This window comes from Entelurus aequoreus, linkage group LG03, assembly GCF_033978785.1.
Source record: "Entelurus aequoreus isolate RoL-2023_Sb linkage group LG03, RoL_Eaeq_v1.1, whole genome shotgun sequence".
Lineage (NCBI taxonomy): Eukaryota > Metazoa > Chordata > Actinopteri > Syngnathiformes > Syngnathidae > Entelurus > Entelurus aequoreus.
In genome coordinates this window covers 48,751,304-48,823,392 of record NC_084733.1, presented here as the reverse complement: position 1 = coordinate 48,823,392, position 72,089 = coordinate 48,751,304, and the positions used below count along the sequence as shown (strand labels likewise).

Here is a 72,089-nt window from a genome sequence, read left to right as displayed (position 1 = left end):
GTGGTGATTGATTGCAGCTGTGCCGGTGCGCAGGAGTAACGCGCACTGGTGCGCGCTTGGAGGTGCGCTCAGTAGAGCACACAGATGAATGCGCATTGGAATGCGCCCGGCCCGTGACAGGAAACGACACAACAAAAAACAGAGACCAAGATCAAGAGTCAAGGGAGGGCAGAGGGGGGAACTGGTGGTGGGTCGCTGGCCCAAGTGCCCCCGGACGAGTCTGTTGGCGGCGGCGAGTAGAGCGCCGCTGCAGCAGGCGAGGCGGGCGACCATGGAACGGCCACCTCCTTGGCCGTTGGGAAGGCGGACGCGAGCGGCACCAGAACCACCGCAGCCTAATACTTCCACGCCTACGTCCTGGGCATCGCTGCTGTTGGCGCAAAAAGTGTCTATGCATTGGCCACAGGGGGCACCACGTGTGGGTGCCTCATGGCCGGCCAGGCAGAGGTTGTGGAGGCGACAATGCTGGAGACGAGGGCGGCGCCGTGGCACAGCCCGCCAGAGCTAGGTTCTGGCCCGGAATGCAGGTTTGCGCTGGCTTAAGAAGCGCAGGGAACTCATCAGCGTCAGGTGTGTTGAGTGCTGATTGATTGCAGCTGCGCCGATGCGCAGGAGTGGCGCGTGCAGGCGCGCTCGGAGGTGCGCTCAGCAGAGCGCACAGATATGCGCTTTGGAATGCGCCCGGGCCGTGACAATATTAAGGAAGTAGGGTTGTATGATATACTGGTACTAATAAAGAACCATGGTACTAATGAATAAAAAACAGTACTGTACTGCTTTTTAAAAATTCCGGTACTTCTTTGTTCATCGACATGATGTCCACCGTGGTGACAATGCTGGCATACAAGCCGCGCCGCATGTTAGTCAACACTCGCATGCGCACACATTCACACTGTCACACAGCACGTGAAAGCAGAAACAGTGTAAAGACAGAAGATGGAGAATGGACACATTTTGGCTTCAAACCTAACGATAAAGGTGGAGCTATAAACTCTGCAAGTGGTGCTATAAAACATAGCTCGCTAATAGCTAGCTAGTGGTTAACGTCTCTCCAAAGTGTTTTAGCTACTTTTAAATCAATAATCCTCGCCTCCATGGCGACAAATAAAGTAAGTTAAACATGCTTCACTACACACCATAGGAGGACACAATAGCTCATAGTCGGCGCTAACAACAAGCTAGCGCTCCTCAATGTAAACAAAAGGGTGGGTCTACACAGATATCGATTGTAACGATATCAAGTACAAGAGCCACATCTAGTTGATACTACAATGATTACACTGATATGTTCTGTTATGACAAAGTCGTTTTTCTTTTATTTAATTTTTGTTTATAAACTCAGGAAATACGTCCCTGGACCCATGAGGACTTTATACATGTCCAGTATATAACACTTGGTATCGAAACAATACCCAAATGTGTAGTATCATCCAAAACTAATGTAAAGCATCCAAACAACAGAAGAATAAGTGTTTATTACATTTTAACAGAAGTATAGATGAACATGTTATAAACCGAAAATAACTCGATATTGACAGTAAATTAATACATAGATTGATAATCCATCTTCTACCGCTTGTCCTTCATAATTTTGACAAAATAATACAGCGATAAATGACACAATATGTTACTACATATGTAAGCAGCCAAATTAGGAGCCTTTGTAACTTGTTTGCTTACTTACTACTACTAAAAGTGAAGTTTTCTCAAATATTCACTGTTAATTAAAGCCAAAATTGTTTTTTGATTGCATTAAGCAACATATGTTTAATGTATTATATGATTTTTGGGGGGGGGGGGGGGGGGGGGGCAAAATAAAGCCAATAATGACTTTTTTTGTAGTGCCCTTTTATTTTGAAAAGTATCCAAATACATTTTGGTAGCAAAATAGTGGTATCCGGACAACCCTTATGAATTAATGTGTTTGTTCTTCTACCAACAGCAGGTCATACAATATTACTATTGTAATACAGTTGAGCATTATTTTAAAAATGCAGATGCGCATTCTATTCAAAGTGGAATATATTTTACAATAAAATATTTCACCGATACTTGTAATAACTGCAAGGTTGTTATTTCATTAAGAGGAGAACATACGAGCGATATGCTGAAACATTTGAACACACAGCACGCAATAAAAATGTAATGTCGCACTTTTGAACCGTGCAGATCTCATCCCAGCAGCAGTAACACCAGTCATCTTTTCATATATACATCAGTTACTAACTCACAGCCTCTTATGTTTTTGTGCCATCTCCCTGAGCACCGGCTCCCCCCAGGGCTGCGTCCTGAGTCCGCTGCTGTTCACACTGATGACCCATGACTGCTGCGCCAGGTCCACTACTAACCACATTGTGAAGTATGCGGATGACAAAACAGTAGTGGGCCTCATCCGTGACAACAACCACATGGACTACAGGGAGGAGGTGAAACATCTGGTTGACTGGTGCAGAACCAACAACCTGGTCCTGAATGTCGACATGACCAAGGAGATCATCGTCGACTTCAGGAAGCACCAGTCCAGCCACACTCCACTCTTCGTCAACGGCACAGCAGTGGAGATCGTAAGCAGCACCAAGTTCCTGGGGGTGCAGATAACTGACAATATGACCTGGTCGCTACCCACCGGAGCTCTTGTAAAAAGAGCTCAGCAGCGCTTGCCTTTTTTGCGTTGGATGAAAAGAGCACAGTACATGATGGTTTCACCTAAACAACTATAAAAATAACTATAAAACTTTAAAACGTTTTTAATATTTTGAATTGTAACAGTATATTTTCTAGGGAAATGACAAAAGATCTTAAAAGTTTTTAAAATGTTACTAAATGTCACATTCTTGCATAATTTCCACATGTTTAAGTTTGTTGAATTCTACATAAAAATATTTATTTGTTATATTTATTTACAAAAGTTATTTTTTTTCTGTTATGTGCCTCTTAAAGGCCTACTGAAACCCACTACTACCGACCACGCAGTCTGATAGTTTATATATCAATGATGAAATCTTAACATTGCAACACATGCCAATACGGCCGGGTTAACTTATAAAGTGCAATTTTAAATTTCCCGCTAAAGTTCCGGTTGAAAATGTCTTTGGATGATGACGTATGCGCGTGACGTAACCAGTGAAACGCAAGTATCGGTACCCCATTGAATACAATACAAAATAGCTCTGTTTTCATCTCATAATTCCACAGTATTCTGGAAATCTGTGTTGGTGAATCTTTTGCAATTTGTTTAATGAACAATGAAGACTGCAAAGAAGAAAGTTGTAGGTGGGATCGGTGTATTAGCGGCGGACTACAGCAACACAACCAGGAAGACTTTGACTCGGATAGCAGACGCGCTAGCCGACGCTAGCCACCGACCGCACGGATGATCGTGGGGAAGTCCTTCGTCCTTCCGTCGATCGCTGGAACGCAGGTGAGCGCGGGTGTTGATGAGCAGATGAGAGCTGGCTGGCGTAGGTGGAGCGCTAATGTGTTTATCATAGCTCTGTGAGGTCCCGTTGCTAAGTTAGCTTCAATGGCGTCATTAGCAACAGCATTTTTAAGCTTCGCCAAGCTGAAAAGCATTAACCGTGTATTTACATGTTCATGGTTTAATAGTATTGTTGATTTCCTGTCTATCCTTCCAGTCAGGGGTTTATGTATTTTGTTTCTATCTGCATTTGAGCCCGATGCTATCACGTTAGCTCCGTAGCTAAGTTAGCTTCAATGGCATCGTTAGCAACAGCATTTTTAAGCTTCGCCAAGCTGGAAATTATTAACCGTGTATTTACATGTCCACGGTTTAATAGTCTTGTTGATCTTCTGTCTATCCTTCCAGTCAGTGGTTTATTTATTTTGTTTCTATCTGCATTTGAGCCCGATGCTATCACGTTAGCTCAGTAGCTAAAGAGCTTCGTCGATGTATTGTCGTGGAGATAAAAGTCACTGTGAATGTCCATTTCGTGTTCTCGACTCTCATTTTCAAGAGGATATAGTATCCGAGGTGGTTTAAAATACAAATCCGTGATCCACAATAGAAAAAGGAGAGATTGTGGAATCCAATGAGCCAGCTTTTACCTAAGTTACGGTCAGAGCGAAAAAAGATATGTCTTGCACTGCATTCTAGTCCTTCACTCTTACGTTCCTCATCCACAAATCTTTCAAATCATACAAACACTTGGACGCCGAGATGAGCGGTCGCACTCTCTTTCGCTCCCGATCAGGAATCCAAACAACTGCTCAGATTATCCCGCACTTCCTCCTTTTTCTACTGTGGATCACGGATTTATATTTTAAACCTCCTCGGATACTCTACCCTCTTGAAAATGAGAGTCAAGAACGCGAAATGGACATACACAGTGACTTTTATCTCCACGACAATACATCAGCGAAGCACCTTGGCTTTGGAGCTAATGTGTTAGCATCATGCTCGTCTGCACATCGAGGCAGAAGAAACATGCCCCTGACTGGAAGGATAGACAGAAAGTCAATAATACTACTATTACTTCTACTATCAGGAGACACTGAACTCAACCCTGGACCTGCAACAACACGGTTAATGTTGTCCCGACTGGCGAAGACTAGCAATGCTACTGCTAGCGTCGCCATCGAAGCTAACTCAGCTACCGGCTCATCTCAGCTCAAGCTCACCTGTGCTCCAGTGATCGGCGGCTCGGCGGAGGACTTCGCCCCGTTCATCGACACGGTCGGAGGCTCGGCGGCGGCGGTGGAGGACGACCCGGTCATCGGAGAAGGCAGCGACTCAGCGGCGGTGAACGACGCGGCGGCTGCGGTGAACGGCGACCCAGACATCGGTGATTGCGGGGAATTGCACGAGATGGCGGGGGTCCACGCGGCCTCTCCCCGGTCCCAGACGGTCGAGGACGCGGCATACACAGGATTTAGAGGCGCCTTTACACAAACATTTTCGTTATTCTCTTCCTCTTTGTCTTCAAAAAAGCCCGCAAAAAGGAAACCCAACCCCACCCCCAGCAACCCTACATGGCCTCCCCCTCTCCCACTCTCCAACTCCGCCCCTCCCCCTCCCCCTCCCTCTCCCTCCCCCTTCACCTGGAGGACGATCAATATGCCTCTCTCTCTCTCTCTCTCTCCTCTCTCTCCTTGCTCTTCAACTTCAACAGCAATAATAACCAACAATTTTTCTGGTCAGTACCACAACACAGCGGACTCTGATGCTCTTTTTGGTTCCAGTGGACTACACATCATCCACCTTAATGTGAACAGCCTCTCTGGAGCCAAACTTGACCAAATCAGAGAAATGTTCCTCAACACGAAGGTAAAAATCTTGTGTTTCTCTGAAACCAAATTTGATCAAAGTATTTCTGACTCAGAGATAGAAATACAAAACTTTTCGGTTATCAGAAAGGATAGGAATAAACACGGTGGGGGCGTTTGTATGTATATTCACCAGGATATTAAATACATAACTCGCACTGATCTTAACCACAATGACCTGGAATCTGTGTGGGCGGAAATCAAATTTAAAAATGCTAAGCCGGTACTAATAGGGACTGTTTATAGACCCCCTAATCAGAGTGATTTCTATGGGGCTTTGGAAGAATGCTTGGCAGGGACAGACAACATGGAGAAAATTATAACTGGGGATCTGAACACAGATATTCAACGCAAAGATGCGCCTGTCTTCAGATCCTTCAGCAAGTTTTGTAATCTGCACGGTCTTTCCCAGCTAAGAGCACTACCCACAAGGGTGTGTGATTCCACCCAATCAACCATAGATCTCATTCTCACTTCAGACCGGCCTAAAATAAAAAATAGTGGGGTCATGATCTGTGGTCTTAGCGACCACTATCTAACCTTCTGCACCCGTAAAATAGCTAAACCTAAAGCCAATGGCCACATAACAGCCCAATCCAGATCCCTCAAAAAATACTCCAATGACAATTTCAATTTAAAATTAGATGAGTGTGACTGTGGTCCCCTGTGCTCGCGAGCAACCTGGTCGATGTTGCTTGGGATCGCTTCAAAACGGCATTCCTAAAGATACTAAATGACATGGCTCCCGTGAAAACAGTCAGGATCAAAGCCCACTCGGAACCATGGATGAATCCGGACCTATTAGCTGCCATAAAAGACAGAGACAGGAAATACTCTGAATACCAAAAATGTAAAACAGAAGTAGATAAACAACCCAATAATATCAACCTCAAATTACTCCTTTCAACTCTCAAAAAGCAATGCAATAAATTAAGAAATAAGTCAACCAACCTGACTAAATCCTTAAAAAAAAATTACATTGATGACAAAATAGAGGAAAACACAAATAAGCCTCGTGAGCTGTGGAAAATTCTCAACAACCAGCTTCCTGGTTGCAGCCAGAAACTTAAAACAAGACTCACCAACATCAGCATCAAGGAGGGTGACTCCCTCATTACAGACAAAATGGAGGTAGCTAGCAGATTTAACATCTTTTTCACCAGCATAGTTGCAACTCTTGTCAACAAGCTGTCCCACCACTCTGGTCGCTTTGGTGTAGAACACATTAAAGCCTTCTACAGAAAGCTAGGAGTATCCAACGATGATTTCAAATTAGAAATGGTCACAGCTGATGAGGTGTTTAAAAAATTGAGCGCGCTCCACCCTAACTAGGCCACCAGCCTTGATAATATTCCCTCCAGATTCCTCAGGGACTCTGCCTCCATCATTGCCCCGATCATCACGCACATAATAAACCTATCAATTACACAAGGCCAAGTACCAAAATATTTTAAGATAGCAAGAGTAACTCCCCTCTTTAAAAAAGGAAGCAAATTGGAACCTGGCAACTACCGACCTTTTTCTATTCTCAGTTCCGTTTCGAAAGTAATGGAGAAAATAGTTTATGAACAGGTCGATATTTACCTTGCCACTAATAAACTCATGTACAAATTCCAATCCGGCTTCAGAACTAACCACTCCACTGATACATGCCTTCTCTATCTGACCGACCACATCAAACATGAGGTGGACGCGGGCAAATACTGTGGCATGGTCATGCTGGACCTTCAGAAGGCCTTTGACACCGTTAACCACGCTATACTGTTGGATAAGCTCAGAGCAATCGGATTTAACAAAACCTCATCGAGCTGGATGCAATCTTACTTGGAGGGGAGGGAGCAGGTGGTAGAGGTGAACGGCACCGTGTCCCCCCCCCCCTCTCGGTGAGCTGTGGAGTCCCCCAAGGCAGTATATTGGGACCTTTACTGTTCCTAATATACATAAACGACATGTCATCGGCATGCGACTGTGAATTGTTTTTGTTTGCGGATGACTCTGCCTTGCTGGTATCCGGCAAGGACAAGTCACAGGTGGAGAAAATCCTCAGTGCTGAACTCTGTAGAACTTGCACCTGGCTCGCTGACAACAAGCTATCCATACACTTGGGTAAAACAGAATCCATCCTGTTTGGGTCCCACATCAAACTTAAGAAAGTCAATGACTTCACCATAAAAGTAGGTGACATTGTTATCACCAGGAAAGATGAGGTCACCTACCTAGGTTCCATTCTAGAGGCTAACCTTTCCTGTGATAAAATGGCAACCAAGGTAATCAAAAAGGTTAACCAACGAACGAGATTTCTCTACAGAATTTCCTCTCTGGTCAACAAAAGCACCGTGAGGATTCTGGCGGGAACTCTCGTTCAACCCTTTTTCGATTACGCATGCACCTCCTGGTACCCTAGCACCTCCAAAACCCTCAAATCTAAACTCCAAACATCTCAGAACAAGCTAGTCAGGTTACTTCTAGACCTCCACCCCAGATCCCACCTCACTCCTACCCATTTCTCTAAAGTGGGCTGGCTCAAGGTGGAGGACAGAGTTAAACAACTTGCACTGAGCCTAGTCTATAAAATCCACTACACCTCCCTGATACCGAAGTACATGTCAAACTACTTCCTTAACGTAAATGACCGCCATAACCACAACACCAGGGGGTGCTCCACTAACCATGTTAAACCCAGATTCCGAACTAACAAAGGTCTTAACTCATTCTCTTTCTATGCCACATCAATGTGGAATGCGCTCCCAACAGGTATAAAAGAAAGGGCATCTCTATCCTCCTTCAAAACCGCAATAAAAGTTAACCTCCAGGCAGCTACAACCCTAAACTAATACCCTCCCCGGATTGCTAATAATCAAATGTAAACAATCAAATGCAGATACTTTTTCTTTTTCTTATGCCTTCTGATCTCTCTCTCTCTCTCTCTTTCTCTCTCTCTCTCTCTCTCTCTCTCTCTCTCTCTCTCTATGTCCACTACTTGATGTCCATATCCTCCCCCCCGCCCCCCTCCACACCCCTGATTGTAAATAATGTAAATAATTCAATGTGATTATCTTATTGACTGTATTATGATGATAGTATATATGATAGTATATATCTGTATCATGAATCAATTTAAGTGGACCCCGACTTAAACAAGTTGAAAAACTTATTCGGGTGTTACCATTTAGTGGTCAATTGTACGGAATATGTACTTCACTGTGCAACCTACTAATAAAAGTCTCAATCAATCAATCAATCAATTCATCCTCGCTCAAATTAATAGGGTAATCGTCGCTTTCTCGGTCCGAATCTCTCTCGCTGCTGGTGTTAACAATAGGAAAATATGAGCAGTCCTTCCTCCGGTGTCGTCACGCTCCGGTAGGGGCAAGGCTTTTTTTTATCAGAGACCAAAAGTTGCGAACTTTATCGTCGTTGTTCTATACTAAATCCTTTCAGCAAAAATAAATATGGCAATATCGCGAAATGATCAAGTATGACACATAGAATGGATCTGCTATCCCCGTTTAAATAAAAGAATGTCATTTCAGTAGGCCTTTAAGACCTCACTGTCAGTTGTGTTAGGTCATGTTCGCTCTAGTCTAAACTAATCACAATTGATGCTAATCCACCTGTTATGATCCGATCATAGTTTATTTAATTTTTATTCACTTGTTGTTTAAGTTCTGTTTCAGCACCCCTGTTTTTTCTCCTTGGTTGCTATGGTTATTCATTGTATTCACCTGCCTCTGATTAGTGTTCGGAACGTTCACCTGTTCCCGGCCACTAATTAGAGAGCTATTTAGTCCTGCTTGTCGCTTCACTCAGTCTGGTGCTTTTGTTTGCTCTCATGCAACAGTTACGTTTATTCCTTGTGTTTCTTGCGCTAAGTTCCGCCTTAGTTTTTCCTGTGTAGCTATCCCGTTAGCTTCCAGTGCTATATGCATGCTTGTTTTCTTTGTTTTCTTGTGTATGTTTGTTCCGGCCTGACATATGGGAATAAATCATACTCTTACCTGCACGCCATTTCCTGGAAGAACAATCCATGCGACCCACCCGTTACACCACCTTGTTGTGCACTTTTTTTCCAAAGAAGAATCGATAAGCGAACCTATAAGGAACCGAATCTTTTAGCAAAATCGGAAGTGGAATCGGAACTGGAAAAATGTGATCAATTCCCCTCCCTACTGATTAGTAATCAGGGACAGGTGAGTCTCCTGATCTGTAATCAGGAGCAGCTGGGGACCAAGCGCTCTGACCAGAACTCACACACTGTAACGGCAGGAAAATTCAAAACAGGAAGAGAAACTAACAAAATAAGACTGCTGGATTGGAAATAAAGGAAACAAATTTGATATGTGTCGCTTAATGGTTAATTTATCTCCAGTTTATTGAGAGTACAAACTGTTGATTTATGGTGGCTCGTAAATGAATATATATATATATGTATATACACACTATATTGCCAAACGTATCTGGCCACCCATCCAAATGATGAGAATCAGGTGTCCTTGAGCGGGCCCCTTCCTCTTCCAACATGACTGTGCACCAGTGCACAAAGCAAGGTCCATAAAGACATGGATGACAGAGTCTGTTGTGGATGAACTTGACTGGCCTGCACAGAGTCCTGACCTGAACCGGATAGAACACCTTTGGGATAAATTAGAACGGAGACTGAGAGCCAGGCCTTCTCCACCAACATCAGTGTGTGACCTCACCAATGCGCTTTTGGAAGAATGGTGGAAAATTCCTATAAACACACTCCACAACCTTGTGGACAGCCTTACCAGAAGAGTTGAAGCTGTAATAGCTGCAAAAGGTGGACCGACATCATATTGAACCCTATGGTTTAGGAATGGGATGGCACTTCAAGTTCATATGTGAGTCAAGGCAGGTGGCCAAATACTTTTGGCAATATATAGTGTGTATATATATATATATATATATATATATATATATATATATATATATATATATATATATATATATATATATATATATATATATATATATATAAATATATGTATGATATTTTGAGTAATTCCACTTCCTGCACATCCAAGTCATTGCCATCCGAGCCATTGTTAATCCATCCATCATGGCGTGCATGCATCATCCATCCATTCATCCATCAGTCTGTACTTGTGCATCCATCCGTCCATCATTCTGTCACTGCATTCACCCATCCATTGGTCCATCCAGCAACACATGTCTGACTTTTTGCTTTTGCCTTCAATGGTTTTGCCAATGCTGGCACACACTAGCTAATGACAGAGCATCAAAACCAGCTTGAATCATCGCTCTTCAGTGCGCAAATGTCTCTAACTGTAATTAAAAGTCATATAATACAACTTAGTTTGTTCATGTTTCCAAAGGAGTCGTATCATCTTCCATCGGCACCTCAAGTAGCCCAATTAGATGTGCGAGGGACCATTACGTGATTGTTTGTGTGCGGCGGCGCCGACGGGGTTGACGGGATGAATGGGGGCGGGGCCGATGCAAAGCAAGCGCTGAGGTGTACGTCAACACAACTTTGCCGTTATTCCCTCGTTGTCTCCGCCTCATTCGGTCTTACATCTCCTAAGTAAGTCGAAGCTGCGGTTGGATTTGTTGCTCTTTAGCCCGAGCAGAGTGGAGAGTCGGGCAAGTAGGAGTTAAGCTGCAGTGTTTTGATTGACTTTGCAGACGTAAACAAGAGCCGCACTTGTGCGTGACCCCTGAGCCTGACCCCAGAGATAGAGCTTCTCTAATGGGTGTCTCTTTCAGCAGGAGGCCCGGCCGTTGGAACAGAGGAGCTATTGTTGGGCGGGGGAAGCGACTTCTCTCCCTATTAAAGAGAGGACCACACCAAAAAACATCCTCAGCACTGACGTGATATCTTGATTCCGATAACCGAGCAGATATCAGACCAGTCCACGTTCCTTCGCTTAAAAAACCTAAGAAGGGATTATGAGGGGAACATTTGTGTACACTAAGCCAAGCATATTTTTTGTATTTTTTGTATTTAGTGTGTTAGATTCAGCAGCTAGTGTTTGGATCTCACTGTACGCAATATCTGAAGAGCATGGAAAAAAGCATTACACTCTGGTGTACTCTGCATGTGACGAATAAAACCTTGAACCTTGAACCTTGACTGGGGGGAAGGAGATGTTTTTTCTCTCCTCGCCACATCCTGCGTTTACGTTTGTGTCGAAGAGCTGCAGACAACAGTTTTTTTTCCTTCATGCAAGTGGCCAAACAGGTGAGTCAGGTGTCGGTGAAGCGTGAAAGGTGTACCTGGCACGTATGACAATACGAGCGCCACGTGTCTGCCCTTAGGGTAGAGGCTGCAAAACATCACAGCATGCTTCAAAACACAAAAAAACACAAATGCACCCACCCGCGTCACAACATTAGGTACTGACGCACAAGAGCAGTAAAAAAAGGGTAGGTATTAACAATATGCTTATTACTTTGCTAAGAGGAATGTTCCAAACAATTCAGGAACATTTTAGAACTGCTGAATTTGACTGTGTTGGGACACTTTAAACTGTACTGCTTGTTTTGTAAACATACAGTAGAACCTCAGTTTAAGAGCCCCCTTTTTTGCAAACTTTTCGATTTACAAACTTTTAAATCGAGCCAAATAGGCTTCCGTGTGTGAAGCATGTCTCTGTGTACGAACGCTTCATTCATTCGATCATTTGGTGTCCCGCCTGCAGGCAAAAAGCAGGCCGCAACACTTCACTTGCTGTGCACTACACCAGTGGTCCCCAACCACCGGGCCGCGGCCCGGTACCGCAAGAAATTTAATTTTAAAAAAAAATAGTGTTTTATTTATTTTAATTAAATCAACATAAACAACACAATATATACATTATATATCAATATAGATCAATACAGTCTGCAGGGATACAGTCCGTAAGCACACATGATTGAATTTCTTTATGAAAAAAAATATATATATACCCCCCCGGTCCGTGGGACAAATTTTCAAGCGTTGACCGGTCCCCAGCTACAAAAAGGTTGGGGACCACTGCACTACACTACTAGTCACGTCTCAGCGCTTCAGCCTGTGTGCCTTTTCTCTGTTTTTTCGCCTTTTGACAAGTTTTGTACATTTTGCTTACTAAATATGATTCCCAAAAGGACAAGAGACCAGTATTATTTACAATCGCAAACAAAAGTTTACATACCCATGTAAAGAACATAATGTCATAGCTGTCTTGAGTTTCCAATCATTTCTACAACTCTTATTTTTTTGTGATCGAGTGATTGGAGCACATACTTGTTGGTCACAAAAAACATTCATGAAGTTTGGTTCTTTTATGAATTTATTATGAGTCTACTGAAAATGTGACCAAATCTGCTGGGTCAAAAGTATACATACAGCAATGTTTGGTTATATTTGGTTGCATGTCCCTTGGCAAGTTTCACTGCAATAAGGCACTTTTGGTAGCCATCCACAAGCTTCTGGTTGAATTTTTGACCACTCCTCTTGACAAAATTGGTGCAGTTCAGCTAAATTTGTTGGTTTTCTGGCATTTTCCACACGTATAAGTCAGGACTTTGGGAAGGCCATTCTAAAACCTTAATTCTAGCCTGATTTAGCCATTATTTTACCACTTTTGAAGTGTGTTTGGGGTCATTGTCCTGTTGGAACACCCAACTACGCCCAAGACCCAACCTCCAGGCTGATGATTTTAGGTTGTCCTGAAGAATTTGGAGGTAATCCTCCTTTTTCATTGTCCCATTTACTCTCTGTAAAGCACCAGTTCCATTGGCAGCAAAACAGGCCCAGAGCTAATACTACCACCACCATGCTTGACGGTAGACATGGTGTTTCTGGGATTAAAGGCCTCACCTTTTCTCCTCAAAACATATTGCTGGGTATTGTGAAAAAAACATCTACAATTTTGTTTCATCTGACCACAGAACTTTCCTCCAGAAGGTCTTAACGTTGTCCATGTGATGTCAAGTGAAACAAAAAATGCTTCACACTCACTTTGTCCACAAAGTTATGGCGATCTCCAGCTATAACCTAATGCTAGCGAGTAAGACCAGATCTTATGCCAAATAATAGCGGGGATGACTGTGACGCAAATAACAACGCATAACAATTAGGCGACAGACTTCTCTTACTTATCTGAAAACACTCTTTGAGTTGGGGCACTCTTAAGTTGAGGTACCACTGTATGTAATAATTGCTATTTAAAACCCCTCTCAGAGTACTTTTTTAGGGCCACTTCTACCAGTGATAAGCTGTAAAGTTTCATGTTTATGTGTGTCAGGAGTAATCAATCACTCCCATAGCTGCAGGGCATCCATGCTGCAGTGTAACTAATCTGTATAAGCTCAGCAGCTTCTGCTCTAATGCAGTGTGAGGTAACTCTCATTGGCTCCATGCATGGGCTTATTCTGTTGTCATGCAACACTTCTTTGTGTGTGCATGTGCGTTTGTGTGTGCGTGACAGTGTGTGTGGAAGGCAGGCGGCAGAGAGGTTTGGAAGCCCCGCTGTGCTCACTAAATTAATGACCTAACAGCAGGAGGGCTGCGATGAGGAGCACCTCTGCAAAATGTCAGGCCAGCCTCTCAGGCCTTGTTACTTACAAATATTGAGTTCATCCATGTTTATGATACATGGGTCTCAACATTGCTGATCTACACCACCACAAACTCCAACCACTATGATCATGTTATCATATTTTATGTCTTTGGCATTAAATTGTATCTCCTTTATTAAAATGTAAACACGTTATATTTCCTGTATGACAGTATTCATTTCTGTCCAGCGCCCTTATTTTTTTTTCCACTTCTCTTGTTTGAATGCTGGCTCCTTCCCATGTCCCTGATTGGCAATCAGGATGATTTTTATGCCAGGATCATTTTAGCTTTGTTTGCTTCCATGCTGCATAGCCTTCCCTTAGCTTATTGCTTTGCTTTGTGCACTATTTTTTTCATTTTTTGTCAGTAAATACATTTTACCTGCACTTCGCCTGCCATCTCTGCATCCACCAAAAACGCCACACAACAGTGAAACCCATTTACACATTTCTGCTCATGTATATGTTTATGTGCATGTATACATGCGTATTTCCCTGGGCCAAAAAAATTGAAAAATAGATGGCAGTCCACCCAATATTGATCAAAAGCTCCTGTACTCCCGATGGCCAGTCCCCCTCTTCCTGCATTAAAGCAGTTTGTATTCCAAATAGGACAGAACATAGTTTAAAAAATGCTAAAATTGTTGTTGTTTATCTGGACCCCAGGATGCAGAAATAGCAGGCTACTGTATGTAAAATGTATTTATTACCAAAAAGTGCACTAGGGAAAGCTATGCACGTTTGGGTACAAGCAAAAAGCACTGGGAATGCTTTGCAGTGTGGAAGCAAACAAAGTAAAAGGACATTGACATAAAAAAAATCCTGATTCACACCTGTAAGACACGCTTAGGAACCAAAAATAGCTTGCATAAGATAAAATAATACATGACAGGGCGTTGTTTTTGAATTTTTACAGCAAACTTCTTGCTAGTTTTTTCTTAATCCTTCAGTTTACAGAATATAAAGGCACATTTTTGGCGGTGCAGTGGGGTGCGCTCCTGTTTTTTGAAGCACGGAGTATAGGATCCACCCCAGCCATGAGGACTGTGTTCAAAAGTATATCAGGGAAATAAAAACATGTCTAAATTGTAATTTGTAGTAACAGCTTACATTTTGGGGTTATTTTGTACTAAAAATACACGATGGAACAAATTGTTCTCCATGTATTTGTACAAAATCCAAAACCAGTGAAGTTGGCACATTGTGTAAATCGTAAATAAAAACAGAATACAACGATTTGCAAATCTTTTTCAACTTATATTCAATTGAATACACTGCAAAGACAAGATATTTAATGTTCGAACAGAGAAACTATTTTTTTTTTTTGCAAATAATCATTAACTTAGAATTTAATGGCAGCAACACATTGCAGAAAAGCATGTTCACCACTGTGTTACATGGCCTTTCCTTTTAACAACACTCAGTAAACGTTTGCGAACGGAGGAGACACATTTTTTAAGCTTCCCAGGTGGAATTCTTTCCCATTCTTGCTTGATGTACAGCTTAAGTTGTTCAACAGTCCGGGGGTCTCCGTTGTGGTATTTTAGGCTTCATAATGCGCCACACATTTTCAATGGGAGACAGGTCTGGACTATAGGCAGGCCAGTCTAGTACCCACACTCTTTTACTACAAAGCCACGCTCTTGCAATACGTGGCTTGGCATTGTCTTACTGAAATAAGCAGGGGCGTCCATGATAACGTTGCTTGGATGGCAAAATATGTTGCTCCAAAACCTGTATGTACCTTTCAGCATTAATGGCGCCTTCACAGATGTGTAAGTTACCCATGCCTTGGGCACTAATACACCCCCATACCATCACAGATGCTGGCTTTTCAACTTTGCACCTATAACAATCCGGATGGTTATTTTCCTCTTTGGTTCGGAGGACACGACGTCCACAGTTTCCAAAAACAATTTGAAATGTGGACTCGTCAGACCACAGAACACTTTTCCACTTTGTATCAGTCCATCTTAGATGAACTCGGGCCCAGCAAAGCCGGCAGCGTTTCTGGGTGTTGTTGATAAATGGCTTTTGCTTTGTATAGTAGAGTTTTAACTTGCACTTACAGATGTAGTGACAAACTGTGGTTTTTCTGAAGTGTTCCTGAGCCCATGTGGTGATATCCTTTACACACTGATGTCGCTTTTTGATGCAGTACCGCCTGAGGGATCGGAAGTCACGGGCATTGCCGCATACGTGCAGTGATTTCTCCAGATTCTCTGTACCTTTTGATGACATTATGTACAAACCCCGTTTCCATAACAGTTGGGAAATTGTGTTGGATGTAAATATAAACGGAATACAATGATTTGCAAATCCTTTTCAACCCATATTCAATTGAATGCACTACAAAGACAAGATATTTGATGTTCAAACTCATAAACTTTATTTTTTTTTTGCAAATAATAATTAACTTAGAATTTCATGGCTGCAACACGTGCCAAAGTAGTTGGGAAAAGGCATGTTCACCACTGTGTTACATGGCCTTTCCTTTTAACAACACTCAGTAAACGTTTGGGAACTGAGGAGACACATTTTTTAAGCTTCTCAGGTGGAATTCTTTCCCATTCTTGCTTGATGTACAGCTTAAGTTGTTCAACAGTCCGGGGGTCTCCGTTGGGGTATTTTAGGCTTCATAATGCGCCACACATTTTCAATGGGAGACAGGTCTGGACTACAGGCAGGCCAGTCTAGTACCCGCACTCTTTTACTATGAAGCCACGTTGATGTAACACGTGGCTTGGCATTGTCTTGCTGAAATAAGCAGGGGCGTCCATGGTAACGTTTTTTTTATGGCAACATATGTTGCTCCAAAACCTGTATGTACCTTTCAGCATTAATGGCGCCTTCACAGATGTGTAAGTTACCCATGTCTTGGGCACTAATACACCCCCATACCATCACGGATGCTGGCTTTTCAACTTTGCGCCTATAACAATCCGGATGGTTCTTTTCCTCTTTGGTCCGGAGGACACGACGTCCACAGTTTCCAAAAACAATTTGAAATGTGTACTCGTCAGACCACAGAACACTTTTCCACTTTGTATCAGTCCATCTTGGATGAGTTAAGGCCCAGCGAAGCCGATGGCGTTTCTGGGTGTTGTTGATAAACGGTTTTCATCTTGCATAGGAGAGTTTTAACTTGCACTTACAGATGTAGCGACCAACTGTAGTTACTGACAGTGGGTTTCTGAAGTGTTCCTGAGCCCATGTGGTGATATCCTTTACACACTGATGTCGCTTGTTGATGCAGTACAGCCTGAGGGATCGAAGGTCACGGGCTTAGCTGCTTACGTGCAGTGATTTCTCCAGATTCTCTGAACCCTTTGATGATATTACGGACCGTAGATGGTGAAATCCCTAAATTCCTTGCAATAGCTGGTTGAGAAAGGTTTGTCTCAAACTGTTCAACAATTTGCTCATGCATTTGTTGACAAAGTGGTGACCCTCACCCCATCCTTGTTTGTGAATGACTGAGCATTTCATGGAATCTACTTTTATACCCAATCATGGCACCCACCTGTTCCCAATTTGCCTGTTCACCTGTGGGATGTTCCAAATAAGTGTTTGATGAGCATTCCTCAACTTTATCAGTATTTACTGCCACCTTTCCCAACTTCTTTGTCACGTGTTGCTGGCATCAAATTCTAAAGTTACTGATTATTTGCAAAAAAAAAATGTTTATCAGTTTGAACATCAAATATGTTGTCTTTGTAGCATATTCAACTGAATATGGGTTGAAAATTATTTGCAAATCATTGTATTCCGTTTATATTTACATCTAACACAATTTCCCAACTCATATGGAAACGGGGTTTGTACCGTAGATGGTGAAATCCCTAAATTCCCTGAAATAGCTGGTGGTTGAGAAATGTTGTTCTTAAACTGTTCGACAATTTGCTCATGCATTTGTTCACAAAGTGGTGACCCTCACCCCATCCTTGTGTGTGAATGACTGAGCATTTCATGGAATTGCCACTTGTGCCAGCTTTTTTTTAAACATGTTGCAGGCATTAAATTCAAAATGAGCTAATATTTGCTAAAAATAAAGTATCTTGTCTTTGCAGTTTATTCACTTGAATATATGTTGAAAAGGATTTGCAAATCATTGTATTCTGTTTTTATGTACCATTTACACAGCGTGGCAACTTCACTGGTTTTGGGTTTTGTATTATTCCAAATAATGTGTTGAAATAAATTCAGGTTGGAGTTAAATTGTATAAAAAATGGGATTTTCTAGTGGGCCAGTGTGGACCAAATAGTCCAAAGCCAAATTGATGTCCTAGTTTTCCTCTGAATGCAGGTAGGGTTAATGTAGTATTTATTACACATTTGAGAAAAATACATGTTAAACCTTTTTTGTGGTATTTGAGCTCAAACAATAATAATTATCCGACCAAAGTCAGCACATTTATATTTTACCCTATCATCTTTAGTGGTAATACTATGACATGGAAATTTGATATAAGTTGGAGTAGTCAGTGTACAGCTTGTATAGCACGATTTACTCTCAGCTGAAAATAAGTCATTATTGTTGAAATACACAAGTGATACTGATAGATATCACAGTGAACATGTCCCAACTATGTGATATATGTGAATATTTAGTGTACCGTTGTAATTTAGCACTGCCTTAATGCTCTTGGGCATGGGGACTACACCTGAGCTGCACAGTAAGTTTCTGGAATCCTACTTGTGGGTGATGGACACCTTACGCTCCTCCACTTGAGGATCCCTACAGGTGCTCGATTGACTTCAGGTGTGGACACGCACTTGGCCACTCCCACCATCTTCGCTTCCTCAGCAAGGCTCCAGAATCATATTGGAGGTGTGTTTCGGCTAGGGTTGCGTAATATAGATGATATACAATAGACAAACATTTGGACCACGATATATTTTAATAGTATTGTTATATCGTGATATTGCATGTTGACACATTCTAGCTGCAAATAGTATACTAATAATGTTGAAGTATTGAGAAGTGTTAAACAAGTTTTTGTCATGATCTGGGTCATGTTTAGTTTAGTTTCAGCACACTTGTTTGTTTTCTTTGTTGCCATGGGTGCTGCTTTTTTGTCACCTGCCTCTGATTAGTGGTCAGGACATTCACCTGCTCTTCTGGCAGTTTTATTTGCAACACGCTACAGTTACTTTGGTTCTAACTTTCTTGCTCTTTTTTGGCTCCTTTGTTGTTTAGCCTTTGCCGTAGCTTCCTGTGTCATTGGCACCTTTTTGTATGTTCGTATTTTGGCTGATTATTACACGAATAAGCCTGTATGCTGGACATTAAAAATGGGGAGTGTTTTTTATTTATTTTATACAAGTTTTTTATTTATTTTATTTCTGCATGTATTTCTTTTATTTGGGTTTTATCGTTGTAGGTTTTCTTTTTCTGTGATGTGGATCCCCCTGGGTCTGAAAGAAAATGACTACTATTAAATCATTTTTCTTACCTGCACAGTGCTTCCTGACGTCCATCTGCATCTTGGGGAAACGACAAGCGCATAAACATGCGACCAAGATGTAACAGTTTTGAATGTGTGGTTGTATTGTATATTAAGTATGTGTACATGAAAGGGCATTTTATGACTTTTCTTAATTTAAAAACATGCTATAGTATGTTTTTATTGTCATAATTTTATTGCATTATTTTTGTAACACTTTAATTTAGGTACCCAGGGACTGCAGATGGAAATTAGCTATTTAGCTATAATCTGGTACAGAACATATCTGTCTTTGAGCTTAATGTTTCTGTGCATTGTCCCTTCAAATAAAGACTAAACTAAACTAAAAAAAATGCTCCAGCTATGAAAATATTGTATTTAAATGAAGGATTCCTACCTTGCGGAAATTCATTTATTGCGGTTATGTGAAGTAATAGCTCACAATAGGAACAACTGTACTGCAATAACAATGGTTAATGAAATGTGAGGGGTGTAGTCACTTTTTGGGGGTTATTGTTCATAAACAAGACATAAAAAGACATGTGGCCTCAACTAAGCATTTCTAGGCAAAAGCCATATGCCCAAAAGTCTAAAATATATCATTTTGGTCTAATGCTATTTGGGTTAGCTTTTTCCCCAAAGCCCAGAATTGGTGTTTGGCTGGATGAAGTGCAGTGAAATAGAAACAATATTTTTGTTTTTTAATGTGTAAAACTATAGAAAGACTCATTTTACCACGTTCAATAAAATTTTATTGAAAAAAGTACCAATAAACAACAGGAAATCCAGAAAAAAGATTCGTAGAGCAAAGCTCCATATGTACAGCATATTGCACTACATAACAAATTGTCTTTACTTCCATAATATATCAACAACCAAAAGTACACATATATAAACACAAAAAATGAGTGCACAGTAGAGTCTCGAAAACACACAGTCAATGTTTACAAAAATGCTACATTTTCGCTGGGTCTCCTTTCTTGGTATACAGAGAATGTGTGATAATCAAGACTTCATTTGCAACTGAGCAGTTCAAAGGCATATTCCAGGGTTGGACAAACACATGTACACACGTACGCTTGCTGTGGTCTGCAAAGAAGGGTGACGTAACAAATGAACAACAGTGAATTGTTTTGGTTTGCTTTACACGCCGCAAAGAGCTGTGCAAGGAATGTAGAAAAAAAAAATGCCCATGTTAACATAGGATTTGTTAAAAATCATCCTTTTATAAAAACAGATCCTTTTTGTTAGGAAAATACACTTTAAGAAAGAACATGGAGAATGTTATCATTTAAAAAAAAAAAACTTCCTCAACAACTTCAAATTGATATAAAGTGAACCTCAAAATTCAAAGACACTGACGGTTTCCATACAATAAAGTCCCACACAAGGGAAAGCTGCACAACAAGAGTGCAGCTTGGGAACGTCATTTTAACAAAAACACAGGGCACCGTGGCAGATTTGTTTCCCTTTCCAATACATCAAACTTGTGAGCCAACTTGGCCGATGTAGATTTACAGCTGATGTGAGGCAACATGACCGACCCATAAAGCAACACAATACACATAAAGGGACCCATCGGATCTACAGAAACAAAGTACTTTCCAGTGCATGTTGATTACAACACCAAGATCAAGGTTTAGGGAATCAAACACATAAACCAACACCCTGTGACTTTAAGGAACACCAATGCAGCTCTTTCTTTTTATGCTCTCTGATGTATCATTAGCGACGGTTGACTGTTCATTAATTATAGAGCCACGTCATGTCCCGTTATAATCATTATACAAATTAATAACTGCATTGAAGCTGCCGCTTTTCTAAACCACACATAGAGATTCTACTCAGGACTGAATTGAGCGGTAAAGAAAAATGTCTAAACTGGTTGGGCCCATCCCTGGAAAATCACAACCTTGAAGTAATACTCCACCCTAAATGTATTTTTCCAGAGTTGAACGGTCTCCCCTGGCTTGAGAGGTGATTGGGCGATATTGGGAGTTGTTGTCCTAATGAAGAGCAGCAGCCGCTGTCAGTATTAATCCGAATGATGAAGAGATATCGTAATTTACAGACTATAAAGACGCGCTTTATACAATGCTGCGGCTAATTCATGGATGTTTCTGCGTTCACAAGCTTCACATGCCACCAAAAGATGTAACCGTGTCACATCCGACCAATGAAATTACCGAACGGGTCATGGTGGACCAATGAAATTGTTCACTTTAAATCAAACGCACTCACACAATCATTCAGCCATTTCGGACCTGATGTACTAAAGGTTGTACTAAAACACGTGCAAACTTGATAGCACACACAAAGCTGAGCCACAAAACGTGTGCAAAGTGGATTGCGTCTGTTAATTGAGCAGAATAAGGCGTGCAATCCATGTTTTGTCTCCGTCGTTATTAATATGCAAAATATATGCTGATCATCGAAACGCCCACAATACTAGGAGAACATGTAAATATAATTATTTAGCACGCGCAATGTGATCCAACAACACTCATCACCATTTTGCGGGCAATATTATTTATCACGGGTCAGAAGGACGTGCAAACTGACAGCTCCACACACAACTGCGAGATCGGTGCTTGACTGATGAGAATCCTCCGTCCTAAGTGTGCGTTTCAACATTTTGAACAGAAATGAAAAATGTTTAGACATGTCCTCTATTCAGCAACATCATCTTATAATTGTATAGCTGCTAAAGGACTTAAAGGGCTGATTAAAACAAATTCAATTGATGTGTTTTGGTGTCCTTTAGTATTTATAATGGTGTTTGTTTTTTCACATAGAATATATATTATTAAAACATTTCTCAAGTGAAAATAACTTCTTCAAATATGCATTTTTTTTGCGTCTCTTAGCCTTTCAGTGGCCTAGTGGTTAGAGTGTCCGCCCTGATATCGGTAGGTTGTGAGTTCAAACCCTGGCCGAGTCATACCAAAGACTATAAAAACGGGACCCATTACCTCCCTGCTTGGCACTCAGCATCAAGGATTGGAATTGGGGGTTAAATCACCAAAAATGATTCCCGGGCGCGGCCACCGCTGCTGCACACTGCTCCCCTCACCTCCCAGGGGGTGATCAAGGGTGGTGGGTCAAATGCAGGGATTTATTTCGCCACACCTTGTGTGTGTGTGACAATCATTGGTACTTTAACTTAACTCTAATGAGTGAACCTTTAGCTGAAAAAAAAAAATGGTTTCATTGTAGATGCACTGCAGGATTGTTTCTAAATGCCCATAAAAAGTGGTAGATGTCTCCTGCATGTTTGAAAACATAGCAAAAGGCCACAGGTAGGATCATGATAACATGAATGTGCAGTAAATGATCAAGTGTCTCCGTGGTGATGCCCTGTATAGTACACGTAAAATTATCATTTAAATTAGGCTGTATGCACAGCTTTTCAATTGTACACGCAGTGTTAGTACATTGCACGCAACACGGCCAGTATTAGTACACACTATTTTATAGATTGCAAACACTGTTTAGCATGTGGTATTTGGATCTTAGTAAATCAGGCCCTTAGTGCATGGACTCAACTTAGTCATGGAGAAGACCCCACGAAATGCACACGACTCTGCCCTAAAACCAAAGGCGATCGACCCGGCCATGGAAAAGGTAAACAGCCACCGCACAGAACGTAAATCCTTCAACCGCAACGGGCGCCTGGAGACAAAAGTGAAAGCGAAAACACGGCAGACAAAACAGCACACAAAGCAACTTCCACACTGAAGAAGGCGACCGCAGCGCACACAGAAGGGTGACGAGAGCGCTCAATGACTTGCCCAGTAGGCTACTGTATGTTGTGTTAGACACTGTCTTTTGTGTCATGTGTGAATGAACACAAACGCCTGTGTAAATATTTCATGTTTCAATGTGTGTACCTGTTGTCTATTGACGTTTGTGGTCAATATATGCACGAAATAAAATGAGTCCAAATGGCTTATATTTAGGTGTGCTCTATAGTCCGGAAATTACTGTAGTGAATAACCAAATCCAATTTAGCCTGCAATGCAACATCCAATATGGCCGATGCAAACTTAGCCCATTAAAGTCAATTTGTATTTTTTTTTTACCAAACTGCTGCTCTTCATGTCAGACAACCTGGAATAAGTCAAAGGCTAGAACTTAAAATAACAAGAATCGATCACACACACACACACACGTGTCTACAGTAGAAAGAGGCAAATATTAAAAAAAATAAAAAATAAATATAAAGTCAAAGAAATAAATTACAAAGAAAGTGAACTAATGAACAAGAGGTGTATCTTAAAGGAGTGGTACGAAGAGGACTTCCAGTGATGGCACGGGGCACTACGATAACTGGCTCAGCGTTGAGGATCCGCAGGAAACTACAACAACATTCAGTGCACGTCGCACGCCTCCTAACTACACACTCCGTAGCCCCCGTCACCAACAGCACACGACAAGTACGCCTCTGGCTCCCTGCTTGAACTGTACCTTTGTTTGAAGTAATCGGGATTAAAAAAAACTAAGTAACCACCCCTGGAGACGAGGTTTCGTCATGGGGGCGGGGGCAACACTGTAACTGAATCTCAAGGTCCCCGGCGGCCCTCAAAACCTTGTCCCTGAGATATGCGGATAACAAAGGAAACCCCTAAAAATGATCAACTTGACACATTGTTAGGAGCAAGTCATTAATATATTGCTCCGTGGGTCCAAAAGTTGGCCTGTGTTCATCAGTGGAAAAATAAAATCTTCGACAGTGTATTTCAACAATAATAACAAGTCTTCAATTTGCACAGCCAGTGATGGTGTGAATACAACTGCCTCACATCTGCATCGGAGCACCAAAGACAATACAAGGGTCACCCTGTTGAGTTCAAAGCGGGCGGAAATCCCATTAAAGTTGCCTGAGAGGAGGAGATCTTGTTGCACAGATGGACTGAAAACAACACCGAAAACTGCAGATACGTGACACAGTCGCCACCGCTCTCTTTCCAGTCCTGACTGCGATTAGTCAACACTGATTGAAAAAAATGCGACATGAACGTCTTCATGTAAGACGGGGCTAGTCTAGTTAAGAAGCGGAACTCTTTAAAGGGCGTACTAGTGCAAAAACAGTGGATCCTCAGCTCCACTTCAAGGGCATGGAGGTCTGCAAATAACATGGATCAAAAACGCAACAAGATGGAACGTTCTTGCAACAAGATGGAAGCGCTGATCTCGCTGAGCACACAATTGGCTTGACTCATGTGGTCGTTTAGTGCACGAGCGTTACACCTTTCCAAAAAACAAACATTCTATACAACACATCAGAGCACTACCATCTTGTGTGTCTGGGATTTGAAAATATTACAGCAGATCGCTTGACACATTTTATGGGCAAAAATATCGGGACACATCGCCATTGTGGAACAAAGGAAGATAGGGTGGAGTTAGTCATCTCTTTGTGTCTATAACAGCTTCTGGGAAGACTTTCTGAGATGTTGGGGTAGGTGCCTTAAATGTTTTTAACTATCTGGGGACATTCCATTTTAATTATCTTTGAAGCCAAACTGGACATAAAAGCCTTTAGTTTTTGAAGGGCGTAAGTTTTTTTTATTTAATTTCCTCAATACAAATCAATCCTGAACAAAAATATCAAACATGCATTTTTTTCTTATTTTGACCGTTTTGAAGTCCTTTAGATCAGATAATATTACAGGTTTAAATTGGTTATGTGCAATTGATTTTTACATCAACTCATGATTCAATTCAGATTTGACCAGTGTTTGCAATATATCATTAGGGAGAAAACAATATGATAAAACAGGTCACATACCGACATATGACATACACACATCAAGTAAACACCGATATGGCATAAAAAACATATTTGAAAAAAAATTAGCCTTTAACCAAAAAATAAAACCTTTTTATACATTTTAGAAAATTCTGAATCGATTTAGAATCCGAATATATAAGAATTGCGATTCGGATGTGAATACATTTTTCAGCACCCTTACTAATTGTTTGATCATAAAGCTTTTTAGGGCTTACACCCCACCCCATGTTTGGTATTTTTGTTCATGGCTGACATTGATTGAGTTATGTGGGCAAAAAAGTAAAATAAAATAAAAATAATCCTAAATGTTTTATGCCCTTTGAAAAATAAAGGACTGTATATGTCCTGTTTTTTACTGTATATTTTGTTCTATTCGCCCCTGCTTTGGGTCATTGTGGAATATGTGGTGTATCGAACATCTATTTTACCTGTGAAAGAATTGGAAATTGAAATTTCAACTCTTAGGGTAAAAAACAAAAAGATGATGGTCAAAAATATATCACAAAAATGACTGAAAGAACAAAAAAGCCAGCTTTTGTCCCTTGAGAGTTAATGGTTATATGACCTCGAAAGGGACAAGCGGTAGAAAACGTATGGATGGATGGTATAATAGTAAACTCTTCAAAGCAGGACCTCGCTCTGTGCATGGGGACACATTAGAAGCATGGAATGATCCTTTACATCATAGCTGTGTCTCAATATTTTCATTTACATAGTGTATTCAAACCATAACAGGCTTTTTTTTATTAATAACCTTGCAGTCTGGACACTTCTTTACTCAGGTTTGTTTGAGTAGTGAGCATCGATCAGTTCCGCTAACTCCACCTCGTGATACTTCCTTGAATTTCGACATGTAATATGTAGTCTGACTAAATATTTGTCTTGGTGTGCACTGTGCAGGCATTTCATGTACAGAAACAGTTAATGCTGTTGCAAGATGATGCTCAAAGTGAATATGGTGTTACAGCAAATAGATGAGGGGACGAGGGGGAAAACTTATTAGGCTGAATGTAACATCAAGGTGAGGTGCAAAATGCTTTGTTCTGAGAAATTGCCTCTTTGGAGATGAGTAATTCAACTTGAGCGGTTAGCTGGAAATCTTCACAAAAGAAAAAAAATATCTCAATACTCTTTGCGGCAGGAAACATTAGAATAAGGCATTCCCAGGGTCTGTGGAGGTCATTAAAAAGAATACATTGTGAAGTGCAAAAAATTGAACAAGACCATTGTACTGTACAAAACTACTACACCACACTTATAGCAAAATATGAACATTGTCCTGTAGAAGAATCTCAGGGTATCATGGCATCTTCTTGAAAAGAAATAAACCTTGTATAAAAGTTGGTGGTCTCCGTCCCGCGGTGACCTTTCTCATCCCGACTCTTCCACTACTCCCCGCAAACAGACCCGTGTTAGATTTGACAGTGCCATCGGGAGTCCAGTTCCTCGTGGAGATGATTAAAACCGACACGAGGGGAAGACTGCCTCACCTCCGTCTCGCTTCTCCTCGTCCAGCAAAGAAGCCCCCGTCAAAGATCAGGCCCAGCAGAGCTGTGGCCAGGCGCCACCACAGCAGCCCCCTTTGGTTCCTTTGGTTTCGATGATACTGCAATGACAAACAGACCGACGTTGGCTCGGCACCAAGTGAAACACAATCAAAAAGCACTGGGTTATAAATAAACCCGGGCTGTAAACATACATTTGTGTTTGCTGAGCGTCCATGAGCACAGTGAAAAGGTTACTGAGACCAAACCACATGCTGATATTTCCACGGCCATCTTTTCTATCACCACGTCGAGAAAATTATTTCTTTGCGTGTGCTAATCCTACCATTTGGCAGTGGTGAATATGATGAGGCTTTTATAATGTTTCTGGTACAGGAGGAGACTCTCAGCCAATTGGACTGTGTGCGATCACAGGGATAATACTATCTCAGCCGTTGAGGAGCTTGGATAAGTTAATTGCATCGAATGGGATTAGGGAGTTCGTGATGAGAGGCAGGGAGCTTCTGGGATGGACGTGTTTGCACGAGAGACTTACAGTAGCAGAATGCCAGCTCGTCTTTGGATATAAGGCAGACTCCACCAATCCTGATAGTACCGCAGCTATTTCAGTCTATGAGCAATTGTAAACAAGATTGGATTTGCTCTACTTCTCTTTATTATTGCCTTCAAATAAAGCGTAACTTCAAACAACACTCATGAGGTTGGTTACACAATTTGAAAATTTAATTGAGAAATGTATGCCCGATGTAAAATAATGTAATGGAATACCCGATGCCCAAAAATGTAAACTCCAAACAGAAAGTAAACAGCTTTCCTTGAGGTTCTATTGTACAACTTTAGAAGGTTTACAAATGCAGTGTTTCCTATACATTCATTGATTTGCTGTGGCAGAGACAAGGCTTTTTCTGTCGTTTTTGTTTGTTAAATACAATCTTTTAATGTATTTGTTCACATTACAAAAAAAAGTGATTTCTTATTTGAACGGAATGGGTCCCTGAATATCATGACCTCTAACACGCATTAGTTTGTTTATGGAAGTAAAAATGGCTCCAATTCTTGTAGGGCTCACTCCTGCAGCAATTGTGGTAATTTCAACTATTTTGTGATGCCAGGATCAATATTTTCTTAACCAAACTATTTGGCACAGGAGCCTAAGAAGGAAGAGGAGTTTGGCTTTTGCAGTGTGTGGAGCATTGTCTTTCACATGTGTTCCGAGGAGCGTGTAGGTCAGGAGTGGTGGGACATTGACGTGATATTAAAAATGTATTATTTTTGTTTTCTGCTTATTTGTCCACAATTTCTTATCGTGATCATGTACTTTGGCGAATTTTTTTTACATTTGTCGCTTTTTAAAGACGTTTGGGTCGGGTTAGCGCGACCCAAATCGTTCAGACTGCAGTGGCATCGGATACATATCGGATTTATATCTACATACGAATGAGGCGTAGATCACATTGAAAAAATCTGAATTGTACTGTTCAAATTGATTATTAAAAAAAACAGACACAGGGCAAAAATATCGGAATTGACCTGCAGTGTGAACCTAGCTTTGATAACACTTTGCCCTCTCGGAGAAATCCGTAAACAGGGGGGTGCCCAAAGTGGTTGCCATTTTTCAAAAAGGGGAAAATACAGCAAAAAGGAATAATATAACATAAAAAAGCTCACATATTGATACTAATAACTATTAACAAAACAATTATTTGTCTTTAAATTAGCGTTGTCAAACGTTGACATTTTTTAATCAGATCAATCATCCTTTTGTATTTCAATTAATCACAGATAATTATTACTTGCTTGTATCATTTCAATTACAATAAAAAAAAGACCCCTATATTTTGTTTGTGCTAGTAATTTTCTTTGCCTGAAAAATGTGGTTTGCTCTTATATAGGTATTAGATTAGGTATTTAAAATAAAAGTCATTGCTGCAAAACTTGCAAATGACTTTGGTTTTATCTGAAGTCCTGTAGGTGTGTATTTTGTAGAAAAATATGTCACCGAGTACAACAGTCAATCTACTCACTCATCTTTGCACTGGCGTATGAATTGACCTGACCACTGACCATATAATCATTTTGGACTGCAGCCAAACTACAAGCACACCATACAACTCTGAAGAGCTCTTTTGCTAACACAACCTCGAAATAAGAGCTAGGACGCTTATTTTACAGGCTACTATGTTGGTGTTCTGCAGTTGCCATGGCAATGACAGTCAAGATTGTAGAATTTTCTTATTTAATCGATTATTCATAAGTAACTGATCTAATTGCTACGTAGAGTGACGACAAGAGTTTTCTACAAAAGTGTTATCCCTTGGCTACTGTTTATAACAGTAACATTATTGACGCATGTATTTTGGATGCAGTCCAAATGCTGTTAAGTGTTGTTGAGTTTAAACCAAAGAACGTCAATACTTACATAATTGTGTGGCGAAGTGTTGCGTAAGCTTGGCTAACTTCCAATCAGGCTCTTTATGTCTTTACTTCCAACTAAGTTATTTAGTGGTAAGAAAATAAAAGTCAGCGTTTGTTATGAGTTCTACATCGTGTGATCTGTTTACCTTAAATGGGGGTACTTTAGGGAATATTAGATAAGAGAAAGTCTGCTTCATGTAAACAACAGTCTTATGGATATGCAGAGAGGAGTGGAAGAGCTCCCCCCTGACACATCTGTGGGATTGTTTCAAGCGAACGTGTCTGTGCTTGGCAGACCTTTGCGACTGCGTAAAGCAAAGGTCTACAGTTACTCGGCTGAAGGAACAAGAAAAGGAAATAATTAGCAGTGACGCACAGAAACTAAAGAAATCAACGGAAACTGTAAGGACATTGGAGCTCAACAGAGAAGTTGCTTGTATCCCATTCAAAACATATTGTGTATGACTCAGCATAAATAAGCTTGTTAACTATTAATCACTTAGTGTGTCAAACAGCGCCTAAAGTCCAAAAGAGGCTACAACGTGAAAGCACTTTCCGCAGAACAACAGAATGCGTACCGTTGGAATGTCAGACCAGAGTGTTTACTACAAGACAAATTCATCTTTAGAAAGATAAACATAACATTGCCTTGACAGTGACCTTTTGCACTTTACTCCATCGAGCAGAGAGAGTGACACTGAGACAGAGCGAAGCGAGGCTTGTCACAACTTAGAAATAACTCATGCCACCAACTGTCAAAATGAGGCTCTATATTTAGCAGGCGACAGCTCGGTAGAGTCTAGCCAGATGCTCTGTGTCGTCACTCCAACGCCCCGCTGATGCGCTTTATCAGTGTCCCGTGTGGGCTGTCGCTCAAGCCAGCTGCTGTTCGCAAACTTACCCTTATCTCTGCTGCAAAGCAGGTCCGTCTCTGAGGAGGGGGGAAAAAATTCAGCAGGGAGGCAGAAAGGAGTCAAAGAAAAACAACCATAATGACGTTGGCTGTGGCAACAAAAAAGTTAATATCCAACTCATTGTATTTATTTATTTCCTACTGCAAAGTGCTATAAGAGGAATAAAGGGATAAACTTAAGTGCGTTGCTGGTGAACACGCATGCACACAATATTAAAACCAGCTTTCAACACCTCCTATCGAAAGGACTAGGAGTCATATCTGAAAAAAAACAACCACGGATGAAACCTAACTCCGCTCCTTGCCCCGTGCAGGCTGGAGCCGTCTTCCTGCCATTGTGACTGTCATTATCGCCACGTCTCAAATGGCGGGTCAGCTAATGTTGGCAATCCTCTGGGGACTGGAGTGTCCCCTCTAGCCCTCTCTGACAGAAGAGCAATTTATCTGTCAGCATCCTCCGGCGCTCCTTCGCTACCTAATCCCTACTTTTGCCAAGGGGGCCGCAGGCTCCCACGGAAGACCCTCACAGCCGCGGCGCTCCCAGATCCATCAAACAGATGGCAGTCCAAGCACTTGGAAGGCTCAGGGACAAGTGTCTGCACTGAATAACTGCAATCACCCACTGACAGCAGCAGACAAGAATGAAAACGGATGAACACTAACACTATTATTGAGCAACAGCGGGTTTTTTTCCTTTGTGATCGTGAGCAGTAATGGCAAAGAGTAAAAAAAAACTTATCGTGGTCATGTGTGAGCACGCTGATGCCCAACTGTACGACACAGTTAGGATACCATAGGCTGCACACGTCCAAAACCACACACTCGCACACAGAAAAACTGTACTTCTGCAGTACTCTGCTTCAATTAATCCTCATTCTCCTCAACATGAGGCACCCGTCCTATTCACCACTGCACAGCCTTGTCATTCCCCTTGTCAAGATGTGACCTCACCTGGGCTCCAGCCCCACTGCTGCTCACCCAAACTGAGAGGGAAGCACAAGCCACATCCTCTGCTTTGGCTGTAGTCGTGTGCCAGCGGGCCCATGCAGCCACACTGTACTGCAACACTCCTGACAAAATGTTTTGTTGAGTGTATGTTGCCAGAGTCAAGATGCATGAGTCACTTCTGAACTGCGGTATAATCAACTGCAGCTTGATAAGTGCATTTGAAAATCATTGTTTTTTACCTCTGTAGAAGAATTGCATGCGGAAGAGGAAGAGGCTTTAATGGGGGCCTGTGATGAATTTGATCTTTTTGTGACTAATAAATATTGCTACAATGTTGGATAATTGTCTTAAATGATGCCAACGTGTCAAGTCATAAGGCCCATGCATTTTGGCGTGAGCTTGCACGCCGTTTTAGATGCCTCTGTTGGTCTTCTCCCTATACTTCAGGCTATGAGAAAACACAAAAGAAGGTAGGATATGGTATCAATTTCATCTAATCTTGGCATGCGCATAATAACACCTACGTGCGACATGCAGTGAAATAAGTGCTGCTAAATGCAGCTGTTTTTATGCACTCCCTCAATCGATTTGAGAGTGTGCAGGTGTACCGAATGTTATGAAAATGTTTTTCGACAATGTCTGGAAAAAAAACAGCGGTGACAACTTCAAGACCTATATCTAAATAGTGTAAATTTTCAAATAATAAATTATGATACTTTTGGAGAGGGTGGGGCGTGGTTCCATTTGCAATCTGGGAACGCCTTCAGAAACTAACATCTTGCAGAGAGCCTCAAAAACAGGTTATAAATAAGACTGCAAATTGTACGCAGAATTTACACCAAAGCATATCCAATACATATTATCTAGACCACAAGGAAGTGTTTTGAATGTAGACTAAATTTATCATAGGTCCCCTTTAAGACAACAATGGAACCTGCACGTTCCAAGCCAATCCTATCTGGGGTGCTGGTCGACCTGTGTTGAATTCATATTGTTTTAAGTACCGTTTAAACATTAACGTTTCCACAAAACTGGAAAAAGAAAGAGTCAGCGATGCACCGCACACATCTTATTTTTAATGATGCCTAACCATTAAAATGTTGATTATACGCCACTTTAACACCATGTTCATTTCAACTAAAAACTATTTTTGAAAACAAACATTATCTATGTTATTTTGGACCGTTTACTATTTTTGGGCTATTATAGGCTGGAAGTGCTCCTGTGAAGAGTGTGCATAATAGTCAGGACAGTCGGTCGACTGTCAGTCATATTTTTTGTATGCTGTTAGCATCTTTTATACTTGTTTGGTTGAGCAGCCTGTCACTACCAGATCAACTGCGTTGCCAGAGACGTTTTCGGGAATTTTGACTCATTCTGCGCTACCTTTAGGGTTAATTGAGAGACATTTTTCATCAAATAAATAATAATGATCGATTAATCTGCATTAACCCGTTAAGTTTGACAACCTTAATTATTTTTTTAACCTTCTCAACTGTCAAACAAAAGAGAAGTATTGTAAAATAAAACAAAACCCTGTCTTTGCTACCAATAGATGTAAAAAACAGTTAGTGGTTTCACAACACCACTAACTACCCTTCACCTTCTTCAGCTTAAAAAGAGGTCAACTCCAAGATGTAGCATTTCACTAATATTTGGTCATACTGGACACTATGAAACGCAGGGTTTAGAATGCGAGTCTGCATACTTCACGTAACTCGCAGTGAACGCAAGATGACAGTTCATAGTGACAATTTCGCCCACATTTTGGGTAAAATTATGAATTGTATATAACCTTTGGCCCAAAGCACCACTGTACTTGTTAATTTGAGGTTGATTTCTCATGCTCATGACCTCATTGACTGTTGTACATCGCCCCTCCTTCTCGCCCCACATATGTGTGTGTAAACGTCTTATTATGGTTTCTTGGCTGACCACTCCTCGCCCAGTAAAAGGGGCTGACTGGAGACTCCCTGGAACCACAGCTGTTCCCCTCGGGCTCACGCGTTCAGCTTCAGGTTTCATGTTTACACACTCCCGCCACTTCTGCTTTTGTGTGTGTGCGTGTGTGTATGTGTGCGTGTGTGTGTGAATACTATTAACCTCTTGAGCAACAGGAGAATTGAATTAAGCAAAGAAGGAGGCACGTGGAATACGGTATTACAAGCCGCACATAAAAAACATGAAAGTGATGTTGGGCAGCACAGTGACTTAGCAGACAGTGTCACCCTGACCACGGCATGGTGTGCTGAGGCCAAGCATCCTCCATGCCACATGCCTACATCACTGTCCACACAGAGAAAACAGGACAGGGGGTGAGAGAGAAGTAAACAGGAAGAGGAGGCCAGAGGAGGCCAGAGGAGGGCTTGGTGAGGTGGGGGAAGGGCTGTCCTGGTCTTTGGCTTGAGGGGACGGGAAGGGGGGGCCCATACACAAAAACACACGCACACACTGCCTCTCCAAAGCAAATACAGAGCAAACACAATAAAGAAGAACAAACTTCTGACTCAACATAACTCTTTGCTGGACTTAAAGAGATGGCCTACCTTTCTTAAACAAACGTAGCTCCTAATGTGGCACACTTAACATCGTTCAGTTTATAGAATCACACTATGAGCTAATCAATCAGATGGTATTTAATTTTTGTGTGGATAAGAATATGTGTCAATAATAATCACAGAGATAGAGTTAGTCTCAATTACCAATATTGTATCTTTTATATTACCAATTGCCTGTTGCTGAATAAGCAAAATAGTAAAAACATCCCCTTTATGATACAGAACAATTATATTCAACACACAATAATAACCAATGGACAGTGTAATTTAAGATGAAATATGTCTATCTCCATTACGGCCAACTTTAATGAGTCTGCTGAGGCTCCAAGGTATTCCCAGTGTTCTGCCAACCCAGATGTTATTTACAACCCTAAGTATACCTATAAGAGATATAGCAAGAGTTATATGTACAGTATGTGTGTTTACTTACCAGTTGCAACTGTTCCCGATGGAACTGGTCTCCGATCAGTTGGAGTTTCTGACCGATGCAGACCTCCACGCTGCGTGGCACAGGCTGTCGCTGACGTAGCTGCTCCATCCTGTCTTCACTCTCTAGTAGCGGTACCACCTGATCCCTAACAAGCTCAAAGTTTGCCGGGAAGTGCAATCGAAATCCTGCGTTGCCTGTTGAGAGCAAAGGCTTGAATTTAGTATTGACATGCAATAAATATTAGCAACCGCAGTGATACCTGATGTTTTTTTAAGTGTGTCTATTATGATGATGATCATGACTTGCCAATAATTAAAGCAGGAGTCAATCTGCTTGGCTTCAAACTTAACTTTCACAGTTGCTGTGATTTCATTTGAGCCAACCACGATGAGTCATTTTACAGTGTTAAAAGTCGCAGTCACCTAGAGAGACTTAAGGTCAGTTTCTATTGTCGCTATGGAGCAACCCTGCAATGATTGCTTGTACAGCATATGGTGCCATTGAAACTTTGCTGTCACTGATAATCAGTTACAGGTAGTCACCCCTGTCATGTCCGCTCAGTCACAATGGCAGCCTGGCGCCTTTTGAATAGCAAAGCAGCTGGGTACACTCCACGCACGCCATAAAAACTTGCCGTGATCACGACTATCAGGCGCCACGGGTCTCATCAGTGCACCGCGCTTACCCATTTCTCACAGCCCCGTCTCACATTAAAGCTTCGTGTTTGGGTTTTATAACACTGCCTCGCACGCACAAGGCAATGTTCTTCTTTACCCTTGCAGTTCCTCATCTGCGATGTGCGCAGACTCACCGTAGAAGAGTGGTCTTGGCTCCTCTGCGACTCCACAGGGCAGCATGCCGTAGTTTGATGCCAGGACGGGGCCAGGTGTTTGTGTAGCCCGCTCTTCACACTTTATCTCCTTGAATGTGGTATGCCAGCAGTGGGGGTCTGGCTCAAACACATCATCCTCCTCATCCTCCATGCGGGGACTCTACAGGGTGAGCAGGTTAAATAAGTGAAAGGTGAAATGTGAGCAATGACAACATACAGGTACAGTTGTAGACTTTTCATCTTTGTAATATGTAACCTACATGTTTTAACATAGTACACAATCTAGTTTCTGTTAGTTTTTAATGTCCATACTTCAGTCAATAAAAAACACAGTGGACAAGCTGCGTAAACGAAAGAGCCTCCATTTGTGGACAGATAATAGCTTTACTAATTTCAGTGATGAAACCACATAGTGCCCTGCGGTTAGGGAGGTTGCTTAAGTTACATTAAACAGCCAAAACAATTATTTTGTCAGTGCTGACCCTCAAACAAAAACATTGCACAATTTATAAGACACGCACACTTTGAAGAAAATAAATAATCTTACATCCGTGCTGCCAAATGGCAAGAAGCGTACTTCTCCAGTGACAAATGATGAACTGCGCTTATCCCTGAGTCACAGAGGAGTCAAAGAGTTATCAAAATATGGGTGAAATACAAGTTCCTTCACCAGCTAATCCCCGAGTCAACAAAGAGTTGTAATACAGGGTTAGGCTACTACCACACAACCAAATTAGGGCTCTCAGAAAAAGAGTAATAACAGTCTTGGTGGAAAATGTTCAATCTCTGCTTGCCAACTCCCTGACATGAAGTTTTCATTTTTCTTCACCCCACACAAGCAGATTGGTGTGCCCTGAAAATGGCCTATATATATATATATATATATATATATATATATATATATATATATATATATATATATATATATATAAATACATGCACATACATACATACATGTATACGGTCTGCTTTCACAATCAACACTGTGTGTAAAACCACGCCATCCTTTGTTTAGACAAACATGTATCAGACTCAGATGAGCCACACAAAACATTTGCAGATAACCTGAATTGCTCTTTGCACAGCAGTGAGCACTGCAGTGTTTGTGTCATGGCTCCCCCTGCTGTAACACACAATACAGCCAATGGAAGGAGTGGGGGTTGTGCACTTTGTTTATATTCTCATCACTCCCAACATCTTTATGATCACCTAGCAAATGAACAACAATCCACAGAATAGTTTAAAATATATATTTAGAAAATAAGCACAAAAAAAACTGTGACACAATTTTTGAAATAAGTTCCTGTTGTTGCAAATATACAGACAATACAGTTTGCAATACCTTTCTTTCTATAGCATATTAAACATTGTTGCTGTTTATACATTCGTGTTGTTTAAAAAAGCCGGTAAAATATGTGAACGCCGTCTTAGTTTCGGTTTCTTCGCGTCACGAACAGTAGATAAAATAGATGACAAATGTAAGTGTTTTACTGTTATTTGGCTAAAAGCCGACTCGCCGGTATGCACACAACAGCGCTAAAACGGTGTAAAAGGAACTTACCCGACACACAGGCTTCGTTGTTAACGCGGACTTAGACTGGGAGAAAAAAAAGGAGAAGACCGACGTTAATATCCTGCCAGGTCAGCCAAGTTTAGCCAGTATCTCCGTCAAGACAACTTCCATTCTGGGGGGAAAACTGCAACAAGCCGATTTCATTTCGCCGACGTCAGCTGCAAAACTAAACTCCACCAGCAGGGCGTGGCTTCACCAGCTGTTAAACACGCCTCTTTAAAGACGCTATTATTTGTCCGACTTTAAAGCCGTGCTCTTCAATGGGGAAGGTGTACTCCCCTTTAAGAGTCCCTCTCTGCAACCAATCGTCGTATTTGTTGTTGTCCCGCCCCCTCCAGCGCGTATTCAGACACGTGGACGGGAAATTCCCACTCTCACGCGATCTCGGTAGCTACTACTATCCTCATGTGGTTCCAAACACACACACACACTGCTACTACACAACTCCTGCACAACACACACACACACACACACACACACAGCCAGCAGGCACAGTGGTGATTAAGTCGTGCCATGTAACAACATACACCTGCCATAGCAGCATTAGTAAACACAAACATGTGTGACACAATGGGACGTTTGTGTGAGGTTAATATCATTTTATCAGTGGTATTCATATGTTAATCCTAACATTCGACTACGTATTTATGTAGGACAGGGATGTCCAAAGTGCGGCCCGGGGGCCATTTGCTGCCCGCAACTAATTGTTTACCGGCCCGCCACACATTCTGGAAATACTATTGTAAAAATAAAAAAGAACATTAAAAAAAGTGGAATGAGGTGAAATCTAACGAGAAAAAGTTGCAATGTTGACACAAAAGCTGCCATGCAGGCTGTTTTCTTTTCTTTTGTCTTTCTTCATTTTTCTTTTTTTGCCATTGCTCAAAAAATAATAATAATGAAAACAAATCCATGTTATAATGAATAATTTTCAGGGCTCCAATTACTCAAATATTTCACTTTAAAATGTTTTATGTGGTAAATATTGCATATATTGTGTAGTTGCCATATAAAAACATCAAAGTTTTCTTTGACAAAAGCGCATGAAACAAACAAAATAATAGTTCCAGCATAAAATCGACAGATATATCTGAAGTTGATCTCGTAACTTAAGTGTTGAAAGTAAAAGAAAAACCTAATAAAAATGTATCACTTTATGAGTGGGGCACCTTTTGGATCCCAAATATATTTAGTGATTTTTTATTTATCTTTTCACTGTGATTACTCAAAAATATGAAAGAATTAAAATCAATGGTGTCCTGCATTATTGATCTTTTAGGGCTCTAATTACTAAAAACTGCATATTTCAGTTTTACTATAAAAAAAACTAAGTTGTTTTTGACAGAAAAGCCATAAAACATTTTTTTTATATCAACTTGAAGTTGATATAGAGATTTACTGTAAGCGTTAAATAATTTAAAAAATATAATATTCTGACTTATTTGTAACATTTTAATGACTGAGACCCTTTATGGTCCCCGGGATCCCTACAGGTAAAATAAATAAAAAATGCATATATTTTGTTATGGTTTGAAAATGAAAAATATCAAAATGGCCCCCACATGCTTTAATTTTTCCATGTGCGGCCCTCAGTGGAAAAACTTTGGACACCCCTGATGTAAGATAAGTGTTGCTTTATGAATAGGCCTTGCATTTAATGTGAAATTCATTTGTGAAGATTATTATTTATAGCCTAATAACAATCATCAATTGAACATTTCAACTCTGCACAATTAGGTGCATGATCTTAATACACAAGAATTGATTATGCACAAAGAAGGCTGTAGTATTTTCTATTTTATTGTATTCTGTTTGAATTTTCTTTTCTTTTTTTAGTTTAATTTGTTTATTGTGGTTTATATTACACTGCCTGTAAATGTCGCTGCGTAAGTGACTTCCTGCAAAGGATCAGTAAAGTATCAAACACTGTATCTCTCTATCTATCTATGTGTCTATGTGTCTAACTCTCTATCTGAAATAGTGTTGTAACGATACCAATATTTTGGTACCGGTAGTAAAATTATTTTGATACTTTTCGCAACTTTTCTAAGGATTCTTAATAGGACTAGTTGTTAAAGATCCCTAAATATTCAGCACAACAATTAAATGGGGTTGGAGATGTCCTCTTGGGTGGGGTGGAGTTTGGCACTAATCACGTGGTGCCACCAGTACAACACATCTTCAAAGGGGAGCACAAAAAAATTGCATTGTTGGCTTTATTTTAACAAAAAATCTTAGGGTACTCATCCATCCATCCATTTTCTACCTCTTGTCCCGTTCGGGGTCACGGGGGGTGCTGGAGCCTATCTCAGCTGCATTCGGGCGGAAGGCGGTGTACACCCTGGACAAGTTGCCACCTCATCGCAGAGCTTAGGGTACATTAAACATATGTTTGCAGTTAAGTCCTTAAATAAAATAGTGAACATACTAGACAACTTGTCTTTTAGTAGTAAGTTAACAAAAAAAGGCTCCTAATTAGTCTGCTGACATATGCAGTAACATATTGTATCATTTATCATTTTATTATTTTGTCAACATTATTAAGGTCAAGTGGTAGAAAATTAATTATTATTCTACTTGTTCATTTACTATTAATATCTGCTTACTTTCTCTTTTAACATGTTCTGTCTACACTTCTGTTAAAATGTAATAATCACTTATTCTTCTGTTGTTTGATACTTTACATTAGATACCAAGTCAATCTGATACCAAGTACTTACAGGATCATGCAATGGTCATATTCAAAGTCCTCATGTGTCCAGGGACATATTTCCTGAGTTTATAAACATAATATACATTAAAAAAAACGAAATAAGATGTTGTGATACCAAAAAATATCGACGTAATCGCAGAAGTATCGACTAGATACGTGCCTGTACTTGATATCATTACAGTGGATGTTAGGTGTAGATCCACCAATGGCGTTTGTTTACATTTTGACGCTGGTGAGCTACGTGTGTAGTGAAGCATGTTTAGCTATTCCTCGTCCTGCAGGGATGATACTTGTAAGAAACTTACTTTATTTGTCGCCATGGAGACCAGGATTAGTGATTTAGAAGTGGCTAAAACGCTGCAGACGGTGGATGGACGTTAGCAGCTAGCTAGCTAGTCATGTCTTAAAGCACCTCTTCCTGAGGGCGTTTCAGTGTTATAACTTCACCTTTATCGTCAGTTTTTAAGCCAAAATGCGTCGGAGCGTTCTCCCTTTTCTGTCTACACACTGTGTCTGCTTGTAAGTACTCCGTGATTGTGTGCCGCCGAACATGCTCGTCGGCTCGTAAACCAGCAATGACACAACGTGACGACGACGCGGGCGTGGGGGGACTGTGGGACCGATACGTTTCAGAGGCGGTATCGTACCAAAAATGATTCATTAGAATCACAGTACTATACCGTACAACCCTAATCTGAAATGACAAGTAAAAAACATGCTCCGGTTTGATAGGTATAGTAATGGAGCAAAATATGGATTGTACAGTCATGTGCAGTATTTAGACCTGCAACCCGATCATATTATTTGGACCATTTTGACCTCTCTTACAGCATCATCCACTTCTGTACCACTTGTCCTCATGAGGGGCACGAGTAAGTTGGAGTTTGTAGACCTTTGAGTCGTTTGTGATTAAGGGCTATATAAATAAACTTTGATTAATTAATTAATTGATGGAGTTTATCGCAGCTGATTTGGGGCGAGAGGCGGGGTACACTCTGAGGCTTTGTCTACACGAAGCCGGATAACCCCTTAAACGAATAATTATTTAGCCTAAGCCCCGTTTCAGCCACACTAAACCAGCGTTTAAGATCTCCCTCCTCGGACCATTTTTTACACGGTAAGTGCACCGTGTATTTTTTGAATCTCCGGCTCTTAGCTTTGTATGGACTCATTGATCGTTTACAAACTGAGTTCGGAGAGGAAGTGACGCCAGAAAGACCGCAAACCCACACAGGAAGTGATGTCAGAAAGAACGTACCACAGCCAGCTTCATAATAAAGCGGTTTCGTAACTCGTAGCTAACCACTGGGAATATGAAGACGAGTCATCCAGACATGCCCGTGTCTCTCCTTCCGTCAGTACAGACGCTTTTGCAAATCACACATGAATACCTTAAGAGAAAGCGATTGCAGCTATTTGGGATACAACACTTCTCAGACGGCAAGAGAACTTTCCAATGTCCAGGTCAGCTGTGATTCTACTTACCGAAAAAACTTTGTCCATTTGTCGAAGGAGAGTCAACGAGAATGCGAGCTCCCATGGATGTGATAAAAAAAGGTAGCGTGTGCTTTGTATTACCTGGCCATCGAGGGAAGACTACGGAAAACAGTGAATGCTTTTGGACTGGCAAAGCAGACTGTATCAGTTATTGTCCGCCATGTATGTCGTGGACTCAACGTCTAGGTCCAGAGTATATAAAGTCACCAAAAAGGAATGGACAATGAAGGTGAAGGCAAAAGAGTGAGGAGTGTCCTGACCAGATATCTAGATCCATGTTTTGATTGAAGTAAAATGTTCTTTATCACATTGTTTACATGTCTAATAAAGATTGTATTACTTTATGATGGCTCAGGTGTGATTCACTACAATAGGGCCCCACAGCACACTGGATTGCAGTTAATTGAAATACCACAACACTGGATATTATACACGGATAAGGTTAGGTGGGATTTACCCTGGATAACCTTATCCGGCTTAGTGTAAACCAGGCCTGAACTAGTCACCCTCACATTCACATTTACGGACAACTTAGTCTCCAATTAACCAAGCATGCATGTTTTTGGACTGAGGCAACAACATTTTCAGACTGAGATGTTTCAAACACTCAGTTCCCTCTCTGTGAGGCTGACAAGCTAACCCCAAATCCACCGTGCGAAGGAGGATGTTTCACATTGCACTGGATCCTGTGGTAATGTGTACCTAATGTTGTGTCCAGTTAGTTGGACAGCTACACAGCCACTTTTGTAGGTTGCTTAAAGTATTGTTGTGAGCTAGAAGGTGTTGATCACCATCCCTGCCTACAGGGCAATCCCCGATCAATAAATCCAACACCAGCTGGTCCTCTTACCCTCCAAATTCTCCCACAGCCCCTTCTCCCTTACTCCATGCCCATCCATCCATAAGAGCTGCATGAGAACTCATGGATCCCTGCTTTCTCTACGTTGCTAGTGTTAGGACATACCCTGAGATTTTGTACTTTGATCCACCCGTTGTCCATTCAGAGAGGAATGGATGCGAGTTGGAAAAGAGGATTGGATTCCTCATTCACAGAGATATTGGAAATCCGATCACTTCTTGCATGAGTGCCCACTGTAAACAAGAAAAGATGTGCAAGCGTTAGTTGCAGCTTTCCTTTGTGCTGGAGCAAAACAAATGAGATGCAGCTGACGGGCAAGAAAGCACATGTTTAATTATTGGAAAAAATTAGTCTTTGGAATATATCACTGTAATACAGTGCAGACATAAAAAAAATCTGAAATTAAATACAGTTGGACCTTAAAAATTAAAAAGCTCCTACAATTTTAAAACTGGGTGATAATTTACAAGAAAAATGTGCCTCGAAAGTCATCACTAACTAGTATCTTATTTGCATCGACAGTTAAGAATTGGGCTGTCCCGATCCAAAAAACCAAAGCATTGAAGTATATCGACTAGCCTCTAAAACCTCGGATATAAGCTCTCCGATACAAGCTAGACATACATAACAAGTGCCCTTAATTAAAAAATACTGCAGTTTAAAACCCAACATTTGTCGATATAAACAAGTATCACATAATTATAGTTGCACACTACTTACAGACACGAAGTATTGTTCTGAGTAATCAAACCTCTTTTAACACTCCAAACTACAAAATCATTTAAAAAATGTGCAGTAGTATGGTTTGTGCTGATACTCTTCTGCCAAGCTGGACAGCCAGTTAACAGCTAAATGTCCTCCAGTAAGTACACAATGGTTTCTTGTATTTTAGTGAAGTATTTTACAAAAGGTAAACATTGGTAGTCTATAGGCAACTAGGAGCAGGCAGCTACACAACAGCTAAGCACACAATAGCAAACAAGCTAGACCTAATTAAGTGTCCTTAAAACGCCACATTTGTCAGTATAAACAAGTATGAAAAAAATCCTAGTCACATTATACTTACAGATACAAAGTCTCCGAAGCAGAAAGTATTAGAAAGTACCAAGTAACAAACGTGTCCACATCATTTAACTTACTGCAACCTAATGAATTTTGCTTTCCTCTTTGTTGTTGCCAAAAAATTATTACTACTCCCCTTCAACTTAAAGACAGAGTACTATAAGTCAGTTCCAGACAGTTAATAATAAGTAAGTTAGTGTTTTTCATACCTACTGTTGTTCTCTAAATAATTTTACTTCATGAAACAGCTCAGTTACGGCTCATTTTATTACCTATTCTGTGTTATATGTGTTTTATGTTGCACGATTGCACCAAGAAAAATTCCTAGTTTGTGATCCCGTTCTCAAACAATGGCAATAAAAACTATTCTGATTCTGATTCTGATTTTGTTACATTCCATGCTACAAAATAATAAAAGTACGGATGATTCCTGTTGATATTGTCTCGGATTAACATCGGTATCAGTCACTACTGTGAAGGCTATCGGAAGTGAAAAAAGGTGTATTGAGACATAGCCTAGTTAAGAACGATAGCATTTTATGTAAAAATTGGTCAGTAAAATCAATAAATGGTAACAGTTTGGCCTTAGATTGTGTTCACCTTTTAGAACCTTTATTTAACCAGATAAGAAAACCCATTGAGATCAAGATCTCTTTCACAAGGGTGACCTGGCCAAGAGGTCAACAGCACATGTCACAGAGCAGTTTCAAAATAAATACATTAAGACATACATTTTAAAATACATAAGAGAAGTGTAAAACAACAGAGATTTACATCTTTTAAGAGGTCACGCATTGCTAAAAAGCATGTATGATAAAAGCATAATATTTATCCACGTTAGTGCACAAATCTTAAGAAAACAAAGCTGATTTATTTATCACATGTTTGATATGTATTTTCTCATTTGGCAGGAGCTGCAGAAATCATTGGGCCATAAAAAAAAACTCTCAGTGCAACTCAAGCAGGCATCCAATAGAGCATCCATTAAAAATGAATATACATGAAGTCTTGGCGCCGCTCAACATGATATAAATAGACTTACTTGAGGAGTTTCTGACAGCGGGCACAGAGAAAACACTAAAATCCACTATCACAAATGACTTTAATACACTTTTAAGCTTGACTGAGATGACATTGTTAAACCGTTTTGACAATGCCAACACACTTTTGGACATGTGTTTTTTATCACTGAGATCGGCAGCTCATAAACATGTTTCATATAAGGCGTCCAAGATCCTCGGGAGAGCCCAGGCAGGCATCAGTTTATGTTACATCAGAGAGCTGTTTCCCAACAGCTATGCTTGCAGATGGTAGTGCCTGCACACACACACACACACACATGCATACACACATACATATGCACAGATACACATGGCTGCACAATCACACGCCCTACTTCCTCTGTTAACCTCTGAAGCTCGCTCTCCCCCCACGTTATCTCGTTTTCTATATGGGCACGTGCTTCCTACACGTGTAAAGTTTCCCATCAAAACAAAGCGAGAATTCTGCCTGGAAACCGTAAAGGAGGGAACATCATTTGCTCATACTGGACAAGCTCCATGGCAACCATGGCAACCGCATCCTGGCCGTTTACAGTAGATGAGGCGTGTGTGGCACACTGACCTAATGGCAGAGATCGTGCTGGAGCGGTGACCCGATAAAAACAAGGAGCATTGCTCTTCTGACATTCCTCCTGATATTATTATTTTTCTTCCAGTCATATTCACACATATTATCATCAGGATCGGCATAGCAACAAAGGAGACGACAACATCTTAATCTTTGTTTCGATGTTTGCACACACTGACACAAAGTTCCATATACAGTAAGCATAAATGCTAAACCTCTTACGGGATTAGGTTTGTTATTGTGTCATCAAAGCGATCGGTGGTTTTAAGCCTATTAACTGCTGCAATTTTAAGACTTTGACATGCAAGGCGTGTGTGTAACATACTGTGTGTGTTAGCTACACGAGTCTGGAGTGGCTGCTAGTCAATTCGGCGCACCCCCACACCAGTCACAGGTCTTCTCAGGTGAAGACTGCGTAAATAATAGAACAGATGGGGAGTACAGGGGTCAAGTAATTTTGCCTCTTTTAGAAACTGTGAAGTTGAGGAGCATGGCCTAATTATGAAGCAATGCCACCTGATCCTAGTCTTGTAACTTGACACTGAAAAACTGAAAGCAGTCGCTTTGGTACGTACTAGCTGGTCCTTCTCATATATGCCTATTTTGCTAAATGTCAGCCTTTTTGTTTGTTTTAAGGAACAAACAAGCAACAATCTGAGGCTGAAATCCTCTTCTGCAGTAAATTATTATTCCATTTAGTTGAGTTGAGTTGATTTTGAGTTTATTTGGAACATGCATGCAAACAACATGATACATCACAATTTCCAGTTCCTCTATTCAACATGTTCGAAAAGGAGTAGGAAGAAGCAGAGTTTATTTAATCCTACCCCTTTTCCTTTACATAGCAGTTGCTAAAATGTTTGGTCACTTCCTGTTCTCAATTTATTCCCAATACACTCCATAAGTAAAAACAATAAAAAATAAATAAATAAATAATAATTGGTGAAGTAAATTATATTTCATATGGTGAGATGAGTAAGATTATCTTGAAAATGAATGGATGGATGAGATATATTCAGAATGTTTATCATGGTTCTTCTTCTTTGTACTTTGTAAACGGTTTAAGTTTGAAGAGTTTCTTGAAGTGGATCATATTAGTACATTATTTGATGTATTTGCTTAATCCATTCCATAATTTAATTCCACATACTGATATATTAAAGGTCTTAAGTGTTGTACGTGTACACAAATGTTTCAAATACAATGTTTTTCTTAGATTATATTTCTCCTCTTTTGTTGAGAATAATTGTTGTATATTCTTGGGTAGCAGATTATAGTTTGCTTTGTGTATCATTTTAGCTGTTTTCAAATTCACTATGTCGTGGAATTTCAGTATATTTGATTCCATAAATATATATCTAACATTATGTATTATTCTAACTGATCTTTTTTGTAACACTGTTACCCATATTTCTGCACAATAACTCTGATATGGTAACACTTGCGAGCAGTAGAGAATGTTGGTCTAGAACATGTTTTGCTTAATTCATTAAAGTGACAAGCAGTAGACAATGGATGGATGAATTATTGACGTGTTTCTTGCTACTTTATGTTGTATATTTTTTACATGAGATTTCCAGTTCAATTTATCATCATACCTAGAAATTTGGTTTCAATTACTCTTTCAATTTCTATTCCGTCTATTTGTATTTCTGTTAGACCTTTATATTTTAATTATTTTATATTATCTTTGTATTTTTAGCTATGGCTCTGCGATTGTAGCTGAGATAGGCTCCAACGCCTCCCGCGACCCCGAAGGGAATAAGCGGTAGAAAATGGATGGATGGATGGATGGATAACTATTTCTATTTATTGTTTGACTTAGATGATGTCAGTTCTAATAAACACCAGTCTTCCCAAATGACCACATCCTTCATTATCAAGTGTCATCCATACTGGAGGGCGAGGCTAACGCCAAGAGCAAGCCTGGAGCAGGCATAGCTACCTAGGCAAGCCACTAAGATAGCTTTAAACAACCCCAAATTATAAGTGTTCAGTAAAGTTTAAAGAAGTGTAGATGGAACTGTGTTGCATCAGAAAGTAATCAGCAATTAGCAGGCAATTAACAAGTAGATTATTAAGAGTCTATATAACAACAACTGTTAGTGTGTCAGAATTGTCACAGTCAGTACACAATACGTAAGACGAGGGCGGATCCATCCATTAATTTGTGGTGTCCGTACCAAGGGTAGTATCAATATATTATCGATATTGGGTCTTTAGATACATTTTGTTATCTTCTCAAAATCATTTTTTTGTTGTTTTGGGCAATGTTTACAAACTCACGGCAGTAATTCCCTGGACACAAGAGGACTTTGAGGGTAAAATTAAAGGAATTAAATAATTAGTAGAAAGTCGTTTTTGTCGTTCATCCATGAGAAAAATTAATTGTGATTTATTGTTGCAAAAAACATTTAGTATGATCTATTCTAGATACAAGCAACTGAAAATGCCAATAAAAAAAGGAAGAGAAAAAAAGCAATGTACCGTAGTTTCTGGGCTATAACGTGCACCTAATTATAAGCCGCACCCACTTCATTTTAGGACGCATTTTCTTTTGTACATATACTGGCCACACAAATCTATAAGCAGCAGATGTACACATTGAAGCATGAAATATTTACACATTCAAAAATTTTACAAAAGAGTGCCTGTACGTATAAGTAGCCTACCGGAAAAGTAGTTGAGTGCGGTCTTCGTCCTTCTTCTCCTGTTCTTTCTCAAGCACAATTCAGCTATTCCTCCAGCCATAAAACATCAGTAGAATAGAACACAAAATAGAATATTAGCGGCTTAACTTATTTTTAGATGGGTTTTTTTGCCTTCTTTTTTTCTACACTGCGGCAGAGAAAATTACGTTTGCGGGACCTTTATAGGAATTAATACATTTTTGGGGGGATTCTGGGAGTTTTTTGGGATCACCCTGTAGCTAATGGAAGTCCTCTCTGTTGAAGAAGGAAAAAAAAACCTTACTTATTGCTGTTGCACTTTTATCTGCTCTACATACACTAACCCCGTCTTAAGGGTCAAGTGTTTGATCTTCTCTGCAGGCTGCCATCACATTGCACAGCCCTGCATGACCCAGTGTGTTACATGGGACACATTCAAGCTCAGCAGTTACCAGACTGCAGGTAATGCTTTCATGTTAAGTGAGGAGAATCGATTAAAAACACAAACTCCTTTCGTCGAGATTCCCACCGCAGTTTGCCCGTCGCCTACTCGTTGGCGGGAGTAGTCTGGAAAAGCGTATTGAGCTTATTTGACTAGGCTGGTGCTACGAGGGTGTTCAACAACATAAACGATCATGCAGCAACATGCAGGGACTGGCGTTCAGAGCCAATGTGATTGAATAACTGCACGGGCACTGAGCATTTAATAAATCCGGCCTGTTTAATCTGCTCGGCACATTAAAGCTCCAAAGCCTCAAAGCGGGCATGTCCTCACAGCTGTGGACATGACTCTGCCTCTCCCTCTGATGTGTGGAAGCACAGCGGTGTCCAAAGCCGTGCAGAGGATGAAGACTTGGAAACCCCTCTTCATGAATGCGTCAATCTCACACCAGGGTTATGACAATCCAAAGGGTTCGAGTGCAAACAAAGGGCTTCTCTCTGCCAGTGAAGGCGTCACACTGGCCCTTCAAGGCTTTGAAATGCTGATAGGGTTTTCCTGTAGGATTTTTATCAAGCTTTCAATATGAGGTTAAACCACAGATGAGATCAAAAAAACATACAAATGGCTTAATATTTAATCACTTAAACAATTCCCACAAAGCTGATTACAATCAGAACCACCACAGCTACACCATGCGGCTTCATTAAGTGTGGATGGCTCAAAGGCTGCTGCAGTATTGGAGGTCCAACTTCAAAGCTTGCGAGCACCATTAACGGCATCTATCATCAGCTGCCAATTATGCTGCCTGTGGCCCACAATGGGTGCAGTCTCAGCATTGGGCTGCAGCCGACATACACTTAGCATTCATATTTAATCACACTTCACCGAGACAAGAGAGGAAAAAATGAGGAGATAAGCGACGCTATCATTGAGTGTTTGAAAAGCGTCTCAAGCACCCAGTGCCTAAACCCTTTTTCAAGATAGGTAGCGCCCCAATCCGCGAGATCAGCAAGATGAGCCTTTCATGCGTCTTTTTTTTTTTTTGGCTGTTTCAGGTTCAAAGAGCTACAAAAGCAAACAGACGATAATCCTTTATCCTCACAAAAACCTTTGGGTTGTTGCTGGGTCATCAGCTTGGGGTCATCACGACGTCACCAGCCTTGGGTGTAACTGATGTTGGACGTCAAATATGACTCAGGCCGCATGCCCTTGTTGTTGTCGTGCGGGTGAAACTGAATATTGTGACTCATGCTCTTCAAGTGTCCTGCAGCTGAGGCACTTTGACAGAGAGTAAACAGTGTCAGGTTGTCATCTCTGCATGAGTGTCCATTACGACTTGCGTGAACGCTGAGAGACAAGCATTAACACTATTAACTTATGCGGCACAGCTAAATATAGTGTTGATAAGTATGTTAATTTACCTAAAAATTGTAAATGCTTGATGATTAAAACCTGTACTCAGATCATAAACAGCTCAACGGGCTTTAAAAGAAATGTGTTTACATTGCAAGCAATCCACTATGCCGGTTAACCTCACATTTGTTTACATTCTGGAAATAATAGCTTAACTGTTGCCATCATAGATAGATATAGTGGACAGACAGACAAATGGACGGTCTGTTGGTTGATCTAGATCAGAGGTGTCCACACTTCTTCAGCAGGCGAGCTACTTTTCAAAATAACCAGGTCGAGGTGATCTACCTCATCTTCATCTTTATATTCATATATATATATATATATATATATATACACTACCGTTCAAAAGTTTGGGGTCACATTGAAATGTCCTTATTTTTTAAGGAAAAGCACTGTACTTTTCAATGAAGATAACTTTAAACTAGTCTTAACTTTAAAGACATACACTCTATACATTGCTAATGTGGTAAATGACTATTCTAGCTGCAAATGTCTGGTTTTTGGTGCAATATTAACATAGGTGTATAGAGGCCCATTTCCAGCAACTATCACTCCAGTGTTCTAATGGTACAGTGTGTTTGCTCATTGGCTCAGAAGGCTAATTGATGATTAGAAAACCCTTGTGCAATCATGTTCACACATCTAAAAACAGTTTAGCTCTTTACAGAAGCTATAAAACTGACATTCCTTTGAGCAGATTGAGTTTCTGGAGCATCACATTTGTGGGGTCAATTAAACTCTCAAAATGGCCAGAAAAAGAGAACTTTCATCTGAAACTCAACAGTCTATTCTTGTTCTTAGAAATGAAGGCTATTCAACAAAATTGTTTGGGTGACCCCAAACTTTTGAACGGTAGTGTATCTACATAAATATATACATATAAATATTTAATATTTACATATAAAAAATGTCTATTTATATATCCATCCATCCATCCTTCTTCTACCGCTTGTCCCTATATAATCATAATTTATACTTATTTTATATATAAATTGTAGCTATTGACAAGACAACAATGGTCTTTGGTTGAAAATAACAAGAAAAGCTGTCACACGGAACAACCTTACCCTTGTACATGTCAGTTTAATTTTGAACTCTTAATACAAGCGAATGAAGGCATACTTACTCAACAGGCATATATGTCACACTAAGGGTGGGAGTATAAACAACGCCAACACTGTCATAAACATGTGCCATATAGTGAAACCACACTGAACAACTATGACAAACACATTTCGGGAGAATATTTGCACCGCAACACAACATAAACACAACAGAACGACTCAGTAAAGAATCGACCCAACTCTCTCATTTGAGTCACACATTAAGAGTGTTACTAAAACAGCCTTCTTTCATCTCTGTAATATCCCTAGAATTAGTCCCATTTTGTCCATCACCGACGCTGAGATCATTATTTATGCATTCGTTACGTCTCGTCTCGATTACTGTAACTTATTATTTTCGGGTCTCCCTATGTTTAGCATTAAATATTACAGTTGGTACAAAATGCGGCTGCTAGACTTTTGACAAGAACAAGAAAGTTTGATCATATTACGCCTATACTGGCTCACCTGCACTGGCTTCTTGTGCACTTAAGATGCGACTTTAATGTTTTATTATTCCGTATAAAATACGCAAACGGTCTGGCTCCATCCTATCTTGCTGATTATATTGTACCATATGTCCCAGCCAGAAATCAGCGTTCAAAGAACTCCGGCTTATTCGTGAGTCCCAGAGTCCAAAAAAAGTCTGCAGGCTTAAAGGCCTACTGAAACCCACTACTACCGACCACGCAGTCTGATAGTTTATATATCAATGATGAAATCTTAACATTGCAACACATGCCAATACGGCCGGGTTAACTTATAAAGTGCAATTTTAAATTTCCCGGGAAACTTCCGGCTGAAAACGTCTAGGTATGATGACGTTTGCGCGTGATGTCAATGGTTGAAGCGGAAGTATTGGTACACCATTTTATCCCAATACAAACAGGTCTGTTTTCATCGCAAAATTCCACAGTATTCTGCACATCTGTGTTGGTGAATCTTTTGCAATTTGTTTAATGAACAATGGAGACTGCAAAGAAGAAAGCTGTAGGTGGGATCGGTGTATTAGCGGCTGGCTGCAGCAACACAACCAGGAGGACTTTAAGTTGGATAGTAGACGCGCTATCCGACGCTAGCCGCCGACCGCATCGATGATCGGGTGAAGTCCTTTGTCGCGCCGTCGATCGCTGGAACGCAGGTGAGCACGGGTGTTGATGAGCAGATGAGGGCTGGCGTAAGTGGAGAGCTAATGTTTTTAGCATAGCTCTGTCGAGGTCCCGTAGCTAAGTTAGCTTCAATGGCGTCGTTAGCAACAGCATTGCTTGGCTTCGCCAGGCGGTACAGCATTAACCGTGTGGTTACAGGTCCAGAGTTTGGTAGTATTGTTGATCTTCTGTCTATCCTTCCAGTCGGGGGCTTATTTCGTCTGTTTATATATGCAGTTAAGCACAATACTATCACGTTAGCTCCGTAGCTAAAGTGTTTCGCCGATGTATTGTCGTGGAGATAAAAGTCACTGTGAATGTCCATTTCGCGTTCTCGACTCTCATTTTCAAGAGGATATAGTATCCGAGGTGGTTTAAAATACAAATCCGTGATCCACAATAGAAAAAGGAGAGAGTGTGGAATCCAATGAGCCCTTGTACCTAAGTTACGGTCGGAGCGAAAAAAGATACGTCCTGCACTGCACTTTAATCCTTCACTCTCACGTACCTCATCCACAAATCTTTCATCCTCGCTCAAATTTCTCGGTCCGAATCGCTCTCGCTGCTGGTGTAAACAATGGGGAAATGTGAGGAGCCCTTCAACCTGCGACGTCACGCTATTTCCGGTACAGGCAAGGCTTTTTTTATCAGCGACCAAAAGTTGCGAACTTTATCGTCGATGTTCTCTACTAAATCCTTTCAGCAAAAATATGGCAATATCGCGAAATGATCAAGTATGACACATAGAATGGATCTGCTATCCCCGTTTAAATAAGAAAAATTAATTTCAGTAGGCCTTTAAGAGCATTTTCTATTCGGGCTCCTGTACTCTGGGACGCCATACCGGTAACAGTTAGAGATGCTACCTCAGTAGAAGCATTTAAGTCCAATCTTAAAACTAATTGGTGTACTCTAGCCTTTAAATCAGGGATGCCTTTTATGTCTGTCGCGAGCTACCGGTCAATCGCGAAGGGTGTATCAGTCAATTGCCTGCCAGGCAATAAAAAAATAGTTTTAAAAGTTAGCGATCATCAATCGTCACTACGATGTCACTTTTGTCACTTGATTGACATCTGCGGCACCCAAGGAGTTTGTGAGATGAAGCTGGCTGCTATGAACTCAATGTTAATTAAAAAAAACAACCGTCCCCACATCTGCGATCCCTTCCAAGGTTTTTCGTTGTTCCCATTGGGTTGAGATTTTTTAGGCCCTGATGTGGGGTCTGAGCCGAAAATGTCATTGTGGCTTGTGCAGCGCTGTGAGACATTTGTGATTAAGGGCTATATAAGTAAACTTTGATTGATTGATATTACCTGTTACTGATGACTTGCATTGATTGGAATCAGACAGAATTCACTATAGTGCTGATAACTTCCTAATTTACATTGTGGAGGAGAAAAAAAGTACTCTTTTCTGTCCAATACCACATACCATTATTTATTATTTATTTTTTCGGACTATAATGCGCAATAATGTTATATGCGTATATGTATATATATGCATATGTATGGATATGTGCATGTGTGTGGATATATACATATATATATAGATACATATCTTCTTTTTTATCTTTTTGTACTATTTATATTATTAAATTACTGTGTATGCACCTCAGGGGATCTGCTCCAATTTTGTTGTTCTTTGAACCTGTTCACTGTAATAATGACAATAAAACTCTATTCTATTCTATTCTATTCTATTCTAAAAGATGTTGGTTTTCGGCATCTTATTTGTCCAGCTTACATACTCGTTTTTATACACTTTACAAGAAATACATTGATTGATTGATTGATTGATTGATTGAGACTTTTATTAGTAGATTGCACAGTACAGTACATATTACGTACAATTGACCACTAATGGTAACACCCAAATAAGTTTTTCAACTTGTTTAAGTCAGGGTCCAAGTTAATCAATTCAAACAGACATGACGTCATGACTTCACACACGCTTCAGTGTTTACGGAAGTAATCATGGCTTTAAATCTTGCACAGTTGTGGCAATTTCAGGGATTTTTTGCAATCAAAGTGAACATTTTCTGAACCAAAATTTTGCGTCTAAAAGATTAAGAAGGTAGAGGGCAAGTGATTTGGCTATCGCGGTTTGTGGGACATTGCTGCAATCTCTGCTCTGCAGAGCATGTGTTAGCGAGCAGTCAGAAACAGGAGTGGTGGAACATTAAAGTGAGTTATATGAATTGTTGCCTGTTTCCTGATCCTTTGTCAACTATTTATTTTTGCAACTGTCTATTTTGGCGAAGAATTATAATGCTTATCAGTTTTTGATGACTAACGGGTGGGAGGGTGATCGGAGCGTTCGGACTGCAGTCGCATCGGATACATACTTTATTTATATCCTCATACGACAGAGGCCTGGTTCAGATATGAAAAAAATCTAAATTGTACTGTTCACATTGACATTAACAAATCAGACAGAGGTCACATTTGGTCAAACAAATTGGAATTGACCTGAAGTGTGAACTGGGCCTTACTCTTAACAGCGGTGACACATTACACCTACAACTCAAATCCTTAACCCAATAAAAATATGCTTTTGGGTAAGACATTGACAGCAAGCAGTTAAGTTAAAGTTAAAGTACCAATGATTGTCACACACACACTAGGTGTGGCGAATTTATTCTCTGCATTTTACCCATCACCCTTGATCATTTGGTGCGTGCGCAAGTGGGACGGGCATGGTATGCAAATAAAAATGTTGTATTTTGCAATTGTATTTTCATGAAAATGTTGGTAGGTTTCCAAACTTTGGTGGTGTTTCAATTTCGGGGTACTGTTGTATTTGCATGGTATCAGGGGACAATCACTAAGTATATTACAGTAGCTTGGCGCAATGCAATTTATAAGGGATTTGCAAGCTGTATTACCTCAATGAGACACGGTATTGTGAAAACAAAGCTAGGCAATGACGTTTAGATGAATGTTTAGTTCAAATTATCTAAATGAGATGGTAATTTTGGGCATCTTTTGGATTGCTCTAAATACTTAAGGACTTTTATTAGCATAATAGGATGAGCACTTCCCAGTAATTAGTTAAAATGGAGCACAAAATAAGCCCCTCAAAATATGTATTAATAAAACACAGCTCATAGAAGAAACAAAACCCTTTGGTTTTCCTCTGAAATTGTGATTTAGTTTTATCTAAATGGTAGGATAGTGTTTACATGATTTGGAAGCTCTTTCAAGAGCCATTTGGTGCAATTTGTTCTGAACACAGGTATGGATAATTATCTAGCAATTGTTTGTCCACTTCTAGGACTGCAGCCAGCTGAAAGGTGAGATGCTCCTAAAAGATGTAAAAGCTATAAAAAAAAAAATTCAAAACCAAAACCAAAACAAACACTGCTTTAGTTCACTTCTTAAAACCAGGAATAACAATGTAAATGTGATTCTTTTTTATTTTTTTCTATTTCCGTCTGTTTACAAAAGGCCCTATATTATAAAAACAAATGCTAGGTAATGACTGAAGATGACTCGTCAGTTTGTATTTTCAATTTGACACGATCATTTTAGGCAATCTATGTGGGTTCTGTACCGAGGATGTCGTTGTGGCTTGTGCAGCCCTTTGAGACACTTGTGATTTAGGGCTATATAAATAAACATTGATTGATTGATTGATTGATTCTGATTTGGACTGTTCTTAATATTTCAGGGATATTAAATCAGATTTGAAGTGGTGGTTTTTGATGCGGTACAAATGGGGCCAGAAGGATGGGGGGTGGGGGTATTCATATCAGGTCAGGATAGGCTGAGCAATATGGCTGAAAACTGTATCACGATTTAAGAGTTGTTTATATCGATCGATATCGATAATTATTTATATCTATTATGACCTATCGAAAAGGGATCAAGAGAAAAATGTAATAAATTTAAACATTTTTATTTCAAATGTAATCTTCCTGTGATTATAATCCCCCGAGATATCAAGCCAGACAGGAAAGGAAATGTCAACACAACCATGGACAACGCTCAAACAATCACTGTGGACTAATTCTAAAACCACATTGAACATCTAACCTCTTAAAATTAAAATACCAGTAGGGTGGAAAAATAAGTTGACTTCATATGCTTAATTGTGTTTCATTAAATCCATTAAACTATATCCAATTGCATTTACAATCTGCAAAGTACTGTATTTTGCGGACCATAGGGCGCACCGGGCTAAAAGGCACACTGCCGATGAGCGGATCTATTCAGGTCTATTTTCATACAAAAGGCGCACCGGATTATGATTAAAGGGGTCTTATTAGGATTTTTTCCATCGATTTAAAACACTATCTTGTGGTCTACATAACATAAAAAGTGATTGTGGTTATTTGGTGAAAGTGTTGCATAGATTATGTTTTACAGACCATTTTCAAGTAGCTTTTTGAGCATCTTTTCAGCATGCGCCGTTTTGTGGGCGGTCTTACCTATGTGGCTCACATTCAACAGCTTCCTCTCCCCGTCATCTGTGTTGTAGCCGTTAATCGTGCAAGGACAGGAGTCAAATAAGTGTTAAAAGATGGAGCTAACCGTTTAAATGACATTCAGATTTTACTTAAATCAATAACGGAGCAGCGTCTTCTCATTCTTCGCTCAATAATGCAACATCAACGCCGGAAATGTGTCCCGTGAAATACCGTTTGACCGGAACTCTCTAATAACTAAAGTTCCGTGGGTGAATTATGTGATAGCTAGTCTATTGCCAGATATAAGTAAGAACTTTACGCTACTTTCTATTAGAAATGGCAACAGCGGAAGATGAATGCCATATAAGAAGGTATAAAGAAGAAGCTTATGACTACAATGGCGGATGCGCGCACATTTTCAGGACTTCTGCAGATCCTAAATACACATCTGCAGGTACCAGAATGTAAGAAAAGTTGGTTTTGCATAATATTGTGAAACAAAACGCCAGGTAATATGTCTGCTAAAAGGTGCCATTTTGCTGTCCTTATACACGCACCATATTAATACTGGTATGTTTAATGCGCCGACAATCCATCAAGCGGTGTGGCTTCATAGATTACCGAAGTCGTACTAAAACATTTTGACAGATTTTTGAGCGCCGTGTGTAATGTTCCATATTCTCAATGAGACATTTTAAAGTTTATGTGTTGTTTACTGTGTTATGTTGTGTTATGTATGACTACCATCTACTGGTCACACTTATCATTACACAATGTACCAAATAAAATTGCTTCGAGGTCGGTAAGCACAACCAGAATTATGCCGTACATTAGGCGCACCGGGCTATAAGGCGCACTGTCGATTATTGAGAAAGTGAAAGGATTTTAAGAGCGCCTTATAGTCCGAAAAATATGGTATGTGAAAATTTCGTCTAAACATCATAAAATACCACAAATTCAGTCAGCCATTTTGAATATTCCGCCCCGAACATCTCCAATAATTTCCGTAGATTGACGTCACTGGAGTAACACTTCTGCACTCTGACCATAGTATCAGATCAGTCATACCGGAAATACGCACCGCTAACATTGTAGTCAATGGGGGAAGACGATTTCGCCCACAGAACTCTCTAAATAACCATCCAAAACCCGCCAACAATACTCTTCACGCATATCGTGACCTGAATATTAACCAAATATTAGCTATGTTGTTATTATAAGCGTTAAGGCAGACTAACTATTTTTAGCGATGGATTGATAGCAGTGTTAATTTTGTTAACTAAAATTTTTGTCTTCTTTATCGTCAACAACCTATTTTCCCTTGACAAGATTAGGGCTATAACGAATGAAAACAAACGCACTTTGACTGAAACAATGAGGCACTCGCCGTGGAGTTTACAGTTACGGTAGCACAATTAGCCCCGAACGGGCTAACATCACCACTAACGTGTTACACGTCTGATTCGCCCAGCGACTCTCTGTCGGAGTATCAGCGCAGGGGTCCAGTGCACCACACTTTTGTATTGTTGCTCGGTCCTTCGGCGGAGTGCTTCGGAAGCCCGGACTGTTTACAGGGGGGGCGGGAGCGAGCAGGCGGGCGAGCGAGGGAGGCAGGGAGGGAGGGAAGAAGAGCGTGTAGGGTGTCGTGGAAAAGCGGCAAAATGTTTCTCTGCTTGCATCACGCAAGTGACGTCAATGCATACTTGCCAACCTTGAGACCTCCAAATTCGGGAGATGGGGGGGGGGGGGGTGGGGGGGGGGTTGAGGTGTGTGTGGGGGGGTTGAGGTGGGCGGGGTTGGGAGGAGGGGGGGGTGTTTTCGTAGCCCGGAAGAGTTAGGGCTGCAAAGGATTCTGGGTATTTGTTCTGTTGTGTTTAGGTGCGGATGTTCTCCCGAAATGTGTTTGTCATTCTTGTTTGGTGTGGGTTCACAGTGTGGCGCATATTTCTAACAGTGTTAAAAAATAAATAAAATAAAATATGACCACCCTCAGTGTGACATGTATGGCTGTTCCTCAAGTATGTCTTGCAATAACTTGCGTGTGTCTGCAGAAGCCTCCTAGACATGTCTGGGCTGGGACGCTGGAGAAAAAGATGATGCGGTGACAGTTTCTAGAGGACACTAAGGCAGTGCCATCACGATATTGTCGAGCCTTATACCACACCTTGATTGGAAGATTCCTTCAGCTCCGCACACAACGCTGTTAAGCTGCATTCATTTAAAACTTGCGGGCTGCACAAACATTAAACTGTCATATTAAGGTGGGGGCCGCAAAATAACATCTCACGGGCCACGTGTTTGAGACCCCTGGTCTACACAGATATCAATAGTAACTATACAAAGTATAAGAGCTGGATCGAGTCGATACCACACTGATTACATTAAGATTTTTTATCGTCACAAAATTTTTTTTTTTCCTTTTTTTATTTTTATTTTGTTTACTAACTCAGGAAATACGTCCCTGGACACACAAGAACATTAAAATATGACCTATATATGAACCTGCAACTACTTGGTATTGGATCTTTACCTAAATTTGTAGTATCGTCCCAAAATAATGTAAAGCATCCAAACAGAATAAGTGCTTATTCAATTTTAAAAATATTTTATATTTAAACATGTCAACATATCACAAATGTTACGAAAGACTTTGACTCTTGTTTGATGACTGAATTTATTAATACAACACAGGAGAGCTACTTGGCGAAAAAGGGAATGTTGTGTTCTTGCCTTAATCCTTTTACATTGTTGAAATCAAATGTTAGCAAAGTATCCACAGCATGTAGAAATGTGCGTATATAAAGCATGAAGGTCGTGAGGCATCGCCAATTTCCACACTCATTTCACTCTTGACACATCTCACAGCTGGTTTTTGTGGGTACCCTGTTAAGAACTGGTCAAGGGGGTGACCACGGGATGCAGAGACGGGAGGCAAGTTTGTAAAACAAAAGGGAATCAATTTAATGAGTCCTACAAGTGTAACAGAAGGCGATGGGGCAGAAGTGCACACCATAAATACTTAAATGAAACAGGTTCCTTAGTGGTCGTCAGGGGGAGAAGCCAGTGCACACTAAACACAGGGAAAAGTCATTGTTGCCTCAAGGAGGCTAGAAAACAAACACAACAACGTTAGGAATTACAGGACTAAGGAAAAACAACGAACCAGAACTGACGAGGCGCAGCAGGCGTGTGCACGTGGAAGGTGCAGGATAAAAATTAACCGAAAAGAGCCAGCTGTGGGAGGCGAGCTTAAATAGTCCTCGGTAGAAATAGGTTGCAGGTGTGCCTTCGTGTCCGCCCCTCGCTGGAGACTAACGAGCTGAGGAAACAAATCACAACAAAAGAGAAGGCAGGGAATAAAAACACAACATACCCAAGCTTAATACCTGAAGCCACTGGTATTTAGCTTTCTTGAAATGTGGCCTCTAAAACTATTTAATTAAATAGCCCTGGTCTATACTAAGAGGGGTTGCAGGATTCGCACCAAAGTTGGGTCCCGCAGGGTACAACATTCAATCTTACAAAAACTGCCACTGCATATTAGCATAATAGGAAGAGCAGCTCTAAGTAATTGAAATGCAACATAAAATAAGCCCCACTAAATATGAATTCATAAAACATAGCTGCCAGGAAAAAACCTTAGGTTTTTATCCCAAGTTGTGATACCAAATGGCCAGATAGTGTTAACATGATTTTCAAATTATTTCAAGAGCCATTTGATGCAATTTGTACTTCACACTGGTACAGATAATTATCCAGCACTTGTTTGTCCACTTCTAGAACTCTAGCCACCTGAAAAGGGAGATACTCCTGAAAGATGCACGAGCTATTAAAAAAAACTAATCAAACACTGTTTTATTTATTTTCCTGAAGCCATGATTAAACATTGACATGTGATTCTTTACAGTGAGCTTAGTATTTACACCAGTAAAGCTCACTACTGATCTTGTTTTGTTAAATAATTATCAATCATGTAATATACAGTCACTGACATTTTCCATTATCTTCAACCCCTCACTTAATAGGATAACGAAAATATTAGACAGATGAAAGAGATGATGCAGAGGAGTTCCACACTACTGCACATAACTTAATATTTCAAAAGTGTAATTTTCGATTTGATTGTCCAAATGTACCTAATGAAGTACTTTATAGGTATAATAATGATTTGCATACCCAAATAAAAATAACCGTTATGTAACATGTTCGCAGCAAACACATGGGGTCTAATGAGCTTTACGCAACCCTAATGGTTCACTTGATTTAGATCAGAGAAGAAGAAGTGTAAACAAAGCATTTAAGAGTCATCTGATCCCATGTGGGGACAAGTAATCAGTGTGTGACCTCAGACGCTGTCGTCTCTCATTTCTCTGCGCAGACAGAGGCCAGGAGAGAAAGTCGACCTGCATGCTCTTCGAGAGCATGCTCAAACATGACGTTCAGCATTGTAGCATTGTCTCTATGCAACCCCGCAGGATTGTAATCCAATTTTTTTTAGCATCAATTGTTATGAATGGAGTGTAATGGAATATTCTGAAGGTGTCACAAGCATACTTTGGACTCAAACCTGAATTATTCATTTGAGAAAAGCAGCTTGATAGAAAATCAATCATTCAGTCTTGATGTGATATGCAGGCTCTTGAAATATTAGCTGCAGGGAAAACATCACATATCAGCCTGTGAACGCTCCTTAATGTATATTTCATTAAAAATTTACACTCTGGCAATGAGGACCTGAGAGTGTGTCAAGTATATGTCATGAGTATATGTGCAGCGAGTGGGACTACTATGTCCAATGCCTGGGCTTGGTTTGGAGGAGGTCATGTGTGCATAGTGACCTCCAGCCGGCGTTACGTAAACCCTCCTTACGGACTGAGATGAAGTCAGATTACCTAATCTATGGAAAACAGAAGTGCTGCCAGTCAGACTGGACAGGTCAACAACAACGGCGGCCGTAGCGGCGTCAACCAGGTGGGGCCTTCACCACACACTACTTTGTCCACTTAAATGATATTGATGATGGAAAGACAGCTTTTACATTACTACTAATGGTCTCTAAGTGTCGACCAGTGAAAATGGAGCGTGTGTCTTCAAACATGGCCATTACATGTTCATTTATTAGGAGAGGCTCATTACCACTTTTATTGTAAGTGCTATGGACGATTGATCTCAGCGTGTTGAATAGCAATCGATGCTTGGCCTTCAAATCTGCATGAGGTGTAAATGCATGAAATGCATTTATGTGGGAGAGTGCCAAAAGCATAAATAATGTTATACGTATATTTACATGGATTGTGATTGATTATGTAAATCTGTTGGATTTATCATCATCATCAGCCGTTGTCAGTCCACTGCTGGACGAAAGCCTCAGCATGTTTCTGCCATAGTGAACGATCTCTAGCTGCTCCCTGCCACTGCACTGTTCCCCAATATTTGTCTATCTCATCTCGCCATCTCACTCTTTGTCTTCCTCTATTTCTGCTCCCATCCATGGGTCTCCATGATGTCATTAGGGAAGTCCATCTATTATCTGTTCTACTGATATGTCCAGCCCACTTCCACTTACTGAATTTGATAGTTCTCATAATGTCTTGGACTTGCGTTTGTTTTCTCACCCATTCATTTGTTTTTCTGTCTTTATATGTGATTCCGAGCATATTTCTTTCCATGTTGTGTTGTGCCAGAGGTGGGACCAAGTCATTGCTTTGCAAGTCACAAGTAAGTCTCAAGTCTTTGCCCTCAAGTCTCGAGTCAAGTCCCGAGTCAAGACAGGCAAGTCCCGAGTCAAGTCCAAAGTCAAGACTGGAAAGTCTCAAGTCAAGTCACAAGTCCTGCATTTTGAGTTTCGAGTCCTTTCAAGTCCTTTTAACCACAGACTAATATTTTTACACAGATTGTGTATGCTTTTAAACCGCTGTATTTATTTATTAAAACAAGTGCATTTGAAATAGCAGGAAAAAAAATAGTACTGACATTGCAATTCATAATAGCACTATTAACCAGTCATTTTAATAGTTTAAACAATTTTAAACATTTAACTCATTCCTTTACAGAATAAACACATTTGCAAAAACAAGTGCAACTGTACTTATTTTTACAAAAGTGTTAACATTGTATTTCCATGGCATATTGCATTGTAACTAGTTCCACAGCAGTTTCTATTCTGTTCTTACCTTATCTCATTGATCTCATCTCATACTGTATGTGTGTTTATGTGTGCGTACACATGAAAAACATAACAAATACATGAACATAACAATGAACAGAGTTGTACTTTTTAGATGTCAGGGCCCTATGCAATATGTACACACATTCTTAATATAGTATACATTTCAACTGACCTTTATTTGACTATGTTTGTCTTTTTGTAGGTGGCTAAAATACGCGGTGCTGCTGACCGCCGTCTAACGTTATGTTACTGTGTGTGATACATTGACTAACGTGACGTTATTTGTAGGGACCTCATGCAACCCTGCTTAAAAAAATCACTTGACAAAAAGTATGAATAAGGTAGCAAACTGCAGTGGACGCAACATATAGCTGTGTTTGAAATGATGTTATAACCATAGACATCTTTTAAGTAGACGCAGTATTGGTTGCTGTGACGCGAGCAAATTGCATCTTGAAGTGGTGATGAGGAGCCGGCGAGCAGCCTAAACTGACAGTTGACAGGTAAAAAACAAAGATGCCGGGCTGATGTTCAGCGTTTTCCTGCTCAAATGAGCGGACTGTTGAAAATAGGAATCGGGGGATTACTTTTCACAAGTAAGATTTAACATTAATGTACTATTGGTTGTATTTTATGAAAATAACATTACCACAGAGTTCAGAAGGAGCAAAGATCTTCAATATTTGTATGTGAAAATCACAAATAAATCTTCTGGGGGAGGATGACGCCCCTACAGGGGTTTGGTTTACAAACTTTCAGCCCCACCTAAAACAAAATTCACCAGCCACCACTGATTATGATGCATTCTCATTTTAGGCAAAATATAAGACAATACTTTCTTAACAGTATAATTGTAACCAGGAATAAGTCTTCAAGTAACAATATTCAAATACTAACATTGTTGGGTAAGACAGCATTTGGTTTTATTCTGAATCCAGTGAAACAGATTGGTGGTTTTAGCTGATATAAAGACTTTCAGGTGCTTATATATGTTTAAGTATTTGGCAGACGCGTTTATCCAAAGCGACATACATAAAAAATACATATATAACAATCACTGTAAACATGATCATTTAAGGGAAGAATGTAATACAAAATATCAATACAAAGTGTCAAGACAGAATAAACTCTCTGCTGCTGCAGCAACAGAGATACGGTCTATAAGATATATAGATATCTAATGTATTCATACATTGTTTATGTAGGATATACGCAGGTATATATAACATAATCATATTGTTTCTTCAATTTAAAAATAGCTGACCGTTTTTTCCCCCTTCTCTGGGATTATATTCCCAGTTTTGATCTCGGACGTCTGGTCACTTATAGCATATAAGAATATTATATTACTGTTAAGCAAACTATGAATAATAAAACATGTGTCCGTTATCATAGCTACACGTATGACAAAAAAGCGTGTGAAAATGAGTGGTATTCAGTGAGGTAAAATGAATTAAATGCGCTGACAGTTCATTGCTCCAGCCAAATGAATTGCACTGAGTGGAGCGGATCACCACTCCAAGATGGCGGCCCCGCGTCTCGTCTGCGCCAGTAAGCAGTAGCGTTCGATGCTGCGTCTACTTATAAGATGTCTATGGTTATGACGTTAGCAGTGAGTTTACAGCCTCACTGATTTAACTACACAGCAAACAAAAGTCATGTTACTTAGCCAATAAACGTTATCTTACATTCATAACTTACCCTTCTTTGTGCAACTTCAAATGTCGAACGAAGTTGGAAGTTGTTGCGTCCCCGTCTGTAATATTCGAACTGCGTGATTTGCATACGGCAACTCGTTTTTTGTTGACCAAGTCGTAGTTTTTATACCCGAACGAAACCAACTTTGGTATAAATCTTTCTCACTGGCGCGTTGTTTGACAACTCTTGTTCATTGGTTGTCCTGCAATTTGATTGGCTGAATGCTGTGTGATGAAAACAATGTAGATCTAATTTGATTGGCTGTTGTACTGAGAGCACACACGCTGACACGCAGCACACACGCTGATAGACAGACACGTACAAAATGAAAGCTACGGAGCGCTCCCAAATAACTTTTTAAACTTTAGGTTTTGGAGAAAGTAGCAAGTCATGTCAAGTCAAAAGGCTCAAGTCCAAGTGAAGTCACAAGTCATTGATGTTAAAGTCTAAGTCGAGTTGCAAGTCTCTTTACATTTTGTCAAGTCGAGTCTAAAGTCATCAAATTCATGACTCGAGTCTGACTCGAGTCCAAGTCATGTGACTCGAGTCCACACCTCTGTGTTGTGCTGCTGCTATTTACTTTTCCATTTTGTTTGACAATGCCCAGGTTTCAGCTCCATATGTCATGGTTGGTAACACGCATTGATTAAAGACCTTTCTTTTTAGGCTTAACGGTATTTCTCCTCTCATGATGTTGCTCAGTTTTCCATATTGGCACCAGCCCAATCTGATTCTCCTCCCTATCTCCTGTTCTTGACTCTTTTTTTTTTCAGGCTAAATCTCTGCCCCAGATAGATATATTCATTAACTTCATAAATGTCATTTCCATTAACAGTCACAGGTCCATGAGGTACCATGGAATTTGCCATAACTTTAGTTTTCTTCATATTCATTTCCAATCCACAACATTTGCTGGCATTTGCAAGGTCTTTAAGCATATCTTCCTCTTCACTGATTTGCTCTCCCAAGACAACAATGTCATCTGCAAATCTCAGATGATTAAATTTGTCTCCGTTGATATCAACTCCTTTATCCTCCCACTCCAGAGAGCGAAATATGCCTTCCAAACAAGCTGTAAACAGTTTAGGCGAAATTGTATCGCCTTGTCGGACACCCTTCTTTATGTGGATTTTCTCGCTTGGTTTGTGCATCGTAACTGTGGTAGTGCAGTTTGTGTAGATGTCCTTGAGTAAGTTAATGTACTTATGATGAATTCCTTGATCTTGCAGAGCTTTTAGAACCGACTGTGTCTCCACCGAATCAAATGCTTTTTCATAGTCTATGAAGGCCATACAAAGTGGTTTGTTGTATTCTTGGCATTTTTCTTTGATCTGATTCAATGTATGAATATGGTCCATGGTAGAAAAACCACTCCTAAACCCTGCTTGTTCTCTGGGTTGGTTGCTATTAAGTGTATTTTCCATTCGATTTGTCAGGATTCTTGTAAACAACTTGTATATGTTTAAAAGAAGGCTAATAGGTCTGTAGTTCTTGAGGTCCCTCTTGTCCCCTTTCTTGAAAATGATGATCATGTTAGCTTCTTTCCACTTCTCTGGCACTTTCCCCTGATGTAAGCAAGCTGTGTATAGCTTCGCCAGCTCCTTAGCAATGACATCCTCCCCCTCTTTAATTGTGTCAATTAAAATATTATCTGGTCCTGGTGCTTTCCCTCATTTCATGTTTTTGACTGCATGCTGCACCTCCCAATATGTGATGTCTGGAATTTCTTCTGAGTCTATGGATAATTGAAGGTCTACTGACTGACTGCTTTGATAGAGTTCTTCATAAAATTCTTCATTCCTCATCAAAATCATGTCTTGATCTGTGATTTCTGTCCCCTTTTTAATCAAGTAATGTTGTTATTTTCTGCTTTCCACTTGCAAGTTTCTGCCTTGTTTTCTTCAAACTTTTATTGTTTTCTATTGTCTCTTGAATTTTAAGGGTGTTGTATTTTCTTATGTCTTGTCTGAGTTTCTTTCGTATTGTCTTGCATGTTTCTGTATATTCAACATTCTGGAATCCAACTCCATCTCTCTTCATATTCCTCCTTTTCTCCATTAGCCACTTTGTGCTATCTGAGAGTTTGGACTCTTGCTTTTTCTTTTCTTTCCCTGCTGTTTTTATAGAGCTCTCATGTACTATGTCAATGAATTTGTCATTCCATTCATCAAGGTCGGAGGTATCTTCTACTTCCAGTCCTTGAAAGCGGTTCTGTAGTTCTAGTTGAAATTCATGCTTTCTGGCTTCCAAATTGATCATATCGGGCTTCCTGTATTTTGCTATAAATTTCATTCTTTCTAGTCTTGTATCTACCTTCACTTTGCACATAACCATACGGTGGTCACTGCCAGTGTTTACTTTGTTGAATATGGTAACATCTTGAATTATCTTTGGCTTGTTAGTCAAGATAAAGTCAATTTCATTCTTGGTTTTACCGTCCGGGCTTCTCCAAGTCCATCTTCTGGATAGTTTCTTCTTGAAGAAGGTGTTCATAATTTTGAGTTTGTTTCTGGAAGCAAAATCGATGAGCATTTCACCTCTGTCATTTCTGAGACCTGATCCAAAGTTTCCCATCACTTCTTCCTCCCCATCTTGCTTGATTCCTACTTTAGCATTGAAATCCCCTATTACTAGGTCAAAGTGAGTTTTTGATGATTTGAGAGCCTGTTCCACTTCCTCATAAAATTTGTCAACCTCTTCATCATCATGCGCTGATGTTGGAGCATACACCTGAATGACCTTAATGCTGTATTTACTTTTCAGTTTTATGGTTATTTGGGCCATTCTTTCATTTATTCCTTTAAATTCTGTTATATACTTTGTCCATTTCTTATTAATGATGAAACCAACACCTGCTAGGCTTCTGTTTCCCATTCCTATGTGATAGAATGTATGCCCGCTGCTCAGTTCAATTATTGTTTTCCTTGTCGCTTCACTTCACTGAGACCTATGATATCCCATTCTATACCATCTAATTCTTCTTCAAGTTCCGTTAATCTGTCGTCTCCAATTAGGGATCTCACATTATACGTTGCCACTCGCAGATCCCAATGATGGCCTGTATGAACCCAGGGATTCTTAGCACCCCCTGTTCCTTGCCTTAACGAACCGCCATCTTGGTCTGGAGCTCTGGAACTGCTGGGGACTGGGGGCCGTCTTCTTGGCGTACTCTTCATGCTGGTTATTAGCCTACACCTTCCACGCTGGCTTGGTGCGGGTTGGAAGGGGTATTTTATATCAGAGATCCTTTTCCTAGACTAATTGTCTTACTGGGCTGTTGAACTTAGTCTGTCCTGTTGGTTGTCCGCGCCCCAATTACCCAGGGACCCGCTCAGCTTGATGGCGCTGACCGCCCGCCAGTCACAAGAGAAGGTGCAAACGGTTCTTTGTGTGCATTTTATAGACGTTAGTTGGGACTCACTAACCCCACACACAACCTCCCATCTCATGCCTGGATGTAGTTTAACGTCATACCCAAGACATTGGATTTATAAGGCATGTCTATTGTGATTCTTGTGTTAAGTAGTTTATGTTCACGCACAGTACATCATGGTGTTCTACGCAAACACAGATGTGGTTATGACAGTGCATCTTTAAATTCAGGTTTCCTTCAATTAACCGCAGCCCTGTAGTCTATGTTTTGTTAAATCCAATCTTTTCACTTTGTTTTTCACATTACTAAAAAATAAGCAACTTCAATTGATGTCTACTGTGAACGGAATGCGTCCGTAAACGTCACACGCTGGGCCTGAGTTTAGTTTAGGATGAACATGTCTTGATCGTTCAGACTGCAGTTGCATTGGATACATATTTGATTTACATCCACATATGAAAGAGGATTTGAACAAATCGGAATTGTACTGTTCACAATGAGATGAAAAAAACACAATTGGGCAAAAAATTGGCATTGACCTGCAATATGAACATTGAACACAGCCTAGTAACACACAAGAACAACTTATGTATGTTGGAACAATGAACAGTAAATATGTTAGCATTAAACACATAACTTGGGCAATTATTCACTGAAATGCATGTATAAACAACTGTTCACAACCAGAAGGAGCATTGCAGCGACACTACTGCCGGGAAGTTTCTTTTTTCAATCAAAGGTTCCATGTCATTTCTCACATGACAGTTTGAACTGTATTATTAGTTTCCTGTATTTTGCATTATTTTCTGTCGAGAGGTCTTATTTTTTTTACTTCCTATTTGTCACCACTTCCCTTCTGGTCCGAGCGCTGTTTTCGTCACCGGTTTCCTGATTGGCAATCAGACCACACAGCTGTCTCTGGTTGTCAGTCAGGAGGGTTCGTATGCCAGTCCTGTACTATGGATCATTTTTGCTTCGTACCTCAATGTGCTGCATAGATTTCCCTAGCCTTCCTGTGTCTCGTTGTGTCTCTGTGTGCCTCAGTGGTACACTACTTTTGTGTTTTCCCTAATGAAAGGGTTTTTTAACCTGCACTTTGCCTACTTACTCTGCATCCTTGGGTCCATACCAACAACACCCAACTCTGTAATAGTTCTGTGTTAATAGCACACGTTTTGACACCAACAATCAACACCATGAATAAGAAATAAGCATGTTATGATTTATGTTTAAGGTACATGCATTGCCAAGGACCCTTTCCAGGTTCCCATCATGCTTTACGGCGCTAGATGTATATAGTTGTGTTTTATGACGTGTTTATTGTTGTTAGTTACTCAATATTTTCCTCCTCAGTACAGCCGTAGTAAGTGTGTAAATGTGTGTATATATATATATATATATATATATATATATATATACTACCGTTCAAAAGTTTGGGGTCACATTGAAATGTCCTTATTTTTGAAGGAAAAGCACTGTACTTTTCAATGAAGATAACTTTAAACTAGTCTTAACTTTAAAGAAATACACTCTATACATTGCTAATGTGGTAAATGACTATTCTAGCTGCAAATGTCTGGTTTTTGGTGCAATATCTACATAGGTGTATAGAGGCCCATTTCCAGAAACTATCACTCCAGTGTTCTAATGGTACAATGTGTTTGCTCATTGGCTCAGAAGGCTAATTGATGATTAGAAAACCCTTGTGCAATCATGTTCACACATCTGAAAAAAGTTTAGCTCGTTACAGAAGCTACAAAACTGACCTTCCTTTGAGCAGATTGAGTTTCTGGAGCATCACATTTGTGGGGTCAATTAAACGCTAAAAATGGCCAGAAAAAGAGAACTTTCATCTAAAACTCGACAGTCTATTCTTGTTCTTAGAAATGAAGGCTATTCCACAAAATTTTTTGGGTGACCCTAAACTTTTGAACGGTAGTATATATATATATATATATATATATATATATATATATATAAATATATATATATATATATATATATATATATATATATATATATATATATATATATATATATATATATATATAAATATATATATATATATGTATATATATATATATATAAGTATGTATGTATATATTTATTTATATATATTTATGTGTGTGTATACAGTATATGTTTGTATGTATATATATATATATGTATATATATATATATATATATATATATATATATATATTTATGTGTGTGTATATACAGTATATGTTTGTATATATATATATATATATATATATATATATATATATTTATGTGTGTGTGTATACAGTATATGTTTGTATGTGTGTATATATATATATATATATATATATATATATATATATATATATATATATATATATATATATATATATATATTTATGTGTGTGTATATACAGTATATGTTTGTGTGTATATATATATATATATATATATATATATATATATATATATATATATATATATATATATATATATATATATATATATATACAAATTTTGTTGTGGTCCCCTTTATTTTGAAAAGTATCGAAAAGTATTTAAAATATTGTAATAATATAGTATCAAAATATTGGTATGGGGACAACCCTAATTTACAGTGGTCCAAGTCCATGTATAAAACAGGAGACACATGTGTTTTAGACATTTTCTGCAAAAATGTTTGTCTCCTAAGTTGTGAACTGAATTCGGGGGCCGGAATAGTGTCATTTGACACAGACCGCCAGTTGAATAGCACCGCGATAAAGGGGAAAAAAATGTGATAAACCCCCTGCTTTCCAGCCCGTCCTCTTCAAATGATGTCATTTTAAGAGCGTTGTTATCGTGTGTGAATATTTAACCCAGAGAAAGTGACAGGATGAACCAAAGCAGAAGGAGCCCTAAACCACATTCCAGGAGTGTGATGTGACCACGTGTTGACTCCCCCACGAGGAATCCCTTTGATTTTGCTTATCCGCACAGCAATCAATATAATGCACGGCGCTGATAAAAGAACAGCGCCTGCATCAAAGCACACGCGTGGCAAGACGAGTGGGAAAGTCAAAAATGTCAATTATTAATAGAGGGGAAGGGTCCCCTTTCATGTGGGAGAGAATTTGGATAATGAAAATCAAACAAAATCCATGCCCAAATAACAACCTGAGGGGATTAAAATTCTGCCACTTTTTAGGGCCACATGTGAAACAACTCCTATTGTTTTATGGCGGCCATGCTGGAGAGGAGAAAACGCAGCAACAAAAGAAGAACGTAATCTCCGCCAAAGTTTCAGACTTCACTCCACAGCTGCGAGGAGGTTGAACCTGTAACCCCTACCTCCACATAACCCCGGCATCTGTCTCACCGCAGTGTGAGCACACACACACATGCATACGCCGCGCATTCACTTGCACTTGAACGCAACTTGATCAATATTTCCGTCCTGGAGTGACATTGCTCTTTCATGTTGGGATTCAGGTGGTCCGTGAAAAATGTTTGATTTGGTTTCATCCTGGCAGACTTTTTGATTTGGCAAATGCTATGATTTATTAATTGCAGCGAGCAAAGAGACATTGGCAATGCAGTGTTATTAGACAATGTAAAGCTAACATGTGTTAAATATTCATGGCGAAAGACTCAACATATGGATTAACATTCATATTTTATGTAGGTTGTCCCATATGGCAGAAGAAGAAAACACAACATAACCCTTCTTTGTCTCGATGCCCTTTCACTTTGCCCATGGGCAACTGCTGACAGTTTGAGCCCGGCTGTGAAGAAACTCCACCTAATCACTGAAGTAACCGTGCAAGTGTTTCTGGGTCAGTCTTTCCGGGAAGTTCATATGAAGAAAGATTTATTGATTTCTCACACCAAACAAATGTGCTGTGAGGTTTTTGCTAGACGCCCACCTCAAGCCTCTGAAGCCCCCCGTCTTACCTTCACCGCTGGTAACATTCAGGAGGTCACGTTTGTTTATTTCCATCTGACAAACCAGAGGTATTACACTTTTAAACACAAGCTTAGTCTGTTTTGTTTTCCTCCTTAGAGTTCATTAACAGCTTCCTACAGAAAGCATAATAAGACGAGACAGGCTAACACATGCTCAATTAGCATATGCATCTATTAATTTTTTATAACGTCTTGTCCTCATTGGGATCACGGGTGAGCTGAAGCCTATCCCAGCTACTATTAAGCTACTCTGCTGCTCTCAGTTAGATTACTGCATATTTTTGAATAAATACTCCAAATAATTACTATAAATGTGAAAATAGAGTAATGTCCTGTTGAAGAGGTTTTTGAGTAAATTAAAGAATAATCTTATCATCTTTTATTTTAATGTTTTGTTCACTATTGTTGTAGTTAGCTGTGGTGTAGAGTTAAAGTTTCTAAGACTTGGAAACATAGCTACCGTATTTTTCGGACTATAAGTACTTTAAATACTTTCATTTTCTCACAAACCGACAGTGCGCCTTACAGCCTTTACGGAATAATTCTGGTTGTGCTTACCGACCTCGAAGCTGACCAGTAGATGGTAGTCACACATAAGAGGTGTGTGTAGACTGCAAGATGACGCCAGTAAACAACACCAAAACTTTAAATGTTCCATTGAGAATATAGAACATTAAACACGGCGCTCAAAATGTTTTAGTACGACTTTAGTAAGCTATGAGGCCGCTCCACTTGATGCATTGTTGGAGCATTACGACTACCGTAGTTAGACGTACTGTGCTTCAACATACCAGTATTACTATGGTGTGTGTCTAAGGATCGCAAAATGGCACCCTTTAGCAGAATCATTATCTGGTGTTTTGTTTCGCAATATTATGCACAACCAAATTTTCTTACCTTCTGGTACCTGCTGATGTGTATTTGGGATTTGCATAAGTCCTGAAAAGTGCCACGCGTCCGCCATTGTAGTCCACGTTGTATTCAATAAGCTTCTTCTTTTTCTCTCTCTTCTTGTTATGGGGCATTTATCCTCCGCTGTTGCCTTCTCTAAAGTAGCGTAAAGTTCTAACTTATATCTGTCAGTAATCTCGCTATGGAAGCACTATAAATCACCAGTGGAGTGGGTTTACATAATTCACCCACGGAACTTTAGTTATTAGAGAGTCGAACGGTTTTTCACGGGACACATTTCCGGCATTGTTGTTGCACTAGCAAGCCATGGATGAGGAGATGCTGCTTTGTTATTGATTTAGGTAAAGTTTGAATGTCATTAAAACAGTTGGCTCTATCTTTTGACACGTCTTCAACTCCCGTCCTTGCACGCTACACTGGCACAACAAAGACGACGGGGAGAAGACGCTGTCGAAGGTGAGCCACGTAAATAAGACTGCCCACAAAACGGCGCATCCTGAAGCAAAGGTCAGAAAATGACTTAAATATGGTCTGTAAAACATAATCTAGGCAACATTTTGACCAAAGAACCATCATTACATGCCATGTAGACCAGTGGTCCCCAACTACCGGGTCGGGGCCCTGTACCGGTCCGTGGACCGATTGCCGCGGCCACACAAGAAATAAAAAAAATAAATAAATAAATAAAAACATTAAAAAAATAAAAACATTTTTTAAATCAACATAAAAACCACAATATATACATTATATATCAATATAAATCAATACAGTCTGCAGGGATACAGTCCGTAAGCACACATG

At 40.1% G+C, this 72,089-nt stretch overlaps 1 protein-coding gene across 4 annotated transcripts; it reads right to left on the bottom strand.

The window, feature by feature from the left end:
* Nucleotides 1–22,845: 22,845 nt before the first annotated feature.
* LOC133646543 (bcl-2-modifying factor-like) lies at nucleotides 22,846–46,987 on the bottom strand. 4 transcript variants are annotated; one of them, XM_062042012.1, is made up of 6 exons: nucleotides 46,696–46,987; nucleotides 41,438–41,565; nucleotides 34,670–34,850; nucleotides 33,859–34,052; nucleotides 26,580–26,695; nucleotides 22,846–26,477 (listed from the first exon to the last, which is right to left on the bottom strand). In XM_062042012.1, exons 2-6 carry the CDS (start codon nucleotides 41,471–41,473, stop codon nucleotides 26,390–26,392), a joined length of 615 nt encoding a protein of 204 aa, XP_061897996.1. In that variant the 5' UTR covers nucleotides 41,474–41,565; nucleotides 46,696–46,987; the 3' UTR covers nucleotides 22,846–26,389. The 4 variants fall into 4 exon arrangements, with proteins under 4 accessions (XP_061897996.1, XP_061897998.1, XP_061897995.1 ...); XM_062042014.1 differs by lacking the exons at nucleotides 41,438–41,565; nucleotides 46,696–46,987 and adding exons at nucleotides 35,238–35,301; nucleotides 36,252–36,440; XM_062042011.1 differs by lacking the exons at nucleotides 41,438–41,565; nucleotides 46,696–46,987 and adding exons at nucleotides 35,238–35,301; nucleotides 35,756–35,980.
* Between the last annotated feature and the right edge of the window lie 25,102 nt (nucleotides 46,988–72,089).

What these genes read in the sequence shown, in the direction of transcription:
- LOC133646543 (XM_062042011.1), bottom strand. Translation starts at nt 35,802, where the DNA reads ATGACACAAACACTGCAGTGCTCACTGCTGTGCAAAGAGCAATTCAG. An exon ending in TGCCATTTGGCAGCACGGAT is followed by an intron (nt 34,851 to 35,237) that starts GTAAGATTATTT and finishes CTCACCCTGTAG; the next exon opens with AGTCCCCGCATGGAGGATGA. An exon ending in ATCGGGAACAGTTGCAACTG is followed by an intron (nt 26,696 to 33,858) that starts GTAAGTAAACAC and finishes TTGTCATTGCAG; the next exon opens with TATCATCGAAACCAAAGGAA.